Below are 72,089 nucleotides of genomic sequence, written 5' to 3'. Positions count from 1 at the left end.
TAGATACGTTTACATGAGTGTGTTTACATATACGATAATAGGACAGACATCACTAGGTGCTATAGCATGGAACGATTTTAGGATCTAACTATACCAATGAATCACAACGCATTGTGATAGTTATATTGGGTATAAGTGATCATAGTAATGTGGATGTTTATGGCTTGCAGATATGCAGGGCTCGTGTATGGGTCCTAAAATCCCTTTGACAGGAGAGCGTCTAGCCTGGGATCTAGCCATCACATTATGCCTTATCCCTCAAATAAGGCAATATTAGTACAGAAGTAGTCACTTATTACAAATACTACAGTACTTACAAAATTACCATAGACTTAAGGTAATTAGTAGGGTTGTAGTTCGACACTACACCATAGTACTATTTCATTTTCCCATTACATTCACTTCGTGAACATTCACACGATGCATGGTAATGTAGAAGGATAATTTTAGTAGGAAACATATGGTTTTCTAGGATGTTCAAAACGTTTTCATACTTACATTTCAAATACATACAAATAATTACATTTCAAATACCTACAAATAATTACATTTCAAATACATACAAATACTTACATACAAATTAAGACACTAAAATACTTATGATCTCACCAGCTTTAAAGATGATACTCTCTTTCAAAATAACTTGTATCCTTAGGTCAATGATAGACATGTACCGATGCAAGGTTTAGAGAAGATGGAGCTCGTTCAAGACTCATCTTTCATTTTGATTTATACTTTAGTGTTTATCATAATTTGACAGAAGACACTTGTATTAAAATTATATTATTAATGCAATCGATGATGTTGTTGCTTGTTTACTACTTTTCATTGTTGTGATACTGTACATGACGTCCTCCGCCCTAGAACATTTCCGCCGTTCATGGTTTTGGGGTGTGACATCTTCCATAATACAACCGGAATTCCCTTGGTTGGGGAAATAGGGGTCACCCAGCATGTGAAATCCTACCATTGCGCCTGTACGAGAATAAGGATAAGAAGGATGTCGCGACAAATTTTGGTATAAGAAGTTAGTTATCGCAATTTATAATGTGATTATTACGGTTTTTGTGTTAAAATACTTCTAAAGTATTTTTATGTTTGGTTTTCGAGGTTTTTGGTAACTTGAAGACTTGTTGCTCATCATCATTCTTCTTCGGCATATGTTGGTTATACATTGGCTAAATATAGTTGATCGGGCTATATTCATCCAAGATCTGACTACATACCCCAAAGCTGGATCACGATGTCCAACTTGTCTCAATACTTTTATGTTATTTTCATTGTGATACTGAATTAATGAGTGCAATTGTACAAATACTTTTATAAAAATATGAATTTTTAAAGTACTTTTGAAAAGCTACATCAGAGAATTTTTGTCCCGTAGTATTTATAGTTTGTATATCTTACGTGGTTTGATATACTTAGTTCACTATACACAGAGCTCTGATACCAATCTGTTACACCCACAAACCGAAACGGTGGAAACGTTCGGGGGCTGAGGACGTCAAGCTCAGTATCATAACCATAGTCAAGAAAGTAAACACAATCATCATAAATATAATTTAAAAGGTTACATAGTTGCAAAAATACATGTTTCCAAATAAATTACATATGATGTCTAATTATTGCAAAAATTTGCACCTTAGCGTTTTGCCTTCAAAATATCTTGTGGTTACCTATATTACTAAATACCTAAGAATACAAGTTGTTTTTGAAAGAGTATCAGCATTAAAGCTTGTGAGTTCATAAGCAATTTATGAATGAAGAATGGATGTTGTTCCTTAAAGTTTGTTACAAGTTTGTGTCCAGAAAATCCAATATTTTCTAAAAGGTTTGTTGTAGTCTTAACTGAACCAAGACTTAGTATATGTAAGTAAATCGACATACTTATGTGTGGTTTTATATTTAAAAAAACTCCTTTTTGTGAAATTCTTAAATCTCCGTGAACTGTGTGTTTTGTTAATTCCTCCTGTGAGTTGTCAAAACCATGCTAAAACTCGAAGGCCTCATACTCGACGTTCTTCAAGCGTCGGAATGTTATGACATTTATCACCCCAGACCTACCGGTCTAGCTGTTGCAAGCAGCTTAGGTGCGGGTTTGTCAGACCCAATATAGATCTATACACAACTATCACGCTCTCCCTCCAAGAGATCCTAATTATAAATAACTATAGGACTTTTCTATGGTACTTAAGAGTACCCCGAAGGTGAATGTCTCACAATTTTATTCATTAAAAAGTTCACGTAGTTTGTAATGAAATACCCGTTTTGTAAATCGATTGTTTTACTGTTTCTTTGTTAAATGAGATGTTCAGATTATACCTATTATAGTCTATCGAAAATGTTTTATGATTTAATGAAACCTTGTTATGCATGACTTTGTATTTCGATAAAAATGACATTGAAATTACTAAGTGTAAATCTGACACACCTTGCTCAACATGTTACAAGGTGTGAATAACTCTTAAACTTGTTTTGACAGTTTTACCCTTAATTGTCCCTATTTTAGAATATTTATAGGAAAATCATCGTAAGTTGAAAACAGAATCCGTAAAATCAGAGATTTTGGAAAAAGAGTCTACTATATTCATAAATTTTCCTATAATTTTTGGTGGTCTCAAACCAGTGTGAAAATGTTCATCTTCACAGCCTGGTCCGATTTGTTGTTGAAGTGATAGGCACTTTTGTAAAAATTGTCATAAGTTGTAGAAAAATCGTATGGAGATGTGCAAGTAGTCATTTTAAAGGTCTAAACCTGAACTATTTGAATCTTAAACTGTTTTGAAAAATATTAAGTTTAAGTTGGGTAAAAAAGTTTGTGAATAGGTCACAACTTTTTTGTTGTAAGCTATCAAGTTAAGTTTTAAATATGTTTTGCTGTTTTAACTTGTATCCCCCCCCCCCCCCCTCTGAAAACTAAAGAAAACCGGAAAATGTAGGGGTATGAACTCACCTTGAGTTATTTGTTGAAGAGTGGAAGGTCAAAGACGAGGAGTATCAAGTCAAGAACACTTGATGAACACGTGAAAGTTTGGATGATCCTAAGAACGATTTTTGGTGTTAAAATGTGTGTAGATGATTCAAGGATATTGTGAAAACGTGGAATAACACTTGAGTTGTAATGCCCCGACTCTTAGGTATTGCTTAAATAAGATTTATTAGGTTCAGCTCTACTAGACGAGTTGGTTGACCTACTCCTCGAGTAGCAACGGGGTGGGATCGCATGTTAAGTGACCTACTCAACAAGTCCATGCTGGGACTCGGCGAGTAGGAGCTCACAGTGGAAACCCTAAATCCCGAGGTTTGCACCCTTATTTAAAGGGGCTTTAGCCTCCTTTGGCCTCTTTATATCCTTTGAGAGCCCCTTAAAACCCTAATTCATGTGTGTGTGCCTTGGTGTGGTGTTTGAAGCTTGGCGAAGAGGATCTTGGAGGAAGAAAGCTAAGAGTGCAAAGGAAATTGAAGCAAGGAAGGAGTGGGAAGCAGGATTTACCTCAGCTAGCATCCTTTGGAGGTATCAAAGTACCATTCTTCCTTCCCTTTTTCCCTTTTGTTGAGTTCCTAGGGCTTTTATGGATTTTCAAGTTAGTATGATGAGTTATGGGCTAGATCTGAAGTTGTAGCTTCAGATCTGGACCCTCCTTGGATTCTAGAAGCATAAAGTCACAGTCTTGGTTGTGATTAAGGTCCCTCTTGAGCATGAAGTTCCATGAAGAACTTAAAATAGGCATTTGGAGCCTTTATAGCCATGCATGCACGTAAATTTTGCAACCTTACGTGACAAGCATGACCTAGAAGCTTGGATCTATGAGTTGGAGCCGTTGCATGGCTCAAAATATGTCTTTATGGAGGACAAGGACTGAATGGACTCGATGAGTCGCAAAGTGACTCGGCAAGTCACATGAAGATGGTTGTGAACTCGACGAGTTGGATGAACAACTCGGCGAGTCCGATGAAGATCGCCATAAGACTCGACGAGTTGAAGAACAACTCGGTGAGTCGGATGAGTTTTCTCTGGGATATGTAAGGGAGTGTATCCGTCGAGTTGAAAGGAGGGAACTCGACGGGTGACCTTGAGTTTGATCGAGAATCAAAGGAACTCGACGAGTCACTCCGATGACTCAGCGAGGTGGAATGTACTTCAGGGAACTCGGCGAGTAGCCAAGGGTACTCGGCGAGTTAAGGTCAACAAGGACTGTTGACCTTGACTGAGGACTTTGACTTTGACCAGGGGTCGACTAGTGGGTTATGGAGTACCTTATCAGGTTAAGGACTTATGAGTATGATGTACTATGATGATAGGTGATGGAGCCTGTGTCAAGTGATCCGAGAGTTAGAGTTTGCCTTTCGAGTCGACATCTGCGAGGTGAGTTATCCTCACTTTATGGATAGGGTCTACGGCACCAAGGCCGACCCTTTAGTTGTTATTGTTATGGTATGCTACATGTGGTTATGATCTGTTAGATCGGAATCAGGGTAGACAGTATGTTATGCTATTATGATCCATAAGGATTTGTATGTTAGTGACTTGCTAGGTCGGTACTCTGGTTACAGGAGAATTCTATGATTGATGATCAGTGTGACGAATATGTTTGATGTTTGTATATGCCTGTATATGATAGTATGTGCACATGGTTTTGCTTGTGGTTGGGTTGAGGTGGTCCTGCTTTGCGTTGAAGGCCAATATACCCTATGAGCGGTCCGGGGAGACTATAGGCCCACATGGCAGACCAGTCTTGCCGAAGGCTAGGGATAGATTCAGATAGACTGTAGGCACGGTAGGGCGGTCCAGTCAAGTCGATGGCCCAATATGCATGTTGATTGATTGATTATTACTGATATGGTATTGTCAGTGTGGCATTGGTATTTTGGGGGTAGCTCACTAAGCCCTCGGGCTTACAGTTTTCAGTTTATTGTTTCAGTTACTTCAGGAGATCATGGAAAGGAGAAGGTGTGACCGTACCGCTCCTCATCCTTATGTGTGATTTTTTTTGGACACTCTGATGGAAAATGATTTGAAAACATTTTGTAAACAATGCTATTTGGTTTTATTTATGATTGAAAAAGTTTAAATTTGGCTTAAAATTTATGGATGTTACAAGTTGGTATCAGAGCCTTGGTTTGAGTGAATTTGAGGAACACTCGTGTGAACCCAGTCTCAAATCAAGGAGATTTTCGGAAAATAAGTTTTAAAATGGTTTTCAAAATGAAGGATGGAGGATGCGGAGGTTACGATCAGCCAGATTCTGTAAGTAAACCCCAAAATACCATGCAGTTATTTGATATTCTGATATGTTAGAACAGCATGCTAGTGTGTGACAACCCGAAATTTCCATTCTCAACAAACCATATGAAGACAATAGAGCTTAAAACAGTTTCAGTGAAATTCCAGACTTCGAGTATAAGTTTGGCAGTTTTTCAGGATTTACACTTAAGGAGATATCAGGAGAGTGGTTGCACTAGGGTTTTGTGCAACACTGTTATTCCAACACTCTATTATATTAGAGATCATTTGGGTAATAAAAATATTTTCTGCCAAAAATATCTCAGGACTATAAATAGAATTCTGAACCAAATTCATTCATTATTCGCATTTCTAGCTAGAGAAAAGCCATTTTCTCTCTCACGGATCTTCGGGTTTTTATCCCAAATCATGAGTACCTCTTTCTAGTAGTGTTAGGAAGCTTAATACGTGTTTATAACATGATTTAGAAGGCTAAATCACTAGATTTAGGAGTTTACTCCCCAAGGTGTTCTTGGGCGGTAAACTTCCGAAACAAAGCCTAGACCGACCCTTGTGTTATGCTACTGCCTTAGACTCATTTGTATGTGTATTAGGGACAAGAAACACAATCACATGAGAGTTCACGGCCCAAGTGTATCTTAGGCCGTGAACTCCAATATAATGGACTAAAGAGTGCCTTTAAGGCCCCTGAAGCCCTAGACATATACATGAAATTGTTTCCCACTTAATTGAAGGACAAAAACACATCAAAATCACCTCTTGAAGGGAGTTTACGGCCCTGGTAATGCTCCTAGGCCGTAAACACCAAACAAGGGCACCAAAGTGTGCCTAGGGTCCCCAATAGCTTTAAACAAATGCTTAGAATTTATTCCACTTGTGCATGAGGCATGAAAACAACAAAAACAACATCCCAAGGGAGTTTACAACTATAAACTCCAAGGGAAATGGCCTTGGGGCCGTAAACTCCTCTAACGAGTGTTTTTATGCCTTAAACCCTTCCAAGAATTTAACCACCAAGTTGGAATAATTCTAGGGATCATTTGGAACTTCAAAACACACCATACCCCCATGGTTGGGAGTTTACGGCCGTAAACTCAAGAGTTTACAACCGTAAACTCCATGTGTGATGATATATGGAGAGTAAACTCATATATAGGGTCCTTTGGAACCCTACAACCCAAGTGCCTTGTCCCACAATAGCTTAGATGCAATCCTTAGGGCATAAAACACTTATATAAAGTGTTTGATATCTTCTAGGATGTCTTAACATTATCAATTAGTAATTTGAGACTAATTGAGTGCACCTATGTGTGATTATATGTTCATTAGGATCGTAGTGTGTGTACAAGTCGTCACTTGACACCTAGCAATCCTACACCGTCCAGTTCATCCGAATCACCCACAACAGGTGAGTTCATACCCCTTAATCAATGTTTTAAATGATTTTAAATGCTTTAATGGGGGGGGGGAATACAAGGAGAAAACAGTATGTTATTAAATCAATCTTATGTATTTTATAACTGTGTTTTCACTCAGTAGATTTCACATATTTCAAAAGGTGTCACATGAAATGGTTTTCTATCTTAAAATACTTTGATAACAAAAGTATTAGTTTTGAAATGTTTATTAAAATGACATCAAGTCACTCTTAATTATTGTTCAAAACTCCTAGATATCTTGCAAAACCATTATTTTACCTTCTTGAATCAAACTATACTTATGCGCATATGTTCATTTATATGTTAGAGATTATAGTTTTCACCCTTCATTTAGTTTCCAATACTCTTGGGTAGAAAGGGTGCATAAATCTACTTGAACAACCAATTACTTTCCAGTTAATTATCATAGGGATAGTTAGAAGAAACAAACATTTATTCCTATTACAAAGAATCACACAAGAGTCAGTTCATTCATGATTCTATAGCAATACCTTACATGATACATGAGTACACTAACTTAGGATTACATGATACATGAGTACACTTACTTAGGATTATATGATACATGAATATGTTTACATATACTTATCTGTTACATGAACACACTTACATGAATACCATACAGGAACACTGTTACTTAGGTGCATTATCCTGTATTTACTTACCTGGATACTTGTACTTAGAACTACGAGGATGATTTATTAGTACTTACTGTGTAAATTATCTTTCCTATCCCAGTTCAATGGGATAATTCGGCGGGACTTACCATTCCGAACCTCACTGATTAGCACCAGTGGTCGATGAACGTCTACGGATGTCTAAGGTTGTTACTTACTTAGTAGTCAGTGACGGGACTAACCATCCCTGTGTCCCACTGTTGCAACAGTGGATGAGATGTGAATCTTCGGAGGATCATTAGGTTAGCGATCGATATTAGGAGATCGATGTTGGGACAAACCCTCCCTCCACCCTGCTGCCGCTACAGAGGATGAGGGGACACTCTTCGGATGTCCATAGGGTCTATCTTTCGCTTCGGCGATGTCGTGTTTGTCTTGGTAACCCAAGATAATAACACTTACAGGATTATATTTTTCCTGTTTACTTTATTTTGTGATACTTTCACATAAACGAGGAGTTAGACTAAGTATTCTAGTACTAGTCAATAGAAAGGAAAAGCTATCATATTACTTACAAAACATTCGGGTCTTGGTAGAAGACTACCTAGTCATTACAAAACATTCGGGTCTTGGTAGAAGAATACTTAGTCATAACAAAACATTCGGGTCTTGGTAGAAGACTACATAGTCATAACAAAACATTCGGGTCTTGGTAGAAGACTATCATATCATTTTCCTATGTTACTTCATTTTGTGATATATTCACATAAACGATGAGTTAGACTAAGTACTCTTAGTACTAGTCGATAGAAAGGAAAAACTATCATTTTACTTACAGAACATTAGGGTCTTGGTAGAAGACTATCATATCATTTTCCTATTTTACTTTATTTTGTGAGATATTCACATAAACGATGAGTTAGACTAAGTACTCTTAGTACTAGTCGATAGAAAGGAAAAACTATCATTTTACTTACAAAACGTTTAGGTCTTGGTAGAAGACTATCATATCATTTTCCTATGTTACTTTATTTTGTGATATATTCACATAAACGATGAGTTAGACTAAGTACTCTTAGTACTAGTCAATAGAAAGGAAAACCTATCATTTTACTTTGTCATAACAAAACATTCGGGTCTTGGTAGAAGACCACATTTCATACTTATATCAATTGTTCTATTTTAAGGATTTATACGACATTCTTAACAACATTCCAAAACAGGACAATAACACATAAATACTTATGAATTCACGAGCTTTAAAGCTGATACTCACTTTCAAAATAACTTGTATTCTCATGTCATCAGTTAGACAGGTGCGATGGCCATGTTTTTTAGAAGATGGCGCACAGACAAGACTCGCCTTATTTTCATTCTTCATTTTATTGTCGTACATTATGAAAGATCACACATGTATTAAAACTCTACTTATAATGCAATGGATGATGTTGTTGCTTGTTTATTATATTACACTGTTGTGATACTGTACATGATGTCCTCCACCCCTGAACGTTTCCGCCTTTCGTGGTTTTGGGGTGTGACATAGTGCTAGGCTAGGGATCTTCAGGAATCCCATAATAGATTTTCCTGGTTACATGATGCCTATTAGCCTAGGGTTTCTTGTATATGGAATTGACATCATAAGTGTAGATGTTTGGTGTATGCATCACGGTTGTGTATAATCAAGATCTTATAGCCTGAGAATGTCTGATTCGACATTAGTGTAGGATTAGATATTCGAAAGTCTATGTGGTCCAGCGTTATGTGCAGCCAGCATGCACCGTCGCTGCAGGGGATGATGGAAGTTTCATGGATGTGTGAGTTGTGATAAGTGGTGAGACTAGATGCGAGATATTTGGTATTACCCTAGAATTGAGGATTGGGCGCATTTCTATGTTGATTATATTGTTAGGGCGTTGTCGTGATACTTGAGACAAATATGGGTAGGTGTGGAAGGTAGTATGGGCCCGTACTACAGAAAGCACAAGACCCATACACATAGCAAGGAAATGAAAACCCTTGGGGTTTTTGGGTATTGGTTTCCCGACATTATGTTATTTATCTGATGACTTGTATATATATTCCGGTATGATGGTGACGAGACGTGTTGCTTCGGGATCCGGATCAGGATCAGGATCAGGATTGGGGTCGGGAGACGGGGGGTTGGAGGTGCCGGTAGCACCTAAGCCCGTGGTTCAGATAGGGACCAAGGAGTTGGATGCCAGGATCAGGGAGATCATGCACGATGAGATTGCTGCTGCGTTCTGAGAGCAGCTGCCAGAGATGTTTGGGTCGATTAAGACTGCGATGGTTGAGTATTTTGATGAGCGATATGCAGCTCTAGCAGAGACAGCTGCCACTGCAGCCACTTCGACTGTAACTGCGGCAGGGGTTGGAGGAGGAGCCGGCAGGGCTTTCCAGTACCGGGACTTCGATAATATGAAGCCCCCGAAGTTTGATCGTACACAGGATGCGATTAGGGCTATGAGGTGGTTATCTGACGTGGAGGGTTGTTTCTTCACATGCTCATGTCCTGCTGACCAAAAGGTCAGGTGTGCCCTGAACCTACTGAGGCTTGGGGCAAAGAACTGGTGGAGGCTAATGATTGGGTCGTATACTGATGATCAGCGGGCTGCTGTTACATGGGAGCAGTTCAGAGATATGTTCCGCACCCACTACGTTCCACGCGTTGAGTGGGAGCGGCTTGCGTAGGAGTTTTTGACATTGAGGCAGGATGTGGAGGCTGTGATGGAGATTACCCGTATGTTCACGGAGAGGGCTATGTTCTACCCGGAGTTTGCTTTAGAGCAGTCTCAGATGACTCGTTATCTGAGTATGCTCAAGACGGATATTCGACAGTTTGTGTCTACATAGCGATGTGATACCCTCCTGGACCTTTAGGAAGTCACGCGGCGGCGTGAGTTGGAGATAGAGTTGCAGCTGAAGGAGCAGCGTCAGGCACCGACACAGTTTCAGTCGGGGCCTAAGCGGTCTAAGACCGTTGATACACGGTCCGGGGGTCATCAGAGCCGCACTTGTGAAAAGTGTGGCAAGGCTCATTTGGGGGTTTGTCGAGCAAGAGGTGGGTGCCACAAATGTGGCAAGGAGGGGCACTATGCCAGGGACTGCCGTCAGTCCGCCCCTCCAGCAGATATGAGGATTGGTTACCATTGTCATCAGGTTGGTCTTGTGAAGACCAACTGTCCGCAGCTCGCCCCCAAGCCAGCACAGGGTTCCGCGCCAGCTACTGTGAGGATTGGAGATGGGAGGCCAGTCAAGGTGGAGCCTCCGAAGGCTTAGGGTCACGCCTTCCAGCTCACAATCGAGGAAGCTAAGGCAGCACCGGATGTGGTTGCTGGTACGTTTTCTATTCTCTGTCTCAGTTATTGTATCCGTGTTATGCTTATTGATTGTACCTGTGATTAGGTACGTTTTTAGTGAATTCTTTGCCCGCTTTGATATTATTTGACTCGAGGGCGAGCCAATCGTTTGTATCTCAGACCTTCTCTAGAGGGTTCAGTGTGCCGATAGATGATCTTGAGTGTCCATTGCGAGTTTCGATCGCCAACGAGCATGGGGTTTCTGCTTTTTCGGTCTTCCGGGGATGCGAGTTGGAGATTTTTGGGGTGTCCTTCCTGATAGATTTGATTCCTATTCCCATGAGGGATGTATGCATTATTATAGGGATGGATTGGCTTAGCCGTTTTGGCGCCATGATCGACTGTGAGGGGCAACGGGTGGTGGTTCGAACCCCAAGTGGGGGAGAACTTGTAGTATATGGTGAGGGCACCAGGTTGGGATCAGGGTTTTGTTCGGCAGCCAGGGCTCGGCAGTATATTCAGCATGGGTGTGCCGGTTATTTGGCATAAGTTGTAGATACGCGGGTTAGAGAGCAGCTCTCAGTTTCTGAAGTCCCGATGGTGAGGGAGTTTGCTGATGTTTTTCCGGAGGAGTTACCCGGAGTGCCTCCAGAGAGGCAGGTTGAGTTCAGGATTGACCTAGTGCCAGGTGCGGCCCCTATCGCTAAGGCGCCGAACCGACTGGCACCGCAAGAGATGCAGGAGTTGTCATCTCAGTTGTAGGAACTGTTGGGTAAGCAGTTTATTCGTCTGAGTAGTTCACCCTGGGGAGCACCGATCCTTTTCGTCAGGAAGAATGAAGGTTCGCACAGGATGTGCATTGACTATAGGGAGCTGAACAAGTTAACGATGAAGAACCGTTATCCGCTTCCGAGAATAGACGATCTTTTCGATCAGCTCCAGGGTGCATCTTGGTTTTCCAAGATTGATTTGAGATCAGGATATCACCAGGTCAGGGTAAGGGAGGAAGACATGGAGAAGACCACGTTTTGGACTCGTTATGGTCATTACGAGTTCGTGGTGATGCCGTTTGGACTCACCAATGCGCCAGCAGTGTTCATGGATCTGATGAACCGGGTATGCAAACTGATGCTTGATCGCTCGGTCATTGTGTTTATAGATGATATATTGGTGTACTCCAAGACTCGAGAGCAGCATGAGGAGCATCTCAGGGAGCTGCTGGAAGCTCTGAGGCGAGAACGGTTGTATGCCAAGTTCTCAAAATGCGAGTTTTGGTTATGAGAGGTCCAGTTCCTCGGACACCTCGTTAACCAGGAGAGGATTTTGGTCGATCCAGCCAAGGTGGAGGCGGTTATGTAGTGGGAGACCCCGAAATCTCCCTCTGACATCAGGAGTTTCTTGGGTGTAACAGGGTATTATCGGAGATTCATTCGTGATTTCTCCAAAATTGTCGTACCCCTCACTCATCTAACAAAGAAGGGGGTGGATTTCCGGTGGGGCCCTGAGCAGCAGAGGGCGTTTGAGACCCTACGGCAGTGTTTATGCGAGGCACCGGTGTTGACACTCCCCGAGTGAGTGGAGGATTTTGTGGTATTTTGTGATACATCCATCACTGGGTTGGGGGCAGTCCTCATGCAGAGAGGACGGGTGGTAGCCTACGCATCGCGGCAGTTGAAGCCGCATGAGACGAGGTACCCCACGCACGATCTTGAGTTGGGAGCAGTGGTTTTCGCTCTCAAGATTTGGAGGCACCATCTGTACGGGGTCTGTTGTACTATATACACGGATCACAAGAGTTTGAGACACATCATGGATCAGCCAAACCTGAACATGAAGCAGCGCAGGTGGCTGGATGTGGTCAAGGACTATGATTGCAAGATCCTTTACCACCCCGATAAAGCGAATGTGGTTGCGGATGCTCTGATCCGCAAGTCAGCTGGGTCCTCGACCCCCGGTCAGGTGTATGATGATAGCGGTGGATTCCCCACTAGTGGGTTTGATCAGGGATGCTCAGATTAAGGGCATGAGACCAGAGAAATGGAAGTTGGAGAGGATTAAGAGCGAAAGCGCCAGGTTTGTTCAGGATAGCCTCGGATTATTGACCCGTTATCGTCGGGTTTGGGTTCCGATGTCCGGAGGGGTCCGGCAGACAGTGATGGAGGAGGCTCATAAGTCTCGTTTATCGATTCACCCGGGAGCCACCAAGATGTACAGTGATCTGAGTTCGAGTTATTGGTGGCCTGGCATGAAGCGAGATATCACTTGGTTTGTTGAGAGGTGCTTGACCTGTAGGATGGTCAAGGCCAAGCATCAGAGGCCGCATGGTAAGCTATAGCCTCTGGAGATTCCCATATAGAAATGGGTCATCGTGGATCGATTGACCAAGAGTGCCCAGTTCCTAGCCATACGGGAGAGTTCGTCGGCAGAGAAGTTGGCCAACCTGTACATCATAGAGGTTGTCTCTCGTCATGGGGTTCCAGTTTCTATCGTTTCCGATCGAGATGTCAGGTTTACTTCCCGTTTTTTGCAGAAGTTCCATGAGGAACTGGGTACACGACTACATTTTAGTTTGGCGTTCCATCCGCAGACTGATGGGCAGAGTGAGCGGGCCATTCAGACCCTCGATGATATGTTGAGGGCGTGCGTTATTGATTTTGGTGGGAGTGGGGATTCCCACCTACCGCTTGCATAGTTCGCCTACAACAACAGCTATCATTCCAGTATTGGCGCCCCGCCTTTCGAGCTGTTTCTATGGGCGGAAGTGTAGAACCCCAGTCTGTTGGGGCAAGGTTGGGCACAGAGTGATGGGTCGAACAGAGGTAGTTCTGCAAACTAACGAGATGATACAGCAAATTAGACAGCAACTGCAGACTACTCAGAGTCGGCAAAAAAGTTATGCCGACCAACACCGATCTGGGATGGAATTTCAAATGGGTGACATGGTCCTCCTGAAGGTCTCACCCTGGAAGGGTGTGATCCGATTCCGGAAGAGGGGAAAATTGGGTCCCCATTATATTGGGCCATTCAGGATTATTTCCAGGGTTGGCAGGGTGGCTTATAGGCTAGAGCTTCCAGAGGAGCTTAGTCGGATCCACATCACATTTCATGTTTCGTAATTGCGAAAATGCATTATGGACCAGGAGGCAGTGGTATCGTTGGATGAAATTCAGGTCGATGAATGCCTGAACTATGTGGAGAGGCTTGTTGCAATTTTGGAAAGGAAGAAGAAGATTATGCGGAACAAGGAAATACCTTTAGTAAGGGTACGGTGGAAACATCGGAAGGGATCCGAGTGAACATGAGAGCCGGAGGCGGAGATGCGCGAGCATTACCCGGCATTGTTTATTCCAGCGGACTTCGAGGACGAACTCTAGTTCAACTGGGGGAGAGTTGTAAAGCACCGATTCTCAGGTATTGCTTAAATAAGATTTATTGGGTTAAGCTCTACTCAACGAGTTGGTTGACCTACTCGTCGAGTAGCAGCGGGGTGGGATCGCATGTTAAGTGACCTACTCGACGAGTCCATGCTGGGACTCGGTGAGCAGGAGCCGGCAGTGGAAACCCAAAATCTCGGGGTTTGCACTCCTATTTAAAGGGGCTTTAGCCTCCTTTGGCCTCTTTACAGCCTTTGAGAGCCCCTTAAAACCCTAATTTGTGTGTGTGTGTGCCTTGGTGTGGTGTTTGAAGCTTGGAGAAGAGTATCTTGCAGGAAGAAAGCTAAGAGTGCAAAGGAAATTGAAGCAAGGAAGGAGTGGGAAGCAGCATTTACCTCAGCTAGCATCCTTTGGAGGTATCCAAGTGCCATTCTTCCTTCCCTTTTTCCTTTTTGTTGAGCTCCTAGGGCTTTTATGGATTTTCAAGTTAGTATGATGACCTATGGGCTAGATCTAAAGTTGTAACTTCAAATCTAGACCCTCCTTGGATTTTAGAAGCATAAAGTCACAGTCTTGGTTGTGATTAAGGTCCCTCTTGAGCATGAAGTTCCATGATGAACTTAAAATAGGCATTTGGAGCCTTTATAGCCATGCATGCACGTAAATTTTGCAACTTTACGTGACAAGCATGACCTAGAAGCTTGGATCTATGAGTTGGAGTCGTTGCATGGCTCAAAATCTGTCTGTATGGAGGACAAGGACTGAATGGACTCGATAATTCGCAAAGTGACTCGGCAAGTCACATGAAGATGGTTGTGAACTCGACGAGTTGGATGAACAACTCGACGAGTCCGATGAAGATCGCCATAAGACTCGACGAGTTGAAGAACAACTCGGTGAGTCGGATGTGTTTTCTCTGGGATATGTAAGGGTGTGTATCCGTCGAGTTGAAAGGAGGGAACTCGACGGGTGACCTTGAGTTTGATCGAGAATCAAAGGAACTCGACAAGTCACTCCGATGAATCAGCGAGGTGGAATGTACTTCAAGGAACTCAGCGAGTAGCCAAGGGTACTCGGCGAGTTAAGGTCAACAAGGACTGTTGACCTTGACTGAGGACTTTGACTTTGACCAGGGGTCGACTAGTGGGTTATGGAGAACCGTATAAGGTTAAGGACTTATGAGTATGATGTATTATGACGATAGGTGGTGGAGCATGTGTCAAGTGATCCGAGAGTTGGAGTTTGCCTTTCGAGTCGACATCTGTGAGGTGAGTTATCCTCACTTTATCGATTGGGTCTACGGCACCAAGGTTGGCCCTTTAGTTGTTATTTTTATGGTATGCTACATGTGGTTATGATCTGTTACATCGGAATCAGGGTAGACAGTATGTTATGCACTTATGATCCGTAAGGATTGGTATGTTAGTGACTTGCTAGGTTGGTACTCTGGTTACAGGAGAATTCTATGATTGATGATCAGTGTGACAGATATGTTTGATGTTTGTATATGCTTGTAGATGATAGTATGTGCACATGGTTTTGCTTGTGGTTGGGTTGAGGTGGTCCTGCTTTGTGCTGAAGGCCAATATACCCTATGAGCGGTCCGGGGAGACTGTTGGCCCACGTAGCGGACCAGTCATGCCGAAGGCTCGGGATAGATTCAGACAGACTGTACACCCGGTAGGGCGGTCCAGTCCGGCCGATGGCCCAGTATGCATGTTGATTGATTGATTATTACTGATATGGTATTGTCAGTGTCGCGTTGGTATTTTGGGGGTAGCTCACTAAGCCCTCGGGCTTACAGTTTTCAGTTTATTGTTTCAGGTACTTCAGGAGATCATGGAAAGGCGAAGGCGTGACTGTACCGCTCCTCATCCTTATGTATGAATTTTTTTGGGACACTCTGATGGAAAATGATTTGAAAACATTTTGTAAACAATGCTATTTGGTTTTATTTATGATTGAAAAAGTTTAAATTTGGCGTAAAATTTATGGATGTTACATGAGTTTAGATGAAATACTTACTAAAGAGTGAAGTAATAGTTCAAGAACACCTTCAAAAACTGGCTGGAAGTAGAGAGAAAAGAAACTTTCTTGAAGGGTAAGAGAAGTGTGTAAGTGAAGGAAATGATCAAGGAAGTTCAAGAAATCCTCTAGGGATTTTCTTATATATAAAGTTGTTGGAACAATTTGCAAAGTTGAAAGGATTCTTTCCTTGGTTTGTGTGATGCAGATAGGATTGGACTAATGAGAAGATGACAGATGGAGGCAAGTGGGCACACTTGACCCACTTGTGGGGTAGAATATCCTTAGATATTTCTATTAATGAAATAATGATTTTATAATTAATAAATCCTTGTGATATGAATAGAATGAGTTTAAGGAGTTTAAAATGATAAAAATATGAATTTGGTGAAAAATCCCCGTAAAAAACGGGCTTAACAGGCAAAAGTAGTCGAAACCGAACAAAAGGGGGCGAACCTGCGAAGATTCGGTTCTGGGTGTTGAGGACTGAGAGTGAGAAGGAAGCGAAATGGACCGAAGGCTTGGTTTATTTCGGTTTGAGAAACTAAATATCTTCCTACCTTTTAATCCTACCAATCCTCCTACTCATTTAAATGATGACATGTGTCATATTAGTATCCTAAAATATCATTAAATCTTATTAAATAAGCATTAAATGTTACACATGTCACAATTTCATTGGGTAGGAGGATATATAGGAACAAAAAGTAGAAGGATATTTAATTTCTCTTTCGGTTTTTTATGAGTTTCGGTCCGAGATTGGCTTCGGTCCTCAGGAGTTTCGGTCCAAGGCTAAGTTCAATTCTGAAGGGACCTTCGGTTCTAAGCAGTTCGGTCATAAGAAGCTTCGGCTTCAGCTCTTAGGGTTTCGCTTCCAAGAGGCTCGGTTCCATTAAGGTTTTGGTCCTATACGGCTGTTTTTCAAGTAAACTTCCCGTTTTGAGTGATTTTTGGCCAAGTTAAGAGTCGGGATGACCCGGATGACTATAAAAAGTTGAGAGAGATTTTGAGAGAGATTTGGGAAAGATTTGGGAGAGATTTGAGAGAGACTTGATTTTAGTCAATATTAGTGTATACTCTCGCAATGCAAGGTCCGTGAACCCCGTTATACTTCGTTTATGATTATTTTAAGTCCCCAAAAGGGTCCATAGTCATGTTTTGATGCATTTAACTCCCTTCTTAGGGTTTTAAATTGTTCAACACATAAAATATCCGAGACACTTGAATTCTTGACATACAAATGTACATTTTCATAGAAATAACTTTTAATCATACAAGTACTAGTTAAGTTTGACCGGTTTGACTTGTTGACTTTGACTTTGATTTGAATTTGACGGTTGTCACATATACTTGATTCCTCAATTTCGCTTGAATCTCGGAATCACTACATAGAATGCCAATAATCTGATTTCAATCAAACTATGTAACATACTACCAAATATAATTATTTATTTTGAGAAATTTGATTTTTTTCAAATATTAAACTCAATTCATTATGGTGTTAACAAATTTTATTTGGTTCAAAACAATCCAAGATATTCTACATCCATTGTGATATTCCAAAATGCCCAAACATATAACAAGTGTCAAAATTTTATAAAATAAATGCAAGTTTTATAAAATTTAAACTTCCCCCAAAATTTTATATTATATATCACATGTTTAATTATTTACATATATCATAAGATCTAAATTATATTATGGACAATAATTTATAAACATTAGCTTATATATGAGTATAGGAGCCAAAATGTCATAAAATTTAATACAAGATTTTATATTTTCTAAACATAACCCCCAAACCTTATAAATTATATAAATAAAAAAATGAATGCTAGAAAATACTTCTTCTCTTCTCAAAATCACGTTTACATCTTTTTCCCCCAAGTCACCTCTTCCCTAACCTAATCATTTTACTCATTCCCTCATTCCACCTCTTTAATTCTCTCTCTAAAAACGTCTCTCTCACTTCTCTTTATAAAATCGGAACTTAGAAGCAGAATAATTGGGAGAGGTTTTGACATACAATTTTGTTGAGAGAAAAACTTGAGACACACTTGAACAAACGTTAGAACAGGTATAGTTGTGGAATAGTAAATCTCAAAGGATCTAAAAGCTCAATAATAATAAGTTAACGAGTTAGATAGTTAGAGAGTTAGTTGCGGAAATGTATGGAAATATAAATGACAGCACGTAATATATCAAGTATACACATAAGTTGATTCATAACATGGAATGCATTCAGACCAAGTTAGTGAGTGAGATCAAGCTTAGTGATAAAGTCATGAATAACTTGCTCCGAAGAGAAGTAATTATCAGTTATGTTCTAGACAACTTGAGGATTAATAAGAAATAAGAGATGCGTAATAGAGAGATGTAATTGATAGACTTGAAGATTATTTAGATTCTTATTAACTGAGAAAGAATGAGCTCTATATATAGAGACTCAAGAATTACATTGGATCATATCTCTAAGAGTAGCCATGTAAGGCATATTGGACAATAGAGAGTATTACAGAAAAGTAGATAAAGTTAAACTAAGTAACGTAAGTAAGACTACGGTTGGATAGATGACTTTGGATGAGACTGCTAGTGAGGGCTTGACTGCGGATCCTTGAGGGCTGCGGTAGACTAAGTTCAAGAGGGTCACTTCCATGATTCAGCAATTTCTTCCTAAGTGACCTCTTTAACTTTTCTTCACTTATCAAGTTTCAGGAACTTGATCATAATCCACCAAAACTTTTTGATATTTTCCAACCAGGTGAACCTTCTTAAAATCTCGAACTTGACTTCGGTAGTCGTGTGTTTTGATTTTTCTACTGCGGTTCGACAGATTTCAAGTTGCTTCCTTGTAAGACGATTCATGAAGGTCATGGGAATGAAGTATTTAATCTGATCGACCTTCCTTTTGAAAATGACTCCTAGTTCGGGGAAGTTTGTTTCACCTAGGGATCTCTCTTGATAACCTTCGGTAGGCATCGGTGCAAGATCAAGTGGTGGTAGATCGAACTTCTTGGCAATTGTAGGGTGGATGTCCGCATCAATCTTTGCAAAGTCGCAGACGGTTTCCTTCAGAAAAATGCTTGCCCTTTCAAGTGTTATCTTCATTTTTGGATAGTTTTCGCATTTGTTTTGGAACACCTTTGCTATTAGAAAGACTTCTTCTAGGTTCATACATGGAAAGTCAGCTTGGGTGGGGATATAGTCCTGATTCCTTCTTGTAAGTGTGTATTGAATGAAGTCAGCCTTCATGAATTTTCGGGGCTTGAAGTTCTTGACTGTGGATGGTCTATCATTAGAACAGATTTTCTCTATGGAAAAGGCATGTTTGGCATCGAAGCGATTGAATCTCTCGAATTCCATAGGCAGTCTTCTGTGATCCGGTAGGCTAGGGAGATTGGAACATCCCAGTAGCCATCAGAAGGAGGTTCAGCATAGGTAAGGTAGGGTTTGTAGTCATCATCTAGTAGTCTGCGGTGCGGATTGACCCAAGAATTGATCAAGGATTCATCCAGGCTAGTGTCAAAACCGAATTATCTCCATAAGAGTTCAGCAAACTTAGCTGCTTTCCAGTCAGCTTTCTTTCGTTTTATGATAGGAGAGTCATTGGAGCTTGCTGATGACATGTTGGGAGTGAGATTCTTGAAGTGAGGAGGAGTCTCAGGTTGTTTAGGAGAACTTTTTTGTTGAGAGGGAGAAGGATGTTGCGGTGATGTCTGGAGAGTAGATGGTTGCGATGAGGGAATGTTTTCTGTTATGATGGGAGGGCTTCTATGATGAGAAGCACTATTTGAGTGATGTTCTTCTTCACGATGGTCTTTTTCACTTCCCCCCTCTTGAGGAGTTCAGACCCGGAGCCTCCTTAAGCTATTGTTTGAGACCATCGACTTTGGCACACACCTCCTGAAAGTGAGCTTTAAGAACATCAGCCAGCTGTTGATTGTCTGGGATTGAGGTGTCGAAGAGTATCCGATGAATCTCCTTTGTGAGTTGTAGAATTCAGGGCCATGGAAATTGGATGATAAGGATCGTTGAAGTCTGTTGATGGTTGAATGAAGGACTGAGATAGTGGACTCATAAGCAGTGTGAGTCTCAGCTATCAGCTTCTGGGAGAGAGTGGACCGGTCTGCAATGGTGGTCTGCAAATTTTCCTTGATTGCGGATACCTCAGAGATGAGGCGCTCCGCAGCAGCCATGAATTACTTGTGACCAGCCTGTCGAGTGTTGTCGAGAGACCAAATCCCCATTCCCACTTTGAGAGAAATCCTCTCAGCAACTAAACGTTCCCGAGTCTCCAATCTTTCAATCCTTTCGATTAAGGACTGCAGTCCTGGATGGTCTTCAGATTGCGGTTGAGTGGACTTGACCGCAACAAGAATTTGATCTACTTTGGATTGTAGATTCAAAAATTCCTTTCTAGACACAGCCATCTTCTTCTTCTTCTTCTTTTTCTCCTTGGGCTTGGAGGTTGAGTGTTGAGAACCACTCGATTTCTCTTCCTCAGCAAACATCATCAGATCATCATCAGAAGGGTTAGGCTGATTTACCTCATTCAGATCAATATCATCAAATCCGAAGGTAGGAGCGGAGCTGACTTCTATTGCGGTGCCTTACTCTTGAGAATCTCTAGCAGTTGGAGTTGGATGGGGTTTTGAGGGAGTTTGATCAGCAGTCGCAGCTTGAGCCTTGCGGATTGTTTCAGCCATTTCGTCCATCAAAGCTTGAACTTTGCAAATTGTAGATACGGTATGGGCATTATTGATTGCATTTTCCCAATACTTCGCTACGGACTGAATCTCTTGTTGGTTTTGTTGAAGCTTCTTAGTTTGACGAGCCTTTCTTGCTTGAAATGCCCTACGGAAAGCGGCATATTTCTTGGCTTCAACATCATTAGTTGGTTGATACTTACTCCATGAATCGTTGAGATGAATTTCGTCAATTCCTTCAAAACACACCAAGGTGTCCCTCGGGTTCACGGATCCTTGCACATTGGTGCTCATCGTGCCTAAACCACTTGTAGCAAATGTAAGCAGAGTAGGATTTCCTGAGCTTCCTCGGTCTCCTTAACCTAGGGTCAAGTCTGGCCTCGGCTCAGTTCTGGAAAAGGCTGAAAAATCGCCTTGTGGTTGGGAAGGTGTTTGAAGTGTTTGGGTAACAAACAAAAGAATGCATTGCAACTCCTCAAGGGAAACGAAGTGTAGACGGGAAGCCCTGGAGACCTTAGGGCGGGAACCAGTTCCATTCTCTTAGGAGTGAACTGGGGGTGAGTCTCCACATTGCGGTGAAATAGACACACTTTCTGTGTCTGAGTAGTATTCGATAGTGGTATTGAATGGGTGTGCGGCCACCCCAAGGACTACCGGAGCCTTTAGAGAGGTTGTGGTATCAGTCCGGTCACGCATTTGGTCTGTGGGATTGGTTTTTCTTTTCTTGAGAATAGAGATGGGTTGATCGTCGTCATCAGAATCACTCATACAAGGAGAGTGAGATCGATGTTCATTTGGATTGACATTTGTGGGCACAGTTGGGATGATTTTTCTTTTCTTTGAAGGGTCAGCTTGCTTGGGAGCATCCTTTTTCTTAGGAGTTCCATGTTTCTTGGTGTGGCGAGGGCCTTGATGAGCTGAGGCTAACTGTTTGTGTCTTTGTGATAAAGACAGGTTTGATAGAGTGGTGGAGGATGGGACTACAGTACTACCAGGGATAGTGAGTGCGGATGTGGTTTGTAGAGGCGGGGTAGAAAGGTATGGGGCAATACCTTACGTAGCCTCAATATGGTCTGAGACATCAGTAGTTTCAAGACCAAGAGTAGAAGGAATATGGACTGGTAGCCGTCTGATAGGTCCAAAATCATATTGATCAGTAAAGGGATTATACCTTTTGAGATCTTTAGTGATGAAGAGATTGATGTCGTTGCCCATGCTAAGTCCTGCATCCGTATGAAGGTCTGAGATGCATAGAGACCAAAATCTGGCAAACGTGAGTTCGGTAGGATTCTCCCTTGGACTTTCCTTGGGAATGTATTGCAAGAAGTCATCCCAAAAGATCTGACCGTAGTTAACATCATGGGCAGTGAAGATGCTCCACACCAACTCCAGGAGCTTGAGACCCATATTATCAGTGCCTCCGGTTCTGTCGAACAGGCTGCAAATCACAAAGTGGCAAATAAATTGCCATACCACAGGCAGCTGATTTTTCTTGAACTCGCCTATGCCTTTGATCTTCTTTTGGTAACCCATTTGGTAGAGTGCAGAAAGGATGTCCGCCATACTAGGAGTGAAAACCTTGATTGAAGGATGAACTAGCAGGTTGATGGCAGTGAGGAACTTTTCTTTAGTCAGCATGACCAAAGAATCGTTTACCAAGTTCAGATGCACTTCTTGAGGATTTTCGAGGGATCGATACACTGAGAAGGCACACTTGAAGAGAGTTGAGAGAGGAACCACATCTGTAAATGAATCGAAGGGACCAAACAGTGGGTGATTGGACAGAAACTTGATCATCAACTTGGTCAGAGCATTGTAGAAGGAATGCTCTTCGAACACAACCCTAAAATTGCTTGAAGCAATCGTTGGCATTGGGTGTCTTGATGCAGAGTCTGAACCAGTAGGGTTTGCTGATCCAGATGCCTTGGAGTGTTTCTTAGAGATACCTGATTTCACCATTGTAGGAGTTGAAGAAGTTTTTGCAATAGAAAACATAGTGCAAGAAAAGATTCGAGGTTCAGAAAGAGTAAACTTTTCTTGGGGAAGAAGAAGGGGGTTTTATAATGGCTAATTTGGAGCGGGAAACGATTTTACCCTAAGTGAAATTAGGTAAAACATTTGGGTGTTTTTCTTGGATTAGGAGAGATAATCTCAGCCACAGATTAAGAAAAAGGTTTAATCTATATTTTTGAGATTTACCAAAAGGGGTTAGCATTTAATGAAATGTCAAACTTCAACACCACATCTGAAGAACGTGTGGTGAGGGTGGGATTAATCTGTTGTGTAAAGGGGAAGTTGTAACGAATTTGACGTTTTGGGGTAATAGGAACAGTTTTAAAGGATTTGATTTTGGGAAATCGATCTTTTTGTCATCATACCTAAAATAGGTCTGACACGAAGTTTACACAAAAGAATGGGACAGTTACACAAAGAATGTTTTTTCTAATGTTTTTCTCTATTTAAAGAAGGATCATTGAATAGCACACCATGATTAAAAAATGAAACAGTTTGTAAATCAATCATAGTGACTGCGGATTGAAACATCATTGCAGATGGATCATCTGTCAACGGATGGATAATTGCGGTAGAAGAACTGAGGAGAACACTTGTACAAAGATTAGTAATAACAAAAAATAAGGACCATTGAAGGATAAGTATGATATATGGTTGCGGTATTCAGGGTATATCAAAACCATTTATCATAGATAACTCCAATTAGGACCGCAACAGAGACCAAGGATGGTCTACGGTACCTATCAATTCATAAAGAATTGTGGGCCTTGATTCATCATTCCTAACATTTGTAAGAAACTGTTGAGTTTTGTAGAGTCAAGTGCCTTTAAATACATCAGCAATCTCTTCATGAGTATGGACAAAAATTAGTTCAATGTTACCTTTCAGGATGTGGTCTTTGATGAAGTGATACTGTAGTTCAATATGCTTGGTCTTGGAGTGCTGAATTGGATTGTGAGAAATCGCTATAGCACTTTCAGAGTCACAATAGATTGGTATCTGCAGCATTCTGTATCTGTAATCCAATAGTTGTGTTTTCATCCATAAGACTTGTGAACAATAGCTGGCTGCGGCCACATATTCAGCTTCTGTAGTAGACAATGATACACAATTTTGTTTTCTTGATGACCAGCTGACGAGTCTTCCACCCAAAAATTGACATCCACCTGAGGTGCTTTTACGATCCAGTTTACATCCGGCATGATCCGCATCTATGAATGCTTGTAGGCTGAAGTCGTTTCCTGCGGGGTACCATAAGCCAAGAGTCTTGCTACCCTTTAAGTACCGTAGACTCTTCTTGGTTGCGGTCATGTGTGACATTTTCGGATCAGACTGGTACCTTGCGCATACACCTGTTGCAAAGACGATATCTGGTCGACTTGCACTGAGGTACATCAATGAGACAATAATACCTCTATAAGTCTTGTGATCAACTGATTCGCCTTTGGGATCAGCAGATAACTTATATCCGAAGGCCATGGGGACCTTAGCCAAAGAACAATTGTCCATTGAATATTTCTTTAACAGTTCAGAGGTTTATTTCTCCTGATGAATGAATATCCCTTAAGGGACTTGTTTTACTTGAAGTCCTAGAAAGAAGTTAATCTCTCTATTCATGCTCATTTGGAACTTGTTGGTCATGAGCTTAGCGAATTCATTCACCATTTTTTACTCAGTTGAGCCGAAGATGATATCATCCACATATATTTGTACAAGCATAAGATGATCACCATTTGCTTTTCTAAATAAAGTGGGATCAATCACTCCTCTTTTGTATCCGGACGAGACAAGAAATTCAGAGAGAGTCTCATACCACGCTCTCGGGGCTTGTTTTAGACCGTAGACTGCTTTTTCAATCTTGTAGCAATGGTATGGGAATTCAAGACTTTCAAAGCCCGGAGGTTGCTAAAGATAAACCTCCTCTTTTAATTCACCGTTGAGAAAAGTGCTTTTCACATCCATTTGATGAACCATGATGTTCTTGTGAGTTGCGTATGCTAAGAAGATCCGAATGGCTTCCATTCGTGCTACCGGAACATACGTTTCATCATAGTCAATGCCTTTAAGTTGACTATATCCCTTGGCAACTAGTCTTGCCTGGTTTCTGACGACCGCACCGGATTCATCCAGCTTATTCTTGTACACCCATCTAGTACCAACAATGGTGTCGCCTTGCGGCTTCGAAACGAGCTGCCATATTTTGTTTCTTTTGAATTCTTCTAGCTCTTCTTGCATTGCGGATATCCAAACTGGTTCTAATAATGCTTCTTTTATTGATCGGGGCTCGACTGAGGACAGAAACGCTGCGTAGTGACAATGATCGGATAAGTCCTTGGATGATCGAGTTTGGATTCATGTGAATGGGTTGCCGATGATTTGTCCTGGTGGATGGTCTTTCGTCCATATGTGTAGACAGGGTTGCAGATGATCAGCAGCTGCGGTGGAGGGAAACTCTTCAATATCAGAAGACTCTGTGGTTGGAGACGGCAGTTCCCCCTGGACTTGAGAACATCCTGCTGAATTGTCTTAAACTGGGAAGGATGGATTAGGGTTTTCTTGGGCAGATGGTGAAGGTTCCCCCTGGAGTGCAGACGGGAGTTCCCCTTGAACATGTGACGGTTCCCCCTGGATTGCTGATGGGAGTGTAATAATCCTTAAATCTGTTCTTGTATCAATGTTCTCTATGTTTTCATCATCCGAATCCGAAGAAAAATTTGATGGTTGAAACTCTTTGCGGATTCGAGCTGCATCTTCTAGTACTGGAACCTCGATGGTTGTTGGATGGTCCGGAGTTGAGTTTTCCCCCTCAACCGGCGAGGTGGAAGTATTTAGAGATACTTCATCGGACAGCGTAGGATCAGATACATCAGCAGGCTGCTGCTGAGCTTCCAGAGACACAAGAACTTTGGATAACTTTGTTTTATCTACCGGGTCGAAGAGATCGTCATAGTTTATTTCAGCTAGATTTAACGGACCCGAAGAGGCAGGAATATTACTTTCTAGAATTGTTGTGGTTTCGGTGGATGGAGCGGTGTTGCGGATGTGATAGTCATCGAATTTCAAATCGAAGCTTTCAGTTATCAGACTTGTTCATCTAATGAGAACTCGATAAGCAACATTGTTAGTGGAGTAGCCAAGGAAGATGACTTCAACAGACTTTGGTGCAAATTTGTTAAGGTGGTCTTTGTTGTTGATTACGAAACATCTACACCCAAATATATGAAATAATCGGACATTTGGCTTGTAATTGTTAAAGCCCTTATACGGTGTTTTGTTGAGACGTTTGCACACAATGCTTCGATTTTGTACAAAACAGGTTGTGGCCACTGCTTCGGCCCAGAAGTAGAGAGAAAAGTGAGCAAAGTTGAGCATAGATATGGCAGCTTCTACTAGAGTGTGGTTCCTTCACTCTACTACCCCATTTTGTTGCGGTGTTTAGGGAGCTGAGAAGTTGTGAGTAATGCCATTGGAAACCAAGAAACTGTTTAGAAGATGGTTAGTAAACTCGGTTCCATTATCACTGCGGATACGTCTAACTGGTAACTTGATCTGAAGTTCAATTTCCTTGATGAAGTTGATCAACACCTACAGTGTTTCTGACTTGAGTCGAATAAAGAAGACCCATGCGAAACGTGTGAAGTCATCCACTATAACCAGTATGTATTTTTTGTGATGAAGACTGGGTACGGTAGATGGACCGCAGAGATCAACGTTCAAGAGTTCCAATGGTTCATAAATTGAGGAGTCAATCACCATGGGGTGACTTGCCTTGAATTGTTTTCCACATTCACATGCAGGGTAGAGAGTATCATTACTGAACTTGAGGATTGAAATACCTCTTACTAGTTCGCCTGTGAACAAATTGTTGATGTATCTGAAGTTGAGGTAAGCTAGCTTGCAGTACCATAGCCAATTGACTTTGGATACTGCTTTGGATAGGAAGCATAACTGTGGTTTGTCTATGATCAAGGATACATCTAGAGGGTACATAGTACCTTCGGATCTCGACTTGATCAGACAAGTGCTCCTATCGCTTGTCATTACATAGCAAAATTGGTCATCAAATTCAACACGATGGCCTGCTTTACATAGTTGACCAACACTGATGAGATTGTGTTTAAGGCCTTCTACATAAGCAACATTTTGAATAGAGAAGTTTCCCGTAGTAAGAACACCATAACCTCGGATTATCCCATTCGCATTGTTCCCGAATGTGACGTTTCCACTGTTGCAAATTGGCCTGAAATCTCGAAGGTATTCTAATCTTCCTGTCATGTACAAGGAGCAGGCACTGTCAATTAACCATTCTTCTTCTTATTCCTCCTTGCACAAGGCCTAAGAATTACACGGTTAGTTTAGGCATCCAAACTAGTTTGGAGCCTGGGACAAAGGATGAGTTTCTGATTGATGCATGAATCGAGGTTGCAGGCACTGGTTTTGTATCAACTTTTAGTCCTAGTCCTGGGTGTTTGTGAGTTTTTGGAGTGTTGCGTTTTTTTGAAAAGGTACGAGGTTTCTGAAAAGGATCAGATTTGACATGAGATAAACCTTTTTGACAACTACATTGACATTGACATGCTGAAATTTTGTCTTTTGTTTTGACACTTTGTTTGGTCAGCGGTCGGAAGGATGAGGTAGGCTTGTGACTGGTCCGAGGTTGGTAAAATCTGACATTAGTGCTGTTGGAATTTGAAAAAGTTTGTTTCGAAAAAGATTTAGCACGTATCTACCTTGGACCTTTTTCTAGGATTTGGTAAAATGCCCTTCCACTTGTTGAAATTTTGATGTGATTTTAAAAGTGTTGGAATTGGTAAGATACCCTTCCATTTTGGATCATCTGAGGAATAGATTTGAAAACCATTACTTCGAAAAGACCATTCTTTCTTTTGGGTTGTGTCAAATGAGTTAGGAATGGATGTTGAAAACGTACATTCCTTTTTGCATGTTTTCTTGATGGGAGAGTTTTCTCAAAAATAGAGAGCAAAAACAAACTTTTCTAGACTCTTACATTTTGGTAATCTGATGTGTCTTTTATTTTTAGAAAAGGTTTTGTCGATTTGTGCCTTGGAATCGAAATTCCTCTTTGAAAGCCTTTTTTGCTAAGGTTTTTGGGGAACCGCAGTCATTAGTGTTCAACTGCGGTTTCCTCGAAACCTTTGTAGATTTTTGAAAACAAGGGCTTGACTCATCCGAACTTGAAGAGTCAGGGTTTTGAGAGCATTGACCAACTTCAAAGTTCTTTATGGGTAATTCATGGTGAATTGGCTGAAGAGTCATGGAGCTTTTTATTGTGGACTTTGGTAAGGATGATTTGACTACCGCAGAGTAAGTCTAAGTGTGACTTCAATGGGACTTTTGTTGGACTTTTGTGACTCATGACTACAATCAGAGACACTATGGTCTGAAAGCAGAGACGGAAAGTCATGTGAAACTTCGGGACTTTCTATGACAATTTCTTCATCAGCAACTGATGAGGCCTGAGAATTTGAAGAGATTGTGCCACAGATAGGAGTTTGATCACATGTGTGACCCAAAACCTCAGGCACAATTTCCTCAATGACGCAGTTATTGCTTAGATTATGAAGTCTACCGAAGTGAGTTCTGATGTCTTCGGGAAAGGTCTTATTGTTGACTGGAAAATGAAATTCTCAGTCCGAAGGGACATACAGTCGATCTTTGTTAAATCGGGGTGAGGAATCCTTTGCAGTAGGATATCCATTGGACCAACCCCAATTGTATGTATTGTCCACAGTACCATTATTAAGCAAGTTTTCAATAGCTTCACTTTCATTGAACAATTTTTCTATTAATAGATTTAAACGTACAATCTCACTCTGAGCTAAATTTCTTTGGTTCAAAGCTATCTCTAGTTGTGTTTCACTCAACATTCTTGCATCTTTTTCTAACTCTAAATCATTTTCTAACATGGCCATTTTGAGTCTTTTGTTGTCCAGTCGTCCTCTCACATGAAACATCTCTTAGGACGTTATGTTCTTCTCATCTAAGGCTTTGTTGTAGTCTGTAAGGACGGCATCACATGTGTCATTAAGATTGTCTTTAACAGTCATGCATGTTATAGTTTAGAGCTTGAATCATGAGTTTTACCTGTTCGACGATGCTTAGAGTTCCATCTTTTGCCATGTAGTAGTAGTTCTTTTCCAGCTTTGTAGACCTACCATCATCAGCAGTTGCTAGCATGCAGATTTTGCCTTTTCCTTTGATATTGTTGATGGTTTCTTCTTCATCTCCGGATGACCAAACTTGATGGTCTCTTTTGACATGGGCCGCGTATGCCCTAGCCTTTTCCTTTTCCTCCAATTCTTGAGCCATTCTAAGATAGAATGCTCTGTCTTTCACCACATTTGCTTTGCAATCTTTTGCAAAATGATTCTCTTTGTTGCACTTATGACATATTACAACATCACTTTTGTCTTCTGAGCGAGTACCAGAGTCAGAGGTTTGAATGGACTACGGCGCCTCCTTTGATTGAGTATTTTGAGATTGCGGTGGTGGGTGAGAACTTTTGGGATAACGAGAGTGATTATTATGCGGGTTGAAATTACGGTTGAAAGGAGGTTTGTTGAATTGTTGATTTTTTTTTAAAGAAGAAGGTGGTAGCCGGATGAACTGTTGACTAACAAGAGCAATAGCCTTCTAAACTCTTCTTCATCATCATACTCTGAGTTGGCTTTGTACGACTGCGGTGTAATGTCATACGAGGGAGAGTAAGATTGATTATGTGGAGCTTGTGCTACAAGAGCAAGTGGTCCTCCGAAGTCAGCACAGTCTTTAAGTACGGTAGATTCTTGTGCTTGTAGTTCCACGTAGAGCTTGTAGAGAGATAATGACCGAATCTTTCTATCCCCTTGAAGTATCATCTTGGCAGTAGTCCAATGTATTCCCAAACCGTTGAGAAATTGAAGGTTTGTTTCATGGTTACTGCGGATGGTGTCAGCATTTGATAACTTAGTGACTATCAAATTGAACCTTTTAAAAGATTCTTCTAAACTTTCTCCAGCATGAGCTTTGAAGTTGTTGAATTCATTGAGTGCAGTTGTGAGCTTCTTATCTTGAGCTTGTTCTGAGCCTTCATACAAATTCTTGAGAACATCCCAGATCTCTTTTGCTGATTTACAGTTTATGATAATATCGAAGTTGTCAAGAGCAACTCCACAAGAGATTTCATAAAAAGCAACATCATCATTTTCCATTTTATCGAGATCATCTTTGGTGGGACGGTTAATGACTGGTTGTCCTCCTCCTAGTCTGGCTGTGGCTCCATCAGTTTGAATAGGTGTAAGAACGGGAACATGTGGTCCTTCTTCTACGGACCACCATACATCTCTACTAAGTCTCCTTAAGTATCTTTCCATTCTCTGAGACCAGTGATGGTATTCATCTGCCACCAATATTGGAGCTCAATTTGAACCACCAACACCGTTGGAAACATTCAGAGATAGTGCTTGTGCCATTTTTCCTTGTTTTTTTTAAGAAATGAGCTTCAGTGGCATAGAAGGCCCTTTGAAAATCAGAGTTTTGTTTTTCAACAAGCAACCACTATGGGTCTGATACCAATTGTTGAGAGAAAACTTGAGACACACTTGAAAAAACGTTAGAACAAGTATAGTTGCGGAATAGTTAATCTCAAGGGATCTAAAAGCTCAACAATAATAAGTTAACGACTTAGATAGTTAGAGAGTTAGTTGCGGAAATGTATGGAAATATAAATGACAGCAGGTAATATATCAAGTATACACATAAGTTGATTCATAACATGGAATGCATTCAGACCAAGTTAGTGAGTGAGATCAAGATTAGTGATAAAGTCACGAATGATTTGCTCCGAAGAGAAGTAATTATCAGTTATGTTCTAGAGAACTTGAGGAGTAAGAAGAAATATGAGATGCGTAATAGAGAGATGTAATTGATAGACTTGAAGATTGTTCAGATTCTTATTAACTGATAAAGAATGAGCTCTATATATAGAGACTCAAGAATTACATTGGATCATATCTCTAAGAGTAGCTATGCAAGGCATACTGGACAATAGAGAGTATCACAGAAAAGTAGATAAAGTTATACTAAGTAACGTAAGTAAGACTGCGGTTGGATAGATGACTTCGGATGAGACTATTGTGACAACCCAAGTTGTCCCGTTACATTTCCCCGTTACCGTTAACGGAATATTCCACTGTATAAAAAGTTCCGTTAAATAGAGGGCATCAAATTAATAAACATTCCATTTTGTTACCTTTAACATGCCGTTAAGTCGTGATAAAAGGGAATAAAAACACAAGACACACATTTTCATTCATTCAGAAAATGTCAAGTTTTATTATTACGACCACTAAATCGGGTGCGACCAAAAGCCCCGTTTAACGGCAGTACCGGGTAAAATTCCACTGAGCCCCGACTGTGAAACCTATATAAGGGTGAGTGGAGTCAAATGGGAGACTTTTTACACTCTCTCTTTATACTCTCTCTCTAGACCCGTTTTCGCCCCGAATTCGCAACCAAACTCTTCCAAATTGTAAGTCCGCTTACCCTAACTTATTCTAAGCGTATTGATTTATGTTTATAGCCCAAAAATCATCCAAGAAGACATAAGATAAGGAGTTTACGGCCCAGGAACATTCTAGGGTCGTAAACCCCTAAAAAGGTGTCAAAAATGCCTTTAAACTTGACCATGAGCTTAGAAACTATTAGGGGATATAGCTTAGGGGTGTTTAAACACTAAAATGCATGGATTTAGGACTCAAAGAAGAGTTTACGGCCCAAGCACATGCTTAGGCCGTAAACTCCACAAGTTAGGGTCCCAAATGTGCACCAAACTCATCCTAGGGCTTATTACATATTTTAGGGACTTATTCCTTCGAGTTTAGGACACTAGAACACTCCAAAATGAATTAAAGAAAGGAGTTTACGGCATGAATAGTCAAGGCCGTAAACTCCCTAAAATCATGCCCAAAAGTGTGATTTTGCCCCCCTAATGGCCTTAGACATTTACGATAAAATGCTAGAATGGAAATAAAGGCTTAAACACAAGAAAAATGGGACATTTCTTGGAGTTTACGGCCCAAGCATTTTCTAGGCCGTAAACTCCCCAAAACCCCCTCAAATGTTGGTTTTAATCACCCATAATAGCATCAAACTTCATAAGAAAATCCTAGAAAGGCATTAGAGGCTTGAAACTTCACAAATCACTAAGGGTGAGAGTTTACGGCCGTAAACTCCCTTGGGAGAGTTCTTAGGCCGTAAACTCCTATAAAATACCTTTAGAAGCCTCAAATCCAATCATGCCTATGATGAAAAGTGCTTAGAATAAATCAAGGAACAAGCTAGAAGCATCAAAACCCCAAGTATAGAACCTTGGGAGTTTACGGTCGTAAACTCCCTTAGGTTGGGCCGTAAACTCCTTGTTTGGTCCATATTGATGCTTTAAACCCCTTTACACCCTTGATACTTGAGCATACCAAAGTCCCACAACTGATAGGAGACCCTTAGCACCCTTAAACGCTACCCGGGACCCCAAACACTCAACCAAAAGTGTTTTCCACTCCTTTGAGTGTGTATAATTGTTTTATTAGTATATTATATGCTAATTGTATGTGAACATATGTTATCATATGTTAAAATAGGTCCTTGTGTGTGTTCAAGTCCTTGCGTGACCCCGAACGCCTAAACGGCACTACCGTCGGACCTACTTATACCAGGTGAGTTCATACCCCTGAATGAACCTTTTTAATGCTTTTAAATGTTTTCATAGGGGGGGGGGGGGGTTTACAAGTTAAACATGCCAGTTATCATATCAATCACATGTGATTGATAACCCGCATGCACAAGATTTTACCACTGTACACTGTTTTACCGAGTAGGGCACTATAAATGGCTTTCAAAAAGGGTTTTTAAATTGTTCAAGTTCTTACTTTCATAGCTTATCAAAGATTCATTTTCAACTGATTTATAAAAGATTCTCAAAGATTTCTAAAGGTTTTCACACTTATTTTATCAAAGAATACAAATGCGATTTTCCAGAGTAATAAAGTCTTCAAGGGTTTTCATGAATACTTTTAATTGTTAAACACCGCTGCTTCGCTTATACCTATTTTATACTCCTACTCTGTAATGCTTTCGCTTATACCTGAAGTCACTTATACCTGATAACGCTTATACTTATTTACCCTCTTACTTAGTGATACGATTCTACTTCGCTTATACTTGAGATCGACTTTACTTCACTTATACTTGATACGTTCTTACTTCACCTATTGTCATCTCCACTTCACGATGCGCTTATACTTATTCGACACTTATACTTCACTTGCGACCGCTCTTACTTCACTTGTTAGACACTCCTACTTCACGAGAATCACTTTCACTTGATACCCACTTAGTCATAGTTAGATGTATGTCCGTACTTATATAGGTATATATAAGTAATGACTGAAAGACTTAGGAAGGCTCATCGGCCCTATTTCCTTTTCTTCGTTGAGATGTGGTCTGGTGGGATCGGGTAGCCGTCCGAAGGTCGTTTGGTCCATTAGTTAAATACAATGAATATGGGTATGGACATATAGGGAATTCTCTAGTCAAGTCAATTAAGAGTCTCTTCATCTATTCTACACTTACCTTAGAAACACACTACCCACTGTTTGGAAGTCTCTACCTCTAGTATATCACTTGTATTAGAAACCCACTCCTCTCAAGAAACACACTATTCTCTATTTGGGATGCATCTTCGGGACGCGGCTTTCTCCGTCGTCTAGTTGGCAACCAGAGTCTCCTGTAGGGAGAGCGGACATTGTGTGTATAGGCCTATACGGGATTGACAACCCCGCACCCTAACTGCTAGCTACAGTCCACGGCCCACCAAGCCAAGGGGTGACAAATGTCATATTATATAGATGCTTGTAGGGCGTCTGGAACTCTAGTCAGTATGGTTACGAGTATCCTGGGTTGCCTTATAATTCATGGCTTTAAGGTAACGGTATTTTCGTCAGCAATTTACACTGTATGCTGATGTCACTTTTCAGAGTCACTCTGTTTCGACCTTGCTAGCTGTATCTTTCATTTGATACTGTCTGGGGTCTATAATCTCTGTTTCGACCTTGCTAGCTGTATCTTTCATTTGATACTGTCTAGGGTCTATAATCTCTGTTTCGACCTTGCTAGCTGTATCTTTCATTTGATACTGTCTGGGGTCTATAATCTCTGTTTCGACCTTGCTAGCTGTATCTTTCATTTGATACTGTCTGGGGTCCATAATCTCTGTTTCGACCTTGCTAGCTGTATCTTTCATTTGATACTGTCTGGGGTCTATAATCTCTGTTTCGACCTTGCTAGCTGTATCTTTCATTTGATACTGTATGGGGTCTATAATCTCTGTTTCGACCTTGCTAGCTGTATCTTTCATTTGATACTATCTGGGGTCTATAATCTCTGTTTCGACCTTGCTAGCTGTATCTTTCATTTGATACTGTCTGGGGTCCATAATCTCTGTTTCGACCTTGCTAGCTGTATCTTTCATTTGATACTGTCTGGGGTCTATAGTCTCTGTTTCGACCTTGCTAGCTGTATCTTTCAATTGATACTGTCTGGGGTCCGTAGTCTTTGTTCTGACCTTGTGAGAGATACCTTTCATTTGGTATCGTCTTCGGTCTATATTTACCGTTTTAGACCTTACCAGCTGTACCTTTCGTTTGGTACCTTCTGGGGTCTATGTCTCCCCTTTGTCAGACTGAACCAGGCGTGTCGTCAGTTCGATACCCTCCTGGAGTCTATGATTCTTTGCCTTAGTCAGCAGTCATCACTGCTGAGGCATATGTTATTCCCTGATGTCTCCTGCTTTCTTAAATAATCAAATTCAGTATTTTGATAACAATGTCAATTAAGGGAAAACTACCTCTTACCACAATGCACTGAAACAGTCTTGGTAGAAGGCTGCTTTATTTAAAGAAAATATAGGATTTTCTGGAAAGGACACTGAAGCACTGAAAGCACTTAAACTACTACTTATTAAAGTTATTTGACTAAATGACACTAAATGCTTATGAACTCACCAGCATTTGTAAAAATGCTGATACTCGCTTTTCAAATAACTTGTAATCTCAGGTAAGCAATTAGACAGGTACATCCCCGGAGCTGCTGATGAAGATGGCCTAAGTACCTTGCTGCACTTTATATATGTTGCTTGTATTACTTTGATACTATGTAATGTAACCATGTAAAATTATTACTATTAATGCAATGTTTTGTTGTACTTTGATTACTATATGCATGTGTTGTGATACTTGACATGACGTCATCCACCCCAGAACGTTCCGCCGTTCCGGTTTTGGGGTGTGACAGATCTGTATCAGAGCATTGTTTATAGTGAGCTAAGTATATCAATTCATAAAAGATATACAGCCTATAAATGCAATGGGATAAAACACTCTGACCAAGAATTATACTTTAAAATATAACCATATTTTACCAAAGTATAATAACATCCAGAATCTAAGCGCTCGAACAAAAGTATCACAAGAAGAACAATAATAAAAGTCTTCGGATGTTGAGCACTACAGTCAAACCTGGGCAGTTATGTAATCGTAAGCTGGGATAAATGTAACCTGATCAACTACATTTATCCGAGATGCGATGAACGTGTGCTCGGGAGTGATAGTGGTGTGCAGCAGATCTGAAACTTACCAAATAGGAATTCTAGAGCTCAACATAAAGTTAAAATACTATAGGAGTATTTTAGAATGCTAAAAGATCCACACTAATCCCAGAATCATAATCAGAAGATAAGACTCAATCAAGAATTAAAGTACCATAGGGGTATTCTAGAATCTATAAACAACCTTGCGTGAATAATTAAAAAGACCCTTATCGATATACCTACAACTACAGAGGGTGTACTTCCGAGATCCTATATAATAAAGATCCCATAGGCTAAGAAGGTGTGGTTTCGCTCTGTTTCCTTTTCCTCGTTGGGATGTGGTCCTAGAGTAGTATCACATATTCGAAGGCCTATCGGATCTAAGCTATATAGGATTTGTATACCCTGTGTAATCGTAGCAGGACTCGATATGGATCATACAGTGAAATGTTAATAATCCCTTAGGATTCTTTAGACATTTCCATTCTCACGCGAACCCTGTAGAAAAACCCTATCCACTTCAGTGCTTGACAGAAGAGTTGAGTTCGACCCCGAGGAGATTCATTGAGAAGATTCCCTGTTCGGAAGTGAATGAACCGGGTCGGGACTATTGAATACACCAAGTGCCCATATTCTCTTAGGGACAGTGGTGAGAAATTCGCCTAAACTTCGGAGATTCCTAGTCATCCATCATGAAGTGATGACACCCATAGTTGGAATCAGAAGGAAGGCGGAGTAGAAATTCGATATGTCCATACAAGAAGAGAACCCTAGGAAACTACCCGAAGGAAGCCAACGCCGATTCCAGTCAAAGATACAAGGCAGACCGAGGGAGCTAGTACATAGAACCCGGGAATTGTCTTTTCCTCGTATTCGTCACGATAATTCACCCTTAAAAATGATGCAGTTTAGTGAGTTAGTGATTACACTACTCACGCTATGTGTTAGGTAAATCGTCGTTTCCCGTTGCCAGATACGCGATTAGGGCGGATCCCCGCATCTCTATTGAGAAAATTTTAGCCATCTGCCCTTGTGAGCTTCCCTTTCCATGATTTCGTTCCGAACCGTTCTCAATTCTCTCCAGGCCGGAGAGTGAAACCTTTCCCCGGTATACAGATAACTTAGTAGGAACGACTCGCATCTTATGGCCTTTTTCCGATACTCATACTCTTACCTTGATTTCCAGGACTACATCATAGGGATGTAGGTCAACGTTCAAACAACTAGTACCCGAGGCACGAGAAAAATTTATGCCTAATGCGTTCAGGACAGAAATGTCCAGGGTTAACCATCATCTCTCATTACCTTGTATTCCTCTCCGTGTAGGAAAAACCATGCCACCGAAGAAGCGTAACCAATCCGCAAGCAAGAAACCTACCCTCTTATTCGATGAAGCTACGTTCCAAGCTGCAGTCTCAGCAGCCGTAGCAGCTGTCATGGCTCACCTGAATGCTAACTAACAACGCCAATGTTAGCAAGGGCACTGTCGGGATTTCCAATTCTGGCATTGGACGGCAGCAACCCACTCTTCCCCACTCAGCCACCCAAGAACCTCCACTGAACCCACTAAAGAGAAAACTCAAGATAAAGGAGGGAAGTACCTCGGCTCCAGGACCTTCCGAAGGGCAACGAGCTGAGGCAGTCGATACCCCTGTAAATCCTTCCCTCCTGACCTCAAGAAGACCATACCTAGGAGACCTTCCCCACTGCAGCAAGTGCAGCTACCATCATCATGGTACCTGCCGGGAACTCTATTGTGCTAGGTGCCACATGCTGGGGCATACTGCTCGTGTCTGCAAAACCCCGGTTGAGCTCATTACACCAACCACCAATATGGCGACCCGTATAGTTTGCCACCTATGTGGTAAAATGGGACACTCTAAGAGGGACTGCCCAACTGAAGAGAAAGACAAAGACACAGAAGGAGCCTGACACTACTGCTTAGGAAGAAGCAGCAAAGAAACTCGTTGGATTTTTGGTACGTCTCTCGATCCCGGATAACTAAACTAAGAAAACAATAAAAGACTAATTCAAGTATAAATTCTTTCTAGTAAGGTGAAAGTCGCAGCACTGTTATAAAATTTAAAAATTCATTAGGTAAAACTACAATGGCTAAACATATACGTTACGGCCATGTATATTTAGGATGGATAGACCTAGAGTGAGCGAATGCCGCCTCATTTCCTGTTCCTCGTTTGGTTGTGGATTTAGGGCGGGGTCGCTCAGTCAACAGTCCTCCCCACCTTAAATATACATGACTAGTATATGTGAGGCGATTATAGAAATGCCTCGTGAGAATCCATTCAAGAAAAGATACTCTATTCGGAAACACTTAGAACTCTCTATAGTTCCGCGTCAACTCTATCGGTCCAAGTATCCGCGGTAGCGATATATGGGACAAAACCCGAGACGCCTAGAACTTGTGTGCTTGTTCGGCACATGACTCTATCGATCTTCACTTTATATCATGTCGAAGTGAGCCAACTTCGACGACTCTATTGAGCACAGTTTGACTTCGTGCAACCATGTGTACATTCTTAGTGCTGTGAGCTTTCTCCATGGCCATATCGGCAAATAAAGGTTCCTCCGAACCCGAACCTAACACAAATAATCACATCTAATGCAATTCGTCAACCGTCCCTCTTATCTCAAACCTTCCGAAGTACTCAAGTGAGGGTACCCCATGCCGTCGATCGACCCCTCGTAGTCAAATGAACACCAAAGTGAATGGCACTGCAAATACCTCAGAAAACGACAACCATCCGAGGCATACTCCGTTGAGTTCCCTGGGTGACCCTCCTCACCTCACACATAAGGTTCGTGAACCCAGGAAATAGAACTCATGAGGCTGACCACTATAACCAGGTATACTGCTGGCATCCATCAAGTATTGGCGGTTAGGCCAAGCATGAGTTCTACCATGAACCTCTTCGCAAAACACTTTCACCCCATTCGATGACATAGGAGCAGAAAATCAAGAGAACTACTGCGGATTGAGCTAGTAGAGTTCCGAGTGAAGAGACCCTATGCCCACTAGATTTGCCTTAGACCGAGAAAACTCAGAACCTTTGGGAGAATAGTTGCGGTAGGTGCTCGCACTACTCCTGCACCTTGCCCACCCAGTTATAGGCAGGTAGTGCTTATCATCCTCCACCCTCTCACAAGGAGGAAAATCGTCGTCGCCTCGTAGATGATGAATCATATTTCCCGAGGTAAACACTAGAATACCGAGAACCACAGGGTAACCTTCGCAGCCAAGAATACTTGGTCAAGTGCGAAAGTAGTTGCGTTAAATCTCATGACACGGATCCCGAAAAGATTATAGACTCGACATCAGCCTTGGTGTTAGTCGAGGGATTACGTCAGAGCACGCACTTTCCACGCTAGAATAAACCACAGTCTTAGAGATTCCTTGGACTAATAGGTGTTCTCCGAATACTATCTCAAGCAGAAATAGTAGAACTATCTCGCGAGACAGTCCAACACTCGTCTGGTGAAACCCTATCTCCCCGATTCTTAGGGTTTCCGTATCTCAAGCGTCGTTAGTGCAGGTCCATTTTGCACAAGCTGGAGATAGACACTCTATAGCAAACCGATGACCATAGTCGCGCAACCCACTTGACGATCTAGGAAGCCTCTATCATCCAGTGGAAAGAAAGCATGAAACTGAAGACCACTTGAGATTCCTAAGAACCAACCCGAAGGACTACACTACCAGTACGAGAGAGAACGTTAGGAACTTCGGAATGGCGATCACGCCAGTGATGATCTTGCCATAGAAGTACACTATGTTCTAAGTACTGAAAGGCTCTACCCTTCCTAGAGCGTAGGACCATCCGGGAATCCTCATGGAAATTTGGTCCAATCCTTTTCAGACCGCTACTACTTTCGGATATACCACAAGATTCACATTCGACCGATCCACTTCTTAGACTTGATATGCGATTATCCGACAACACTCTTCGTGCCTCACTCATCTTGATAGAATCCATCGAGAACCCTGACTTCATAGATACACCAGTCGGAACCCGCTAGCTACACTAGACGGAATGCGCATCCCGTATGTGAAGATCTGTGGGAAGGACAAACACAGACTAGAGATCACTTGGAAATGCAAGGGCAACCGTATAGGAAGTACTCCCTCATCTCTACTTGGCCATTCATGCCTACTTCCTTGTCTAGACTCGAATTTCGGGACGAAATTCCCTCTAACGGGGGGATGATGTGACAACCCAAGTTGTCCCGTTACATTTCCCCGTTACCGTTAACGGAATATTCCACTGTATAAAAAGTTCCGTTAAATAGAGGGCATCAAATTAATAAACATTCCATTTTGTTACCTTTAACATGCCGTTAAGTCGTGATAAAAGGGAATAAAAACACAAGACACACATTTTCATTCATTCAGAAAATGTCAAGTTTTATTATTACGACCACTAAATCGGGTGCGACCAAAAGCCCCGTTTAACGGCAGTATCGGGTAAAATTCCACTGAGCCCCGACTGTGAAACCTATATAAGGGTGAGTGGAGTCAAATGGGAGACTTTTTACACTCTCTCTCTATACTCTCTCTCTCTAGACCCGTTTTTGCCCCGAATTCGCAACCAAACGCTTCCAAATTGTAAGTCCGCTTACCCTAACTTATTCTAAGCGTATTGATTTATGTTTATAGCCCAAAAATCATCCAAGAAGACATAAGATAAGGAGTTTACGGCCCAGGAACATTCTAGGGCCGTAAACCCCTAAAAAGGTGTCAAAAATGCCTTTAAACTTGACCATGAGCTTAGAAACTATTAGGGGATATAGCCTAGGGGTGTTTAAACACTAAAACGCATGGATTTAGGACTCAAAGAAGAGTTTACGGCCCAAGCACATGCTTAGGCCGTAAACTCCACAAGTTAGGGTCCCAAATGTGCACCAAACTCATCCTAGGGCTTATTACATATTTTAGGGACTTATTCCTTCGAGTTTAGGACACTAGAACACTCCAAAATGAATTAAAGAAAGGAGTTTACGGCCCATGAATAGTCAAGGCCGTAAACTCCCTAAAATCATGCCCAAAAGTGTGATTTTGCCCCCCTAATGGCCTTAGACATTTACGATAAAATGCTAGAATGGAAATAAAGGCTTAAACACAAGAAAAATGAGACATTTCTTGGAGTTTACGGCCCAAGCATTTTCTAGGTCGTAAACTCCCCAAAACCCCCTCAAATGTTGGTTTTAATCACCCATAATAGCATCAAACTTCATAAGAAAATCCTAGAAAGGCATTAGAGGCTTGAAACTCCCTTGGGAGAGTTCTTAGGCCGTAAACTCCTATAAAATACCTTTAGAAGCCTCAAATCCAATCATGCCTTTGATGAAAAGTGCTTAGAATAAATCAAGGAACAAGCTAGAAGCATCAAAACCCCAAGAATAGAACCTTGGGAGTTTACGGCCGTAAACTCCCTTAGGTTGGGCCGTAAACTCCTTGTTTGGTCCATATTGATGCTTTAAACCCCTTTACACCCTTGATACTTGAGCATACCAAAGTCCCACAACTGATAGGAGACCCTTAGCACCCTTAAACGCTACCCGGGACCCCAAACACTCAACCAAAAGTGTTTTCCACTCCTTTGAGTGTGTATAATTGTTTTATTAGTATATTATATGCTAATTGTATGTGAACATATGTTATCATATGTTAAAATAGGTCCTTGTGTGTGTTCAAGTCCTTGCGTGACCCCGAACGCCTAAACGGCACTACCGTCGGACCTACTTATACCAGGTGAGTTCATACCCCTGAATGAACCTTTTTAATGCTTTTAAATGTTTTCATAGGGGGGGGATTACAAGTTAAACATGCCATTTATCATATCAATCACATGTGATTGATAACCCGCATGCACAAGATTTTACCACTGTACACTGTTTTACCGAGTAGGGCACTATAAATGGCTTTCAAAAAGGGTTTTTAAATTGTTCAAGTTCTTACTTTCATAGCTTATCAAAGATTCATTTTCAACTGATTTATAAAAGATTCTCAAAGATTTCTAAAGGTTTTCACACTTATTTTATCAAAGAATACAAATGCGATTTTCCAGAGTAATAAAGTCTTCAAGGGTTTTCATGAATACTTTTAATTGTTAAATACCGCTGCTTCGCTTATACCTATTTTATACTCCTACTCTGTAATGCTTTCGCTTATACCTGAAGTCACTTATACCTGATAACGCTTATACTTATTTACCCTCTTACTTAGTGATACGATTCTACTTCGCTTATACTTGAGATCGACTTTACTTCACTTATACTTTATACGTTCTTACTTCACCTATTGTCATCTCCACTTCACGATGCGCTTATACTTATTCGACACTTATACTTCACTTGCGACCGCTCTTACTTCACTTGTTAGACACTCCTACTTCACGAGAATCACTTTCACTTGATACCCACTTAGTCATAGTTAGATGTATGTCCGTACTTATATAGGTATATATAAGTAATGACTGAAAGACTTAGGAAGGCTCATCGACCCTATTTCCTTTTCTTCGTTGAGATGTGGTCTGGTGGGATCGGGTAGCCGTCCGAAGGTCGTTTGGTCCATTAGTTAAATACAATGAATATGGGTATGGACATATAGGGAATTCTCTAGTCAAGTCAATTAAGAGTCTCTTCATCTATTCTACACTTACCTTAGAAACACACTAACCACTGTTTGGAAGTCTCTACCTCTAGTATATCACTTGTATTAGAAACCCACTCCTCTCAAGAAACACACTATTCTCTATTTGGGAAGCATCTTCGGGACGCGGCTTTCTCCGTCGTCTAGTTGGCAACCAGAGTCTCCTGTAGGGAGAGCGGACATTGTGTGTATAGGCCTATACGGGATTGACAACCCCGCACCCTAACTGCTAGCTACAGTCCACGGCCCACCAAGCCAAGGGGTGACAAATGTCATATTATATAGATGCTTGTAGGGCGTCTGGAACTCTAGTCAGTATGGTTACGAGTATCCTGGGTTGCCTTATAATTCATGGCTTTAAGGTAACGGTATTTTCGTCAGCAATTTACACTGTATGCTGATGTCACTTTTCAGAGTCACTCTGTTTCGACCTTGCTAGCTGTATCTTTCATTTGATACTGTCTGTGGTCTATAATCTCTGTTTCGACCTTGCTAGTTGTATCTTTCATTTGATACTGTCTGGGGTCTATAATCTCTGTTTCGACCTTGCTAGCTGTATCTTTCATTTGATACTGTCTGGGGTCTATAATCTCTGTTTCGACCTTGCTAGCTGTATCTTTCATTTGATACTGTCTGGGGTCCATAATCTCTGTTTCGACCTTGCTAGCTGTATCTTTCATTTGATACTGTCTGGGGTCTATAATCTCTGTTTCGACCTTGCTAGCTGTATCTTTCATTTGATACTGTATGGGGTCTATAATCTCTGTTTCGACCTTGCTAGCTGTATCTTTCATTTGATACTATCTGGGGTCTATAATCTCTGTTTCGACCTTGCTAGCTGTATCTTTCATTTGATACTGTCTGGGGTCCATAATCTCTGTTTCGACCTTGCTAGCTGTATCTTTCATTTGATACTGTCTGGGGTCTATAGTCTCTGTTTCGACCTTGCTAGCTGTATCTTTCAATTGATACTGTCTGGGGTCCGTAGTCTTTGTTCTGACCTTGTGAGAGATATCTTTCATTTGGTATCGTCTTCGGTCTATATTTACCGTTTTAGACCTTACCAGCTGTACCTTTCGTTTGGTACCTTCTGGGGTCTATGTCTCCCCTTTGTCAGACTGAACCAGGCGTGTCGTCAGTTCGATACCCTCCTGGAGTCTATGATTCTTTGCCTTAGTCAGCAGTCATCACTGCTGAGGCATATGTTATTCCCTGATGTCTCCTGCTTTCTTAAATAATCAAATTCAGTATTTTGATAACAATGTCAATTAAGGGAAAACTACCTCTTACCACAATGCACTGAAACAGTCTTGGTAGAAGGCTGCTTTATTTAAAGAAAATATAGGATTTTCTGGAAAGGACACTGAAGCACTGAAAGCACTTAAACTACTACTTATTAAAGTTATTTGACTAAATGACACTAAATGCTTATGAACTCACCAGCATTTGTAAAAATGCTGATACTCGCTTTTCAAATAACTTGTAATCTCAGGTAAGCAATTAGACAGGTACATCCCCGGAGCTGCTGATGAAGATGGCCTAAGTACCTTGTTGCACTTTATATATGTTGCTTGTATTACTTTGATACTATGTAATGTAACCTTGTAAAATTATTACTATTAATGCAATGTTTTGTTGTACTTTGATTACTATATGCATGTGTTGTGATACTTGACATGACGTCATCCACCCCAGAACGTTCCGCCGTTCCGGTTTTGGGGTGTGACAACTATTGATGAGGGCTTGATTGTGGATCCTTGAGGGTTGCGGTAGACTAAGTTCAAGAGGGTCACTTCCATGATTCAACAAATTCTCCATGAGTTCATAAGCATCTCTGTATTTTGGTGGAGTATAACCCCAAATAGATGACGAAAGAAATGAGCTATTCAGAGAGATAAAATCTCTCTTTTCTCTCTTTTATTCTCTCTAAAACCGCCATTCTTTCCCTCTATGAATTAGCTCCAAAATTGTAACATCCCAAAATTACGGGCCAAAAATTTTATTTTTAAATAAGTTATTATAAAACCAATAGTATAAAAACATCCATAATAACATCCCATGTCAAAACTCAAGTGTCAATAATCAAAACGTGTTATCGTAAAACAATATCATAGTGTAATCCCAAAGATCTCATGTGCGGAAAACATAGTGGGATGTGTTGCGATCGTCGACTCCTTTCCTTTGAAAATGAAATACCTGAAACCAAAACTGAAAACCGTAAGCACGAAGCTTAGTGAGTTCCCCAAATACCACATACCATACATATCGACATACTGCCTAGCATATCTGGGTGTTGGCCTACCCCTTCGGTCTCTTTCAACCGGATATTGTCTAGCATATAAGCACATAACTCACATACTATCATACATAACCATGAGCCATACATATATCATAATCAGTAAAGATGCTATGTGCCAAACATAGTCTTGCCATTATGTCGCGGCCACCACGTGGTCTTTCTTGCCAAGCCAGGGGCCACCCCCTCGGTCTCACAGACAAGTGCCAAGAGCCACATCCTAGTCTTCCGTGCAAGCATCACAAAAACAACTAGCATACATACTACTCTATTTAGCCGATTAGCATACAGTGTGTCAAGAGCCACCTCCTAGTCTTTCATACATAATAGAATACAGTGTGTCAGGAGCCACCTCCTGGTCTTTCATACATAATGCCTTGGGCTAACCTCTGGGTCTTCCTACCATACATAATAACATAGAGTGTGCTAGGAGCAGCCTCCTGGTCTTTCATACATAATAGCATACAGTATGTCAGGAGCCACTTCTTGGTCTTTCATACATAATGCTTAGGGCTAACCCTCGGGTCTTCCTACTATACATAAACTAAATGGGCCGACATTCGTGTCTTAGACTCATACAAATAGTGAGGAGACTCACCTGAAGAAGCAAAACACATAATATACTACCGAAACGGCTGAGACGGATTCTCTGCACTCTGATCACCTACAATGATATTAATACTCCTTACTTAGTTCATACTTCAAATATTACTCATTAATATTTCATAATATACTTTTTATTTACTTTCATTATTATGTGGGGAAACGCTAACTCCTAGAGTCCTTCTCGTTAAAATACTATACTTAAAAGTCGTTAATATTTTAACCATATTATATTACAATCCTAGACCTAAGAAAATTCATACAACATTCTTATTAAATTAATTACCTTGTAATTAATTTACCCAAACCATATTCATAATTATTTGCCATCTACTAGATTAGATAACGAAAATCCATTTTTGTTCTAATTACAAATAATAAGGCTTTACCTTATATTATATTTGTCTTGAAATTAAACCCAATGTAACTTACCCAAATAAACTAATAGAATCCATATGATATTAGCCCAAAATAAACTAATTGAACCCATATGATATAATGAATTAAAGCCCAATACCTTAAAAGATGCGGTGGATTAGGATTAGGTCACAGTACTCCATCCCTGCTAGAATTCGCTCGTCAATTGCGTCCTCAGAGGGTCGGTGCAATCAACCTCCGGCGACGCATCCCATTCTGCCGACATCGAACCCCAAGCTTCTAGCCAATGGCTCCCATGTCGGACCTAGCAATGCGCCACTAAACTCCTCCTACGCTCCAATGGAATTGAAGCAGGTTCCTTCATTGATGCTTGAAACTCAACTCATCCCCAACATCTCCCTTTCTTCCATTGACCGTGGTCATCCGCAAATCCCCATTCCCTCAGTCTGGAACGCTTCTTGGGTGTAGCCATGGAGATAGAGACAAAGCACAATTGAAAGGATGATTCGACGGGATCTAAACTCACTTGCACTTGAGATTAAGCTGTTGAAAGAAGAAAATGAGAGCCAATACTTTCAGTGCTCACAGGTGGCTCAAGAGAATATGCCACTGTGAGCCTGATGTCTTCGGCATCTCTGAAAATCGAGCTCACCTCACTCAAACACTCTTGATGTTCCTCCTTCCATCGATCGGTTCTCTGGTTTGGACGATGACAGGGGAATAACCTTTAAAGACTTCATAATTCTCTCCATTCTACTGCCGAAGGACCCCGTCTACACTCGTCGAAAGGGACCACGAACATCACCGGGGGCTCGAGAGACCACCGGAGCTCGTACACCCACACACGACAGCCCTCACTATGCTACATTTCTCTTTCTTTCACTAACTTTCGAAATTGGAGATTGAAGAGAAGGGTTCCAGACATATTGGAGAGTCACACTTGATTTAAATGGCCAGTGGAACGAGTAAAGGAATGGGACCAGATCCCTTCATTGGCATCGACAATTGCAGGACCACGATAGGGAAAGCGACAAGCTGCCATCGACGAATCATGAAGAGTGAAACATGGTGTTGAAGTTGATAGGTTTGGCCCCTAGGGCTCGTGAAGCTTAACAATTAAAACCCTAAGTCTGATTGTCTTAACAATTTGATTTCCGAAAATTACTGTTTGGCCCTTGAACTAACACATTCCAATAATTATTATTATTATTATTAACCTTCCGAATGATCTTAATCAATAGTTCACTTAAAACTCTCATTTAACTTGATCTAATTCGTCCACTTCACCCGTAAATGCGTTTTGTGTAATAACTCGACTATCTCACCCCATAGATTATCCTTGAATGAAATTATTATCCAGATTATTTTATAACCCTTAATTTGTATTAGCTAGCTAGAAACGGGGCGTTACAAAAACCCACAAAATTTCCAGCAAATATCCCTCATTTTACTCAAAAATGCTCATCATTTGAAGTTGATCTTCAAGGTAAAATCAATTTTCTTACATTTTGTTCACTTTTCTTTCAAAAATATCAAGTTTTCTTGCATTTTTCTTCTCCATCAACACTTTTCTTTCAGATTATTCACATGCATGTCGAATTTGATGATGGTAGTGGTAGGATTTCACCCAAAAACAACATGCATGTTGTTAGAAGGTGAAATCCAATGATCAAAACCTAAATCAAATCCATTAACTTGAGTTTTACAGGTTTTAAAGATCCAAAATGTCACACCCCAAAACCGGAATGGCGGAAACATTCTGGGGTGGATGACGTCATGTCAAGTATCACAACACATGCATTATAGTAATCAAAGTACAACAAAACATTGCATTAATAGTAATAGTTTTACATGGTTACATTAATACATCAAAGTAATACAAGTAATAGAATAAATACAGCGTGGTACTAAGCTATCTTCATCAACAGCTTCGGGGATGTATCTGTCTAATGCTAACCTGAGAGTACAAGTTATTTGAAAAGCGAGTATCAGCATTTTTACAAATGTTGGTGAGTTCATAAGCATTTAGTGACGTTTTCATTCAAACAACTTTAATAAAAGTAGTAGTTTAAGAGATTTCAGTGTATTAGAGTCCTTTCCAGAAAATCCTATATTTTCTTTAATCAAAGCAGCCTTCTACCAGGACTGGTCAGTGTTATGTGGTAAAAAGTGGTTTTCCCTTAATTGCTATCATTATCAAAATACTGAATTTGATTATTTAAGAAAGCAAGAGACAACAGGGAAATAACATATGCCTCAGCAGTGAGGACTGCTGACTAAGGCAAAGGAATCATAGACTCCAGGAGAGTATCGAACGAACGACACGCCTGGTTCAGTCTAACAAATAGAGACACAGACCCCAGGGGGTACCAAATGAAAGGTACAGCTGGTAAGGTCCAAAACAGTGAATACATACCACAGACAATATCAAATGAAAGATATGTCTAGCAAGGTCTAAAACAGTGAATACAGTGAATACTATGAATACAGTGGATACAGATCCCAGACAGCATCAAATGAGAGATACGTCTTGTAAGGTCAAAACAGAGGAGACAGACCCCAGACAGTATCAAATGAAAGATACGTCTTGTAAGGTCAAAACAGTGTGACTCTGAAAATGAATTACTAGCATAAAGTGTAAATTGTTGGCGAAATACCGTTACCTTAAAGCCAATGAATTATAAGGTAACCCGGGATACTCGTAACCATACTGACTAGAGTACCAGACGCCCTACAAGCGTCTAAAATGTGACATTTGTCACCCGTTGGCTTGGTAGGCCGGGACTGTAGCTAGCAGTCTGGATGCGGAGTTGTCAATCCCGTATAGATCTATACACACAATGTCCGCTCTCCCTATAGGAGACTCTGGTTACCAACTAGACGACGGAGAAGGCCGTGTCCTGAAGATGCATCCCAAATAGTGGGTAGAGACTTCCAACTAGTGGGTAGTGTGTAAGTGCTGAACTAGAGGTAGAGACTTCCCAATAGTGGGTTTCTAATGTAAGTGTAGACTAGAGGTAGAGACTCTTAACTGAACTGACTAGAGAATTTCTATATGTCCATACTCATATACATAATATATAACTAATAAATCAAACGACCTTCGGACGGCCATCCGATCCCACCAGACCACATCTCAACAAAGAAAAGGAAATAGGGCGGACGAGCCTTCCTAAGTCTTTCAATCATTACTTATATGTATCTATATAAGCACAGGCATACATCTAATTGCGACTGAGTGTGTATCAAGTAGAAGTGATTCTTGTGAAGTAGGAGTGTCTAATAAGTGAAGTAGGAGCGGTCGCAAGTGAAGTAGGAGTGTCGAACAAGTAAAGTAGAAGCGGTCGCAAGTGAAGTATGAGTGTCGAACAAGTATAAGCGTATCACTAAGTAGAGACGACAATAAGTGAAGTAAGAGCGTCTATCGGTATAAGCGACTACAAGTATAAGTGAAAGCGTTACTACGTAGGAGTGTAAAATAAGTATAAGCGAAGCAACAGTATCTAATAAGTAAAAGTATACGTCGTGAAAGAGAAACTTTGATGAAAAACCTTTATATTCGGAGAAAATCACCATTTGTATCCTTTTGTAAAAACATGTTTGAAAACCTTTGGAAATCTTTCATAAATCAGTTCAGAATGAATTTAGGTAAAACAGTATAAGTAAGAGTCTTGAAACAATGAAAACCTTTTAGAAAACCATTATAGTGTCCTACTCGGTAAAACAGTGTACAGTGGTAAAATCTTGTGCATGCGGGTTATCAATCACATGTGATTGATATGATAACTGGCATGTTTAACTTATATTCCCCCCCCCCCCTATAAAACATGTAAAAACATATAAAATGTTCATTCAGGGGTATGAACTCACCCGGTGTAAGTAGGTTCGACGAAGGTGTCGTTTGGGCGTTCGGTGTCACGCAAGGACTTGAAAACACACAATGACCTATTTAACATATGATATCATATGTTCACATACAATTAGTATATTTAATACTAATTAAACAAATATGCGCGCTCACAGGAGCGGAAAACACTTTGGTTAAGTGTTTGGGTGTCCCGGGTAGCGTTTAAGGGTGTGTATGACTAAGGAATGGAGTTTACTCTCCAAGATTAAGCCCTTAATATGATGCTTATGGCCCAGGGACTACTCACCATGAGTTTACAGCCGTAAACTCATGGTGATGGGTTCTAGGGTGTTTTAAAGCTTCTACTTGCTCATGGAATTATTCTAAGTACTTTTCCAAAAAGGCATGAGTGAGTTTAAGGCTTCTAAGGGCTTCATTAGGGAGTTTACGGCCTAGGGACACTCCTAAGGGAGTTTACGGCCGTAAAACTCATTCTTTGAGTTTTGTGAAGTTTGAAGCCCCTAATACCTTCCTAGCATTTTATAGAATTAGTCCAAGGCCATTTAGGGGGCAAAAATCACATTTTTGGCTTGGTTTGGGGAGTTTACGGCCTTGACACAAGTCTGGGCCATAAACTCCTTTTGTCCCTCCATTTTAATGTGTTTAAATGGTTAAAACCCGAAATGATAAGCCCCTAATTTATGTATGAAGTCCTAGGGTGGTTTGGGAGTGTTTTTGGGGCTTTATGACATGTTTAAGAGGTGTTTACGGCCTTGGCATGTGCCTGGGCCGTAAACTCTCTTTTACTCCCTAAAATCATGTGATTTAATGTTTAAACACTCCTAGGCAAAACCCTTAATTTATTTCTAAGCCTTTAGGGACATTTTGGGGTCATTTTGGCCTCATTTTAGGTGTTTACGGCCTAAGGAGGAGCTTAGGCCGTAAACTCCTTTTCAACAGCTTCTAGGTTTGATTTCTAAGCTATAAACATGAATCAATATGTTTAGAATAGGCTAGGGTAAGCGGACTTACAATTTGGAAGCGTTTGGTTGCGGATTCGGGGCGAAAACGAGTCTAGAGAGAGAGTATAGAGAGAGAGGGTGGAAAAGCTCCAAATGGAGTTTACTCCCCTTTATATATGGCTGGGAGTTGGAGCTCAGTGGAATTCTACCCAATACTGCCGTTAAACGGGGCTTTTGGTCGCACCCGATTTAGTGGTCATAACAATAAAACTTAACATTTTCCAAATAAATGGAAATGGGTGTTATGTGTTTTTATTTCATTTCATCACGACTTAAAGGCATATTAATGTAAACCAATGGAATGTTTATTAAATTGACGCCCTCTAATTAACAGAACTTTTATATAGTGGAATATTCCGTTAACAGTAACAGGGAAATGTAACGGGACAACTTGGGTTGTCACATCATCCCCCCGTTAAAGGGAATTTCGTCCCGAAATTCAGGTCTGGGCAAGGAAGTAGGTATGAATGGCCAAGTAGAAGTAAGCGAGTACTTCCTATACGGTTTGTCCTCGCGTTCCCAAGTGATCTCTGGTCTGTGTTTGTCATTCCGACAGACCTTCACATACGGGATTCGGATTTCGTCTAGTGTAGCTAGTGGGTTCCGACTGGTGTATCTATGAAGTCAAGGTTCTCAATGGTTCCTATCAAGATGAGTGAGGTACGAAGAGTGATGTTGGCAGATCACATATAATGTCACACCCAAAACCAAGAACGGCGGAAACGTTCTGGGGCGAAGGACGTCATGTATAGTATCACAACACAGTAAGTGTAAATAAGCAAACAACATCATCCATTGCATTAAATATATAATTTTAATACAAGTGTGTTCTGTACAGTTATAGACACCAAAAATAATGAAACACAAAATAATATGAGATGAGTCTTGAATGCACTCCATCTTCTCAAAAGCTGGCCTCGGTACCTGTCTACTGATGACCTGAGAATACAAGTTATTTTGAAAGAGTTTATCAGCATTAAGCTGGTGAGTTCATAAGTATTTTAGTGTCAATGTTTCTTGTAAAAACGTTTGAACCTGTCTCAATGTATAAGTTTGTAAAATGTAAGCAAATGTTTGAAAGTATTTGTAAAAGTTTGAATCTCTCAGAAAATCCTATATTTTCCATAAAAGTAACCTTCTACCAAGGCTAAACTGTTTTGTAAACTTGTCTGTTGTAAAAGTATGCAATTACCCAAGTATAACTATCATTTGTTAAAAATATAGTTTGTACACTAATGCTTAAGTGAGATTATCACTAAAATATGTAATGGGTAAATCATTGTAGTACTGTAGCTTTGTATAATAAGACTACTGCTGTACTAAATACTACTACCTTAAACCGGATTTATATTAAGGCATAATGTGATAAATTGCACCATGATATCGACTGGTAACAACGACATAATGAATGGTCGTAATAAAAGAAATGACGTTTGGCACCCGCAGACCTGCAGGTCCGGCTGTAGCTAGCAGCAAGGTGTAGGATAGTCAATCCAGTATAGATCTATACGCAAACTCACGCTCTCCCTCCAAGAGAATTCTGGCTACAACTCGGGCCATGACATTTAAGGCATGCCCGATACAGTGGATCACAATTATTACGTATTTATGTATATGTATTGTTTCTCGTATATCTGTATATGTATTGTTTCTCGTATATCTGTATATGTATTGTTTCTAGTATATCTGTATATGTATTGTTTCTAGTATATCTGTATATGTATTGTTTCTAGTATTTCTGTATATGTATTGTTTCTAGTATATCTGTATATGTATTGTTTCTAGTATATCTGTATATGTATTGTTTCTAGTATTTCTGTATATGTATTGTTTCTAGTATATCTGTATATGTATTGTTTCTAGTATATCTGTATATGTATTGTTTCTAGTATTTCTGTATATGTATTGTTTCTAGTATATCTGTATATGTATTGTTTCTAGTATTTCTGTATATGTATTGTTTCTAGTATTTCTGTATATGTATTGTTTCTCGTATATCTGTATATGTATTGTTTCTAGTATATCTGTATATGTATGATCCTGAGTTACCCAGACGGTAACTAACTAATGAGGTACTGATGAGTATGAATACGGAAGTACTTTTATGTCTATATATGTATATATGATGTATAAGTAATATTGAAACGACCTTCGGATGGTCACCCGAAATCCCACCAGACCACATCTCAAGGCGCGAAAAGGAAATAGGGCAGATGGCCTTCCTAAGTCCTTTAAACATTATTTATACATCTATACATATATGGGCATGCAATTGAATATATAAAAGCATAAATAAGTTTTCATAAAACATTTGAAGCATAAATATGATTTCAAGAGGAGATCGACTTGATGTCGATCTATAAAACAATTTGAAGGCATAAGTTAATAAAACAGTTTAAGTATAAGAAGCATTTGTTTAAATCACAGTCTATAAGTAAGTTTGGATAGTAAAACAGTTTGTAAAACATTTCAAAGTAAGGCATTTTGATAAACAGTTTGAACAGTGGTAAAAATCGTTGTTTTCCTAGTTATTAATCACATGTGATTAAATGCAATCACATGTGATTGAAGCAATAACTTATAAGTATTTGACTTGTACTCCCCCCCCATAAAGTATTTAAAACACTTAAAATCATTTCAAAGTTTGATTCAATGGGTATGAACTCACTTGTGGTGAGTCGTCTGAATTGCAGTGTCGGCTACCGTGCTAGGTGGCAAACGGAGACTTGTTTACACGCACGAGCCTAGTTATCATATAATAAGCATATATATAACTAATTAGACAAATAATAACTTAAATAAATAAGTTAAGACACTTAGAAAACATTTAAACACTTTTATGAGTGTTTAAGGTTCAAATGGTTGCATCTAAGTTGCTACGGGACAAGGCAAAAGGGTTTGAAACATCAAAGGGCCTTGTATAGGAGTTCACCATCCAACAAACCCCACACCTTGGAGTTTACGGCCGTAAACTCATAGGTTTATGGCCGTGAACTCCTCAAATGGTGTTTTTGGGTGTTTTGTGGTGCTATCTTGATCCTAGAACACTCCTAGCTTTATTGGAATAACACATGAAGTAGTTTAAGGATTTAGAACACTCCATAAGGGAGTTTACGGCCTAAGGTCCTTCATCCTAGAGTTTACAGCCGTAAACTCTTGGAATTTAATTGTTTTGAGGCTCTTAAACATCAAGGATGGCTTCCATGAATTTATCTAAGGCTAATGGGGGCAAGAGGCACACTTTGGTGCCTTCACTTGGAGTTTACGGCCCAAGTCATGTTCCTTGGCCGTAAACTCCTTCCAAGGAGTGGTTTAGATGTGTTCTACTCTCCATTCTAGTCCCAAGGGTGCAAGGTAAATTGTCAAAAGGCTTAAGGGTAGCTTGGAATGATTTTTGTCCCACAAAAAGGGGTTTACGGCCCAAGAAGGGTTCTTGGCCGTAAACTCCTAGAAACTTATGGTTTTTATGGGCTTTTGATGTTCTAAACAAGCACAAGTACTAGTAGTTAAAGTCATTAAGCATTTGGGGAAAGTTTTAGGGCACTTAAGCCCTTGAAAAGGGGTTTACGGCCCAAGGGAGTTCCTTGGCCGTAAACTCCTAGAACTTGTGTTTCTTGGATGCTTTTTGGCCTATAAAGATCATACCCTATCTCCTAAACAAGTTGTCTAACAAGGAATCGGGACCAGGAAGTCATAATGTTCCATTTTGGAGTTTACTCCCCAAGAACGTTCTTGGGCGGTAAACTCCCGGATCTTGATATCTAGACATGCAATTGATGTTAATAAACACCTAACAAGTATTGAATCACGTATAGAAAAGTAGACTCACAATCTGGGATGACAACCCGAAGATCCGTCAGAGAGAATATGGCTTTTCTCTATTTGGAATTGTGAATAATGAATTAATTTAATTCAGAAAACTATTTATAGTCCTTGAATATTTTGGCAGAAAATATTTTTATTCCTGATGTTGGACTGTAACAGTATGAAACTTGAAATGCCCAAGTTTCACAAAACCAGGAGTATCCACTCTCCTGATATCATCTAAAACATAAACCCTAATGTACACAAACTTGTTCGGAAAAGCTTGAAAATCACTGAAACTGAACTAGCTTCTATTGAATAGATGATGTTCGTACAATGGAAATTTCGGGTTGTCACATCATCCCCCTGTTAGAGGGAATTTCGTCCCGAAATTAGAATTTAAGCAAATAAAAGTTACAAACAATTAAGCAAAAAGATGAGGGTATTTCAACTTCATCTGATCCTCGCGTTCCCAAGTGAATTCCGGTCCTCGCTTGGCGTTCCAGCGAACCTTCACGATAGGGATACGGCTTTGCTTCGTCTGCTTGACCTCACGGTCCATGATCTCTACAGGTTCTTCCACGAAGTTAAGGCTCTCGTTGATCTCGATCTCGTCGAGTGGGATTACAAGAGTCTCGTCGGACAGACACTTTTTCAAGTTAGATACGTGGAATGTAGAATGTACGTTACGCAGTGTGTCGGGTAGATCAAGTTTGTAAGCTACGGGGCCGACTCTGGCAAGAATCTCGAAAGGCCCTATGTACCTCGGATTAAGCTTCCCACGCTTCCAGGGTGAGACTTTGAGAAGGACTCGGTCTCCTACCTGAAATTCCAAAGGTTTTCTTCGTTTATCGGCGTAGCTCTTCTGTCGGTCTCTAGAGGCTTTCAATCGTTCACGGATTTGAACGATTTTCTCTGTCGTTTCCCGAATGATTTCTGGACCAGTGAGAGTACTGTCGGAAGCTTGCCCTCTCGCTAATTGGGTATCACCAACCTCAGCCCAGCACAGAGGGGATCTGCACTTGCGGCCGTAGAGAGCTTCGAATGGAGCAGCCTTGATGCTCGTGTGATAACTGTTATTATAGGAAAATTCGACAAGGGGTAAATGAGTATCCCATGCTTTCCCAAAATCAATCACACAGGCTCGCAACATATCTTCCAATGTTTGGATGGTCCTCTCACTCTGTCCGTCGGTCTGTGGATGGTAGGCTGTGCTCATGTCCAGCCTTGTTCCTAGGGAATGTTGTAGGGATTGCCAAAATCTTGAGGTGAACCTACTATCTCTATCGGAGATAATGGAAATAGGTACACCATGCAACCGTACAATTTCCCTAATGTATGTTCTCGTAAGTTTCTCCATCTTGTCGGTTTCTTTGATAGGCAGGAAGTGTGCAGACTTGGTCAATCTATCAACGATGACCCATATGGTGTCAAGTCCACCCGTCGTCTTGGGTAACTTGGTTATGAAATCCATAGTGATCCGCTCCCACTTCCACTCTGGGATCTCTGGTTGTTGCAGTAAACCAGAGGGCTTCTGGTACTCGACCTTAACCTTCGCGCAAGTAAGGCATTTACTCACAAAGGTAGCAATCTCTGCTTTCATATTAGGCCACCAGTATAGCTTTTTCAGATCCAGATACATCTTATCTGAACCTGGGTGGACGGAATACCGAGTGTTGTGCGCCTCGGTCATGACCAAGTCTCGGAAACCACCGTGTTTCGGTGTCCAGATCCGGTTCATGAAATATAAAGCTCCGTCACCCTTGGCTTCGAAGTTCTTGTCCATTCCCCTAAGGGCTTCACTCGACACATTTTCAGGTTTTATGGCCTCAAGCTGAGCCGCCTGAATTTGCTTAGTCAGGTGTGAATGGATGGTTATTGATAATGACTTGACTTTGCGACCAGAATATTCTTTCCGACTTAGGGCGTCTGCTACTACGTTGGCTTTACCCGGATGATAACGAATATCGCATTCGTAATCACTGAGTAGCTCAACCCACCGTCGTTGTCTCATGTTGAGCTCCTTCTGATCGAAAATGTGTTGTAAACTCTTGTGGTCGGTAAAGATAGTGCTCTTCGTTCCATACAGGTAATGTCTCCAGATCTTCAGAGCAAACACTACTGCTCCTAGTTCAAGATCGTGGGTCGTGTAGTTAACCTCATGTGTCTTCAACTGTCTCGAGGCGTAGGCGATGACCTTACCTCGCTGCATCAGAACACATCCGAGTCCTTGATTGGATGCATCGCAATAGACAACGAAGTCTTCTATTCCTTCGGGAAGGGATAGTATTGGTGCGGTGCACAAGGCTCGTTTGAGAGTTTGGAACGCTCTTTCTTGCTTCTCTTCCCAGTCAAAGGCCACGCCTTTCTGGGTCAGGGTCGTAAGAGGCTTCGCTATTCGGGAGAAGTTCCGAATGAACCTGCGGTAGTAGCCAGAGAGACCTAGAAATTGGCGAATTTCTGTAGGTGTCTTTGGTGCTGACCAGTTCTCAATGGCTTTTATTTTGGATGGGTCCACGTGGATTCCTTCTTCGCTAACCACGTGTCCTAAGAATTCGACTCTTCGGATCCAAAATTCACATTTCGAGAACTTCGCATAAAGTTTCTCCTTTCGTAGTGTCTCTAGAACTTGTCGTAGGTGATCACCATGCTCCTTCTTACTTAGGGAGTAGATCAGGATGTCGTCAATGAAAACGATGACGAACTGATCTAAGTAAGGTCGGCATACTCTATTCATCAGATCCATGAAGACTGCGGGCGCATTGGTCAATCCGAATGGCATCACCACGAACTCGTAGTGTCCGTAACGAGTTCGGAAGGCTGTCTTCGGCACATCCTCCTCGAGCACTCATAACTGGTGATATCCGGATCTCAGATCAATCTTGGAAAAATAGTTCGCCCCTTGCAGTTGGTCGAATAGATCATCTATGCGTGGCAGAGGGTAACGATTTTTGATCGTCAATTTGTTGAGTTCTCTGTAGTCAATACACATACGGAATGATCCGTCTTTCTTCTTATCGAACAAGACCGGTGCTCCCCAAGGTGAGAAACTTGGTCTTATAAAGCCCTTGCTGAGCAGTTCGTTAAGTTGACCAGAGAGTTCTTGCATCTCGGCTGGTGCTAAACGGTAGGGCGACTTGGCTACTGGGGTAGCTCCTGGGACTAAGTCTATTCTGAACTCGACTTGTCGTTGCGGAGGTAACCCGGGTAACTCTTCTGGGAAAATGTCGGGGAAGTCGCTCACTACTGGGAGGTTCTTTAGTTCTTTCGTTTCTAGGTTCGTGTCGACGACGTGAGCAAGAAATGCGTGGTATTCTTTGCGCAAATATTTCTGTGCTTGAATACTAGATATAATGCGAAGACTCGCACTAGGTTTGTCGCCATAGACTACAAGAGTTTCGTTAGACGGGAGGTTTAGTCGGACTGCTTTCTCGTAGCACATGATGTCGGCACGATGAAGACTTAAACAATCCATGCCGATAATAACGTCGAAACTTTTTATTGAGACCGGCATAAGGTCGATTGGGAATGAATGGTTATATAAGGTTAGAAGACAACCTAAGTATATGCTATTAGTACTTTCAGTTTTCCCATTGGCCATTTCTACTGTGAATTGTTCATTAAGTGTGTGTGGTTGTTGCTTAAGCATGCGAGCAAATTTGTGGTTTACGAAGCTTCGCTCCGCTCCACTATCGAACAGAATGCATGCATAGGAGTTATCAATGAGGAACGTACCAGTCACCACTGTCGGGTCAGCAACTGCTTCCCCGTGGCCTATTGCTAGTACCCTCCCTGCTCCTCCAGTATTCCTCGCCTTAGGGCAGTCCCTTTTAAAGTGGCCTGCTTCGCCACATCCATAGCAAGTTGGGCTCACGCCAGAGCCAGGAACTTGGGAGATCGGTTGTGCCGGGAACCTACAGAATCGGACGGTGTGTCCTTTCCTGTGGCAGTTAGTACACTGCATTTCACGGCAGGCGCCGTTGTGGTGGAAGTTGCATTTGTTGCACTTCGGCAAACTTCCAGAATACTGCTTCCCCGGAGCAGTAGCAGCAGTAGGGGCTACCGCAGCATGTACTGCTACGATTTGCTGTTTCTTTGAAGCTCGTTGCTTCTTCTTCTCATCCCAAAGCTTCCGCTTGTTGCCAGCGGGTTTGGAGGGTTCTGGGATGGCTAGGGTGGTTGTGGCTGCAGGGGTCTTGACTCCATGGTCAATAAGTCTTTGTGCCAATCGCTTAGCACTGTCGAAGGTAGCAGGGTTGGATGCTAAGACATTCCCCTGGTACGGAGGTACTATCCCCCATACATACCGTTCAATCTTTTTCCCTTCAGTGGGAACCATATTGGGGCATAGGGCCACCAGTTCGCTAAAGCGGGCAGTGTAAGCGATCACGTTGGTGCCCTTCATAGTCAGATTCCAGAGTTCATGTTCTAACTTCTGGACTTCGCCCCTCGGGCAATACTCCTCAGTCATGAGGTCCTTCATCGTTGCCCAGCCCATGTCGTTAGCCACGACGAGAGTTAGGGCTTTGACGTGGCCGTTCCACCACGTTAGGGCTTTATCCTCGAAGGTGCATGCGACATATTTCACCTTGAATGCTGCAGGGCACGAACAGATTTCAAAGACTGACTCAGTCTTCTCGAACCATTGCGAGAGAGCAATGACTCCGTCGGTGCCATAGAAAGGCTTCGGCTTGCAGTTTGTAAAATCCTTGTAAGAGCACTCTCACGAGCGCACAGGGATTTCAACTGGGATAGATTCAACAGGGGTTCCACCTCTGCTGGCATCTGATGAGTGATACTGAGCCATGGAAGTTGCCACTGCTGCAGCTACGGCAGCATTCAGAGCTACAGTATCGATGACCGCAGGTGGTGGAGGCGGTGGAGGTACAGGATTATTCCTAGTCCTGGGAGATTTGCGAGGAGGCATCCTTCAGCTATAAGTTTATAAAGACAAGAAGGATGATAAGAATCAATTCGTAAGCAACGTGAGAGTGACCCATGGACTAACTAACCATAGCCCAACTGTTTGAATGAGTGTTTGAAATCACAATAAGGAATATCAGTAGGAATACACAAGTGTACAAATTTTTTTTCCACATAATAGATTTCAATAGCACAGGTATTACTGATGTAATAAGTTCAATGAAAATTGACCTATCAGCAGGTCTTACATCATACCATAAGGACAATACTGACAGTCCCTGATTCCTAATTAGAGTATCGAAGGTTAGGAATATTTTACAGACAAGTGCTACTTAGAGCACATAAGTTCAAGGCTATCCCTAAATCAAAAGACAGAGATGTACTAGACATCATCTAATGGCGATGGGAATTCCTCGGGCGAGCCCTGAGGTCGTACACTTGGCGAAACACCTCTTGAAGGTGTCGGTCCTGAGTTCTCTGACGAGTTCGAAGTTCCACGACCTCAGCTCGGGAGGCAGCCAGCCGTTGTTGTAGAGTTTCGTTGGTTCTCCGGGTCCATTCCATGTCTTCTTCCAGACGGTGGATGGGGACTGTATTGACGCCTGAATTGGCATCAATCTCCATGACCCGGTCGATGGCTGCTCGACCTTGCTCGACATTATGAGCTATTCTGCGGATGATTACCGGCATAGCTCTGTCAGCAGAGCCACCATCGCTAATGTTGTAAAAGGTTCGGTCCCCAAAGTATGGTAAGGGCTAACCCTGCTCATCACTCCAGCGATTCAGATTGTTTGCCCACATGGGAGTAGGACCTGGAAACGCTGGTCGAGGGTTGTTGTTCGGGGCTTGACCTACAAGCGGTAGGTTGTTGACTTCAGGCTCGGAGTCAGATCCATCTGAAAAACCTTCTGCGAGGTGATCATCCAAAGGGATTGGATGATCATCTTCGGGCTCTTCATTGATCCACCCGGCATTGCCTTCAATGGGGAAGTACGGGTCGCCATGATGAAATCCAGCCATTTAGATCTACGCGAGAAGAGAGGTATAAGAATATAGTATACGTGTAACTAATAGCACAAAATACTCCTATAGTATTTTAAGGTTAAGTTCTACTGATCTTCTTGTGGTATTGTTGGTAAGTTTTTAGACTTGTTAACATATCACAACCATTCTAGGGCATATGCTAATCACTCCTAGGACCAACATAGTTGATCAGGCTATGCCATTCCAAGGACTGACCATACATCCCCGAGCTCACTTGTGATATTCAACAATCGTAATACTTTTGTTCTTGTCATTGTGACACTGATTTTAGTATGAATGTAGACTAGTATACTTAATTAAATATTCTATTATTTAAAGTATAGACTCTTGGTCAGAGTGTTTTAGTCCCTTTTTGGGTTTATAGATTAGTATATCTTTTATGGGTTGATATACTTGATTCACTATAAACAATGCTCTGATACCAATCTGTCACACCCCAAAACCAAGAACGGCGGAAACGTTCCGGGGCGGAGGACGTCATGTATAGTATCACAACACAGTAAGTGTAAATAAGCAAACAACATCATCCATTGCATTAAATATATAATTTTAATACAAGTGTGTTCTGTACAGTTATAGACACCAAAAATAATGAAACACAAAATAATATGAGATGAGTCTTGAATGCACTCCATCTTCTCAAAAGCTGGCCTCGGTACCTGTCTACTGATGACCTGAGAATACAAGTTATTTTGAAAGAGTTTATCAGCATTAAGCTGGTGAGTTCATAAGTATTTTAGTGTCAATGTTTCTTGTAAAAACGTTTGAACCTGTCTCAATGTATAAGTTTGTAAAATGTAAGCAAATGTTTGAAAGTATTTGTAAAAGTTTGAATCTCTCAGAAAATCCTATATTTTCCATAAAAGTAACCTTCTACCTAGGCTAAACTGTTTTGTAAACTTGTCTGTTGTAAAAGTATGTAATTACCCAAGTATAACTATCATTTGTTAAAAATATAGTTTGTACACTAATGCTTAAGTGAGATTATCACTAAAATATGTAATGGGTAAATCATTGTAGTACTGTAGCTTTGTATAATAAGACTACTGCTGTACTAAATACTACTACCTTAAACCGGATTTATATTAAGGCATAATGTGATAAATTGCACCATGCTATCGACTGGTAACAACGACATAATGAATGGTCGTAATAAAAGAAATGACGTTTGGCACCCGCAGACCTGCAGGTCCGGCTGTAGCTAGCAGCAAGGTGTAGGATAGTCAATCTAGTATAGATCTATACGCAAACTCACGCTCTCCCTCCAAGAGAATTCTGGCTACAACTCGGGCCATGACATTTAAGGCATGCCCGATACAGTGGATCACAATTATTACGTATTTATGTATATGTATTGTTTCTCGTATATCTGTATATGTATTGTTTCTCGTATATCTGTATATGTATTGTTTCTAGTATATCTGTATATGTATTGTTTCTAGTATATCTGTATATGTATTGTTTCTAGTATTTCTGTATATGTATTGTTTCTAGTATATCTGTATATGTATTGTTTCTAGTATATCTGTATATGTATTGTTTCTAGTATTTCTGTATATGTATTGTTTCTAGTATATCTGTATATGTATTGTTTCTAGTATATCTGTATATGTATTGTTTCTAGTATTTCTGTATATGTATTGTTTCTAGTATATCTGTATATGTATTGTTTCTAGTATATCTGTATATGTATTGTTTCTAGTATTTCTGTATATGTATTGTTTCTAGTATATCTGTATATGTATTGTTTCTAGTATATCTGTATATGTATGATCCTGCGTTACCCAGACGGTAACTAACTAATGAGGTACTGATGAGTATGAATACGGAAGTACTTTTATGTCTATATATGTATATATGATGTATAAGTAATATTGAAACGACCTTCGGATGGTCACCCGAAATCCCACCAGACCACATCTCAAGGCGCGAAAAGGAAATAGGGCAGATGGCCTTCCTAAGTCCTTTAAACATTATTTATACATCTATACATATATGGGCATGCAATTGAATATATAAAAGCATAAATAAGTTTTCATAAAACATTTGAAGCATAAATATGATTTCAAGAGGAGATCGACTTGATGTCGATCTATAAAACAATTTGAAGGCATAAGTTAATAAAACAGTTTAAGTATAAGAAGCATTTGTTTAAATCACAGTCTATAAGTAAGTTTGGATAGTAAAACAGTTTGTAAAACATTTCAAAGTAAGGCATTTTGATAAACAGTTTGAACAGTGGTAAAAATCGTTGTTTTCCTAGTTATTAATCACATGTGATTAAATGCAATCACATGTGATTGAAGCAATAAATTATAAGTATTTGACTTGTACTCCCCCCCCCCATAAAGTATTTAAAACACTTAAAATCATTTCAAAGGTTGATTCAATGGGTATGAACTCACTTGTGGTGAGTCGTCCGAATTGCAGTGTCGGCTACCGTGCTAGGTGGCAAACGGAGACTTGTTTACACGCACGAGCCTAGTTATCATATAATAAGCATATATATAACTAATTAGACAAATAATAACTTAAATAAATAAGTTAAGACACTTAGAAAACATTTAAACACTTTTATGAGTGTTTAAGGTTCAAATGGTTGCATCTAAGTTGCTACGGGACAAGGCAAAAGGGTTTGAAACATCAAAGGGCCTTGTATAGGAGTTCACCATCCAACAAACCCCACACCTTGGAGTTTACGGCCGTAAACTCATAGGTTTATGGCCGTGAACTCCTCAAATGGTGTTTTGGGTGTTTTGTGGTGCTATCTTGATCCTAGAACACTCCTAGCTTTATTGGAATAACACATGAAGTAGTTTAAGGATTTAGAACACTCCATAAGGGAGTTTACGGCCTAAGGTCCTTCATCCTAGAGTTTACGGCCGTAAACTCTTGGAATTTAATTGTTTTGAGGCTCTTAAACATCAAGGATGGCTTCCATGAATTTATCTAAGGCTAATGGGGGCAAGAGGCACACTTTGGTGCCTTCACTTGGAGTTTACGGCCCAAGTCATGTTCCTTGGCCGTAAACTCCTTCCAAGGAGTGGTTTAGATGTGTTCTACTCTCCATTCTAGTCCCAAGGGTGCAAGGTAAATTGTCAAAAGGCTTAAGGGTAGCTTGGAATGATTTTTGTCCCACAAAAAGGGGTTTACGGCCAAAGAAGGGTTCTTGGCCGTAAACTCCTAGAAACTTATGGTTTTTATGGGCTTTTGATGTTCTAAACAAGCACAAGTACTAGTAGTTAAAGTCATTAAGCATTTGGGGAAAGTTTTAGGGCACTTAAGCCCTTGAAAAGGGGTTTACGGCCCAAGGGAGTTCCTTGGCCGTAAACTCCTAGAACTTGTGTTTCTTGGATGCTTTTTGGCCTATAAAGATCATACCCTATCTCCTAAACAAGTTGTCTAACAAGGAATCGGGACCAGGAAGTCATAATGTTCCATTTTGGAGTTTACTCCCCAAGAACGTTCTTGGGCGGTAAACTCCCGGATCTTGATATCTAGACATGCAATTGATGTTAATAAACACCTAACAAGTATTGAATCACGTATAGAAAAGTAGACTCACAATCTGGGATGAAAACCCGAAGATCCGTCAGAGAGAATATGGCTTTTCTCTATTTGGAATTGTGAATAATGAATTAATTTAATTCAGAAAACTATTTATAGTCCTGGAATATTTTGGCAGAAAATATTTTTATTCCTGATGTTGGACTATAACAGTATGAAACTTGAAATGCCCAAGTTTCACAAAACCAGGAGTATCCACTCTCCTGATATCATCTAAAACATAAACCCTAATGTACACAAACTTGTTCGGAAAAGCTTGAAAATCACTGAAACTGAACTAGCTTCTAATGAATAGATGATGTTCGTACAATGGAAATTTCGGGTTGTCACATATAAAGTCTAAGAAGTGGATTGATCGAGTGTGAGTCTTGCGGGGTATCCGAAGGTAGTAGCGACCTGAAAAGGATTGGACCAAGTCTCCATGGGGACTCTCACATGGTCCTAAGCTCTCGGAATGGTAGAGCTTTTCAGTACTCGGAACATAGTGTACTTCTATGGCAAGATCATCACTGGCATGATCGCCATTCCGAAGTTCCTAACGTTCTCACTCGCACTGTGTGTGTAGTCCTTCAGGTTGGTTCTTAGGAATCTCGAGTGGTATTTAGTTTCGTGTTTTCTGTCAACTGGCTGATAGAGACTTTCTAAATCGTCGAGTGGGTTGCGTGACTATGGTTATCGGTTTGCTGTAGAGTGTCTATCTCAAGCTTGTGCAAACTGGACCTGCACTAACGAATCTTGAGATGCGGAAACCCTGGAGGTCGGGAATATAAGGTTTCACCAGACGAGTGTTGGACTATCTCGGGAGGTGGTTCTACTATCTCTGCGCGAGACAGTATTCGTCGAACACCTAATAGTCCAATGAATCTCTAAGACTGTGGTTTATTCTAGCGTGGAAAGTGTATGCTCCTGCATAACCCTTCGACTAACACCAGGACTGGTGTCAAGTCTATGACCTCTTCGGGGTCAGGGTCATGAGGCTTAACGCAACTACTTTCGCTCTTTGATCAAGTATTCTTGGCTGCGAAGGTTATCCTGTGGTTCTCGGTATTCTAGTGTTTACTTCGGAAAGTGTGATTCTTCGTCTACCGGGCGACGATGATTTCCTCCTTGCGAGAGGGTGGAGGATGATAAGCACCACTTGTCTATAACTGGGTGGAAGAGGTGCCTGAGTAGTGCGAACATCTACTGCAACTACTCTTCCGAAGGTTCTAAATTTCCTCGGTCTAGGTCAATTCTAGTGAGTATAGGGTCTCATCACTCGGAACTTTACTAGTTTAACCCGCAGTGATTCTCTTGACTCCGGCTCCTATGTTATGGAATAGGGCGAAAGTGTTTTGCGAAGAGGTTCGTGGTAGAGCTCATGCTTGGCTTAACCACCAGCACTTGGTGTATGCAAGCAGTATATAATTGAGGTCGGCAGGATGTTCAGCTGTGCGACTCCACCCCAAACCCACAACCCAACGAGGAACAGGGAATAGGGAGGAAACACACACCTTAAATCTTTTTGATCTCAATTATATGCCACCTTTATGCATATACCTGGTTATAGTGGTCAGTCTCATGAGTTCTGTTCTCTAGGTTCACGAACCTGATGTGCGAGGTGCGAAGGGTCTTTCTAGGGATTCTTCTGAGTATGCTCCAAATGGTTGTCGTCTTTTGGAGTATCTGCAGTGTCGTTCACTTCGGTGTTCATCTGAATACGAGGGGTCGGTCAACGGCGCACTGTACCCTCTCTTGGGTACTTCGGAAGGTTTGAGATAAGAGGGACGATTGACGGATCGCATTAGGTTAGATTATTTGTGTTAGGTTTTAGGTTCGGGAGAACCTTTATTTGCCGACATGGCTATGGAGAAAGTTCTTTTTACACAGCACTAAGGATAAACACATGGTTGCACGAAGTCAAACCATGATCAATAGAGTCGTCGAAGTTGGCACACTCCGACATGATATAAAGTGAAGATCGATAGAGTCATGTGCCGAACAGGCACACAAGTTCTAGGCGTCTCGGGTTTCGTCCTATGTATCACTACTGCGGATACCTGGACTGATAGAGTCGACGCGGAACTATAGAGAGTTCTAAGTGTTTCCGAATAGAGTACCTTTTCAGGAATGGATTCTCACGAGGCATTTCTATAATCGCCTCACATATACTAGTCATGTATATTTAAGGTGGGGAGGACTGTTGACTGAGCGACCTCGCCCTAAATTCACAACCAAACGCGGAACATGAAATGAGGCGGCATTCGCTCACTCTAGGTCTGTCCATCTTAAATATACATGGTTGTAATGTATATGTTTAGCCATTATAGTTTTACCTAATGAATTTAAATTTTATAACAGTGCTGCGACTTTTGCCTTACTGGGAAGAATTTACATTTAAATTAGTCTTTTATTGTTCTTAGTTTAGTTATCCGAGGTCGAGAGACGTACCAAAATCTAACTAGTTCCTTGCCGCTTCTCCCTAAGAAGTAGTGTCAGGTTCCTTCTGTGTCTTTGTCTTTCCCTTCGGTTGGGCAGTCCTTCTTGAAGTGTCCCATTTTACCACATAGGTGGCAAACTGTACGGGTCGCCACATTGGTGGTTGATGTAAAGAACTCAACTGGGGTTCTGCAGACGCGAGCAGTATGCCCCAACATATTGCACCTAGCACATAAGAGTTCCCGGCAGGCACCATGATGATGGTAGCTACACTTGCTGCAGTGGGGAAGGTCTCCTAGGTATGGTCTTCTTGAGGTCGGGAGGGAAGGATTGACAGGGGTATAGACTGCCTCAGCTCGTTGCCCTTCGGAAGGTCCTTGAGCCGAGGTACTTCCCTCCTCTATCTTGAGTTTTCTCTTTAGTGGGTTCAGTGGAGGTTCTTGGGTGGCTGAGTATGGAAGTGTTGGTTGCTGTTGTCCATTGTCAGGATTGGAAATCCCGACAGGGCCCTTGCTAACATTGGCGGTGTTAGCATTCAGGTGAGCCATGACAGCTGCTACGGCTGCTGAGACTGCAGCTTGGAACGTAGCTTCATCAAATAAGAGAGTAGGTTTCTTGCTTGTGGATTGGTTACGCTTCTTCGGTGGCATGATTTTCCTACACGGAAAGGAATACAAGGTAATGAGAGACGATGGTTAACCCTGGACATTTCTGTCCTGAACGTATTAGGCATAAATTTTTCTCGTGCCTTGGGTACTGGTCGTCTGAGTGTCGACCTACATCCCTATGATGTAGTCCTGGCAATCGTAGTGGGTACATGAGTATCAGAAAAAGGTCATAAGATGCGAGTCGTTCCTACTAAGTTACCTTTATACTGGGAAAGGTTTCACTCTCCGGCTTGGAGAGATTTGAGAACGGTTCGGAACGAAACTGCGGAAAGAGAGGCTCACAAGGGCAAATGGCTAAAATTCTCTCAAATAGAGATGCGGGGATCTGCCCTAATCGTGTATCTGGAAACGGGAAACGACGATTTACCTAACACATAGCGTGAGTAGTGTAACCACTAACTCACTAAATTGTATTATTTTATGGGTGTATTAGCGTGAACAATCACGAGGGGAAGACAATTCTTGGGTTCCATGTACTGGCTCCCTCGGTCTGCCTCGTATCTTTGACTAGAATCGGCGTTGGTTTCCTTCGGGTAGTTACCTAGGGTTCTTTCCTGGTGAAGACATATTGAATTTCTACTCTGCCTTCCTTCTGATTCCAACTCTGAGTGTCACCACTTCATGATGGATGACTGGGAATCTCCGAAGTTTAGGCGAATCTCTCACCGATGTTCCTAAAAGAATATAGGCACCTGGTGAATTCAATAGTCTCGACCCAGTTCATTTATTTCCAAACAGGAAATCTTCTCGATGACCTTCTCTGGGTCTGTATCAACTCATCTGTCGAGCACTGAAGTGGATAGGGTTGTCTACAGGGTTCGTGCGAGAATGGAAATGTCTAAAGAATCCTAAGAGATTATTAACATTTCACTGTATGATCCATATCGAGTCCTGCTACGATTACACAGGGTATACAAATCATATATAACTTAGATCCGATAGGCCTTCGAATATGTGATACTACTCGGGATCCACATCCAAACAAGGAAAAGGAAGTAGAGCGAAACCACAAATTCTTAGCCTATGGGATCCTTATTATATATAACCTTGGGAGTACACCCTCTGTAGTTGTAGGTATATCAATAAGGATCTTTTTAGTTATTCACACAAGGTTGTTAATGGATTCTAAAATACCCCTATGGTATTTTAATTCTTGTTTGATTCTTTTCTTCTGAGTTTCATTCTGGGATTAGTGTAGGTCTTTTAGTGTTCTAAAATACTCCTATAGTATTTTAACTTTATGTTTGGCTCTAGCATTCCTAGTTGGTAAGTTTTAGACCTGCTGCACACCACTATCACTCCCGAGCACACGTTCATCGCATCTCGGATAAATGTAGTTGATCAGGTTACATTTATCCCAGCTTATGATTACATAACTGCCCAGGTTTGACGGTAATGCTCAACATCCGAAGACTTTTATTATTGTTCTTCTTATGATACTTTTGTTCGAGTGTTTAGATTTTGGATGTTATTATACTTTGGTAAAATATGGTTATATTTTAAATTATAATTCTTGGTCAGAGTGTTTTATCCCTTTGTGTTTATAGGTTGTATATCTTTTATGAATTGATATACTTAGCTCACTATAAACAATGCTCTGATACCAATCTGTCACACCCCAAAACCGGAACGGCGGAAACGTTATGGGGTGGATGACGTCATGTCAAGTATCACAACACATGCATTATAGTAATCAAAGTACAACAAAACATTGCATTAATAGTAATAGTTTTACATGGTTACATTAATACATCAAAGTAATACAAGTAATAGAATAAATACAGCGTGGTACTAAGCTATCTTCATCAACAGCTCCGGGGATGTACCTGTCTAATGCTAACCTGAGAGTACAAGTTATTTGAAAAGCGAGTATCAGCATTTTTACAAATGTTGGTGAGTTCATAAGCATTTAGTGACGTTTTCATTCAAACAACTTTAATAAAAGTAGTAGTTTAAGAGATTTCAGTGTATTAGAGTCCTTTCCATAAAATCCTATATTTTCTTTAATCAAAGCAGCCTTCTACCAGGACTGGTCAGTGTTATGTGGTAAAAAGTGGTTTTCCCTTAATTGCTATCATTATCAAAATACTGAATTTGATTATTAAAGAAAGCAAGAGACAATAGGGAAATAACATATGCCTCAGCAGTGAGGACTGCTGACTAAGGCAAAGGAATCATAGACTCCAGGAGAGTATCGAACGAACGACACGCCTGGTTCAGTCTAACAAATAGAGACACAGACCCCAGGGGGTACCAACTGAAAGGTACAGCTGGTAAGGTCCAAAACAGTGAATACGGACCACAGACAATATCAAATGAAAGATATGTCTAGCAAGGTCTAAAACAGTGAATATAGTGAATACTATGAATACAGTGGATACAGACCCCAGACAGCATCAAATGAGAGATACGTCTTGTAAGGTCAAAACAGAGGAGACAGACCCCAGACAGTATCAAATGAAAGATACGTCTTGTAAGGTCAAAACAGTGTGACTCTGAAAATGAATTACTAGCATACAGTGTAAATTGTTGGCGAAATACCGTTACCTTAAAGCCAATGAATTATAAGGTAACCCGGGATACTCGTAACCATACTGACTAGAGTACCAAACGCCCTACAAGCGTCTAAAATGTGACATTTGTCACCCGTTGGCTTCGTACGCCGGGACTGTAGCTAGCAGTCTGGGTGCGGGGTTGTCAATCCCGTATAGATCTATACACACAATGTCCACTCTCCCTACAGAAGACTTTGGTTACCAACTAGACGATGGAGAAGGCCGTGTCTTGAAGATGCATCCCAAATAGTGGGTAGAGACTTCCAACTAGTGGGTAGTGTGTAAGTGCTGAACTAGAGGTAGAGACTTCCCAATAGTGGGTTTCTAATGTAAGTGTAGACTAGAGGTAGAGACTCTTAATTGAACTGACTAGAGAATTTCTATATGTCCATACTCATATACATAATATATAACTAATAAATCAAACGACCTTCGGACGGCCATCCGATCCCACCAGACCACATCTCAACGAAGAAAAGGAAATAGGGCGGACGAGCCTTCCTAAGTCTTTCAATCATTACTTATATGTATCTATATAAGCACAGACATACATCTAATTGCGACTGAGTGTGTATCAAGTAGAAGTGATTCTTGTGAAGTAGGAGTGTCTAATAAGTGAAGTAGGAGCGGTCGCAAGTGAAGTAGGAGTGTCGAACAAGTGAAGTAGAAGCGGTCGCAAGTGAAGTATGAGTGTCGAACAAGTATAAGCGTATCACTAAGTAGAGACGACAATAAGTGAAGTAAGAGCGTCTATCGGTATAAGCGACTACAAGTATAAGTGAAAGCGTTACTACGTAGGAGTGTAAAATAAGTATAAGCGAAGCAACAGTATCTAATAAGTAAAAGTATACGTCGTGAAAGAGAAACTTTGATGAAAAACCTTTATATTCGGAGAAAATCACCATTTGTATCCTTTTGTAAGAACATGTTTGAAAACCTTTGGAAATCTTTCATAAATCAGTTCAGAATGAATTTAGGTAAAACAGTATAAGCAAGAGTTTTGAAACAATGAAAACCTTTTAGAAAACCATTATAGTGTCCTACTCGGTAAAACAGTTGTTAACTTATAAACAAACTTAAAGATCGATTAGATCTTCTTAACAGGTAATGCGATGGATGTAAAAGCAGTAAATAACACAAGTATGGATCAATATGTGTCAAATGATTAGATCAAACAATCCTCAGCAGAGCTCGACTAAGAACTTCCGCTGTAGAGGATTTGAGGGTTACAAGAACGATAACAATAAACTTGATGAACACTCTAATCGTTCTATTCTATCGTTACATTCTAGGATGCATGCAAGCTCCTATATATACTAAACCCTACTAAACTCACGGATGGACAGGACCATACCGGAGATACAAAATGGACTAACTAACGAGCCCAATAGACGCAACTCATTACACAAAACACGACCCAACAATCTCCCCCTTTGCGTTAAATTGGAGCGAGACTACTTCTTCTTCGGGCCAGCAGCAGGAGCCTTCTTTACAGTATCAAACAGACGTGTGATAAGAGCGAGAATAGTCTGTCTGAACCGAATGTACCATTGAATCATATCATCAAAGTACTTGATATCGTCCGCTGTGTTCTGCTTGCATCTGTGGATGATCCCCAAAACGTGCTCCAAACATGCAGTGGTATAGAGATGTTTGTCAGCCAAGGCGAAAAGACATTTATGTCCTTCGTTTCTGGTAAACATGACCGAATTCCTCCTCGAGTCAATCTTCCCCATCTACATTTGGTTGAGATCACTGGCAGAGCCAACAGGAGATATTGTAGGTTTCTTCTTAAATACGCTTGCAATCTCCTGATCCATCAATGCAACTTCCATGATGTAGCACACGAGCATCCTCTTGAAATGGTCGATGATCGGACTGTATTCAGCTTCGTTGGTGAGGAGGATGTTGTGCAAGATAATCCAATCATGGGGATTAAGGTTGGGAAGATCTGCAAGGGAAATAATATGTTCTGTTTTGGCAGATCCCCGAAGTACCTTGAACCGGACGTTGATGAAGTTACCTTCACTATACGGCTTCAAGACCCGAACGTTGACAATTTTCTGAGCGCTCCAAGTCTGATATTGGGGTTGAGCAGCCTTTAGATAGAAATTAATTAGGTCCCGATCAACTTGTGGATGAGGATGAGGGAATTCTGCAACGTTGGAAAAGGCATGAAAGATGAAAGCCTTTCGGGTCAATGGCATGCCGAACTGTGAGTTGACAGTATTGGAACGATCTAAAGAGATCACAGGTTCCAGCCACAAGATACTCGGTGTGTCAATGGCTTCTTTAATCATCATCTCAAGAGTCCATGAAGGAAACAGAGTTTTCCTTCTCTCAAGAAGGTCGTGGGCTTCCTTCTGTTTACGTTCGGCTTCTTCAGCCTCTCTTGCCACACGAGCACTGATGTCAGCCTCATTGCGTCGACTTTTACGCTTCAACAAGTCGGCGATTGTTTCTTTGTCTTCTTCTTCTTCTTCCTCAGCAATGTTTTTGCCTTTGTCTTTCACACCGGAACCAGAGGCTCAGCCTACTGGAGGAGGTTCGGTAGTGTGAGTAGCTGTGGAAGTAGGAGGTGGTTGAGACATTGTTTCCTTCTCTCCCCCTTGTTTCGGAATGGACACGAAATCAAGGAGCCCTTCGATTTTGCTGAGTAGGGCGAGGGCGGGAGCGAGCTTCTCTGCAAGGTCACGCCTCACAGTGTAGTTAAGAATTGGATCATGTGCTTCTAAGATGTTGGAGATGGTAGAGTGGACATCCGAAACACACGATTTGATGTCCTCCCTTTCAGATCGAAGAGATTCAATCTCCTGTTGAGAGTTGGAGAGTTGAATGCTCTTGACTTTCAAAGCAGTAGTCTTCCTTGCGAGAGCATCCATGAGAGTGTTCTCGGCAGCCAAATCTTCTTGAAG

General features: G+C 41.1%; 1 protein-coding gene across 2 annotated transcripts; it reads right to left on the bottom strand.

Moving 5' to 3' along the window:
• Positions 1-17,739: 17,739 nt before the first annotated feature.
• On the bottom strand, positions 17,740-46,323 carry LOC111897072 (uncharacterized). Of its 2 annotated transcripts, XM_052765255.1 has the most exons (3): positions 45,466-46,323; positions 44,944-45,009; positions 17,740-44,245 (listed from the first exon to the last, which is right to left on the bottom strand). In XM_052765255.1, the coding sequence occupies exon 3, from the start codon at positions 22,719-22,721 to the stop codon at positions 21,780-21,782; it is 942 nt and encodes a 313-aa protein (XP_052621215.1). In that variant the 5' UTR covers positions 22,722-44,245; positions 44,944-45,009; positions 45,466-46,323; the 3' UTR covers positions 17,740-21,779. The 2 variants fall into 2 exon arrangements, with proteins under 2 accessions (XP_052621215.1, XP_052621216.1); XM_052765256.1 differs by lacking the exon at positions 44,944-45,009.
• Positions 46,324-72,089: the final 25,766 nt, after the last annotated feature.

This window comes from Lactuca sativa, chromosome 7, assembly GCF_002870075.4.
Source record: "Lactuca sativa cultivar Salinas chromosome 7, Lsat_Salinas_v11, whole genome shotgun sequence".
Lineage (NCBI taxonomy): Eukaryota > Viridiplantae > Streptophyta > Magnoliopsida > Asterales > Asteraceae > Lactuca > Lactuca sativa.
The sequence above is the reverse complement of the archived record's forward strand: the minus strand, read 5'-3'. Positions and strand labels throughout refer to the sequence as shown.

What these genes read in the sequence shown, in the direction of transcription:
- LOC111897072 (XM_052765255.1), bottom strand. Translation starts at nt 22,721, where the DNA reads ATGTTTTCTATTGCAAAAACTTCTTCAACTCCTACAATGGTGAAATCA.